At 42.4% G+C, this 53,822-nt stretch overlaps 1 protein-coding gene across 9 annotated transcripts; it reads left to right on the top strand.

Moving 5' to 3' along the window:
* The first annotated feature begins 33,854 nt into the window (after positions 1–33,854).
* Positions 33,855–52,865, top strand: TIAL1 (TIA1 cytotoxic granule associated RNA binding protein like 1). Of its 9 annotated transcripts, XM_043597695.1 has the most exons (14): positions 33,905–34,383; positions 36,511–36,593; positions 37,137–37,198; positions 41,275–41,371; positions 46,306–46,455; positions 46,687–46,741; positions 46,895–46,982; positions 48,877–48,952; positions 50,118–50,226; positions 50,538–50,633; positions 50,734–50,818; positions 51,053–51,176; positions 51,519–51,658; positions 52,488–52,865. In XM_043597695.1, exons 4-14 carry the CDS (start codon positions 41,360–41,362, stop codon positions 52,612–52,614), a joined length of 1,062 nt encoding a protein of 353 aa, XP_043453630.1. In that variant the 5' UTR covers positions 33,905–34,383; positions 36,511–36,593; positions 37,137–37,198; positions 41,275–41,359; the 3' UTR covers positions 52,615–52,865. The 9 variants fall into 9 exon arrangements, with proteins under 9 accessions (XP_043453628.1, XP_043453627.1, XP_043453630.1 ...); XM_043597694.1 differs by lacking the exon at positions 36,511–36,593; XM_043597696.1 differs by lacking the exon at positions 37,137–37,198.
* Positions 52,866–53,822: the final 957 nt, after the last annotated feature.

Here is a 53,822-nt window from a genome sequence, read left to right as displayed (position 1 = left end):
TAAAATGTGACACCTTATTTTTATTGCCACCTTATCAGATCTTTCCTAGCTTTTGAACCAGAACTCTCGTATTAACTGACCACCTACTATTATGTGTTAGGGACTCAAGCACAAAGGTAAAGTAACCAGACACAGGTATCCCTGCCTTCTCAGAGTGTCTAGCTGATTAGAGAAAGTTCTCTAGCTTTTCCCCACTTTAGTGTTTCTTTGCCACCTCTTGGCTACTGGACACAAGCTCTTTTGTTGTTGCTGTACTTGAATACATGTTTTTATTTCCCTTTCCAAGGCTGCGGTGAACAAATCTCTGAGAGCATTTCTCTGAAACCATTTCCATTTTCTAAAAAACAAGTTGTTAAGTTGGAAGGGCCCTTTTATTTCCTTCCTTAGATCCCTCTGGAAGCTCGGCTTCCTTAGTTTAATGAAGTTTTCCTTTTTTTTTTTGGTTGTTATTTGCATTTAAAGATTCCATCCTTCTACTGGGCAGTAACTATTCACTCTGACAGGCCAAACTGGTTTACTTTTTATCACTTTTCACTAACAAAAAGAAGCATTATTCTTGGTAAATAGAGAGAAATAATTAGGATCATTCCCTTTATGGTTTTTTCTTAATGTTAGTAATCTTTTAAGTACATGTATTTACATATCCTTGTTTAAACATCTTTTTAATTTAATTTTTTTAAACATTTCAAACAATTTTTTAATGTTTATTTTTGAGAGAGAGAGAGAGAGAGCGAGAGAGAGAAAGCACGAGCAGGGGAGGGGCAGAGAGAGAGGGAGACACAGAATCCAAAGCAGGCTGCAGGCTCTGAGCTGGGGCTCCAACTCATGAACTGTGAGATCATGACCTGAGCCAAAGTCGGATGCTTAACTGACTGCGCCACCCAGGTGCCCCGAACAGGTTTAAAATTTTAAACTCATGTATAAATGAACATTGCACCCCATAAGCCTTAACCTGGCCTTTCTTTGCATTCTTTAGGGTAGTTCTAATAGGGCATAGGCTAGAGGTTAACCCACTTGACCTGGGCAAAACCTGTTCTGATTTGCCATAATCCCTCTGTGTCTCAGATTAATTTTATTCAGATCCTATGGATTGTCCATGAAGCTATGCCATACTGTTGATGGGCCCCAGGAAGGCAAGATGGACTCGTGAGCTGGTTGGGAAGACTGTGCCCTCTAGGACAGGGGTGGCCCCCTGGGAGTCTGTATGGTATTGCAGGCCCACAGCTCTTGGCTGGTAAAGGTGTCTTGGAAAGTTGGGAATAGCATTTGCTAATTAATGGCAGCCTGTGGTGCAAACAGCAAGCGGGTCCTAAGACAACAGAAGCCAAGCTTTGCTTGTGCTGGATTCAGTCACCGACCTAATAATGTGGGAGAGGAGGCCAGCGAGTAGGTTTTCTTCTTTGTTTTTTTTTTTTAAGTTTATTTATTTTGAGAGAGACAGATGGAGAATGTGCACAAACGGGAGGGGCAGAGAGAGGACAGATGATCCAAAGTGGGCTCTTTGCTGACAGCAGAGAGCCTGACATGGGGCCCAAACTCATGAACCACAAGATCATGACCTGAGCTGAAGTCAGACGCTTAACCGACTGAGCCACCCAGATGCCCCCAGTTTTCTTGTTAATATAAAGGGCAGAACTAGATTTTGTGGTCAGAATTTTAAAAACTTACTGTTTTCTCTCCAATTACAAAAGCACTTTATATACTCTCTATAAAAGTCGGAAAACACAGAAGTCATAGAAGAAAACAAGAATCTCACGAACGGGTGGGAACTTTTAAGGAAACAGAATTGAGGTTGAAACGGGGAAGAACTTGCTAACAATTAGGAGCAAGCTCCCAGTCACCGGCAGTATTAACAGAGTGGGAGACTAGATGGCCAGCCTCTCAAAGGGCCGTCCTGCTCTGATCTGGGGACAGGACAGCCTGTCCTCAGCCTGCTGGGGTCTCACCGGCATGCCCCATCACCCCCACCCTGCCCCCACAGAGCAAGGGAGGGCAGAGGGAAGCGGGACTCTGCAGAGTAGCATTTGCAGAAGAGGGTCAGGTCCTGAGGAAGGAACACCACATCCGTTTGTTCATTTGTTCGTTCATTCATTCGCAATTCTTTAAATATTTATTGAGTGGCTACTGCAGGCTGGGCCCAACATCAAGCTCTGGGGATGTTTTGTGGACAGCCCCAACTCCAGACCAGGTTCCTACATGGGCATTAAAAATATACAAACAAGACTGTAATCACAGCAGTGAACACCAAGAAGGAACAGCCCTCCTGGTCCAGAAGTTGGCTAAGGCGTCTCCGAGGAAGTCACATGCCAGCTGACCCTGGGTGGATGAGTAGGAGTTCTCTGAGCTGAAAGAGCGTGAGGAGGAGGCCTGTGTTGGGGAAACTTGAGGAAGTGAAACAAGACCAGTGTTTTGCGGCAACACGGTGAGGCAGGGCTCTGGCTGATGGAGGAGGCTGGGCCAGATCATGAAGGGCCAGGGAGGCCTGTCTAGGGCCGTGGGATCTTACTCCAAGAGCAACGGGAATTGTTTGCAAATTTTTTTTTTATTTAAAAAATTTTTTTTTAAGTTTATCCATTTATTTTTTTTTTTAATTTTTTTAAAAAATTCTTTTTTTTCAACGTTTATTTATTTTTTTGGGACAGAGAGAGACAGAGCATGAACGGGGGAGGGGCAGAGAGAGAGGGAGACAGGCTCCAGGCTCTGAGCCATCAGCCCAGAGCCTGATGTGGGGCTCGAACTCACGGACGGCGAGATCGTGACCTGGCTGAAGTCGGACGCTTAACCGACTACACCACCCAGGCGCCCCTTATCCATTTATTTTTGAGAGAGAGAGAGAGGGAGAGAGAGAGGTGAGGGTCAGAAAGAGAGGGAGAGACAGAGAGAGAGAGAGACAGAGACAGAGAGAGAGACAGGGAGAGAGAGAGAATCCCAAGCAGCCTCTGCACTGTCAGCATGGAGCACGACTCGGGGCTTGAACTCTTGAACCGCAAAGTCATGCATGACCTGAGCCGAAATCAAGAGTCAGATGCTTAACCAACTGAACCACCCAGCTGCCCCCAGATTAAAAAAAAAAAGTTTATTCATTTTTGAGAGGGGGTGGGGCATGACAGGGGAGGAGCAGAGAGAGAGAGAGAGAAAGAGAGAGAGAGAGAGAGAGAGAGAGAGAGAGAGAGGAGGACAGAGGATCCGAAAAGAGCCTAATATGGGGCTTGAAGTCCTGAACTGTGAGATCATGACCTGAGCTGAAGGTGGACGCTCAATGGACTGAGCCACCCAGGTGCCCCACATTTGCAGAATTTTTTAAGGAAAGGAGTGAGGTCATCAGATGTGTGTTTTTAGGAAATCATTTGGTTGCCGCGTGGAGAATGCCTTGCAGAAAGGCAAGATTAGAGGCCAGGAGGCTAGTTGAGAGGCTAATAGACATTTAAGTGAGAGATGGTGTAGCTGGGACTAAAACAAGCATAATGGTAATGAATTTGATGGAATTTACAACTAAGCACCAGGCACCTGTGTGATTTCATTCAATTCCCACAAACACCTGTGGAGTAGATATTGTTATTACTATTTTATAGATAGCACTAAGGCTCAAAGAGGTTAAGAAACTTGCCTGAGGTCACCCAGTTGGGGAGTGGAGAGCCAGGATTTGAACCTGCTCACTCTGGGTCCAGAGCCTGCGGCTGATACCATCCATACTGGAGAAAAGCAGATAGATCGAGAGCGTACTTAGGAGTACGAGGCAGCAGATCTCAGTGACTGATTGGAGGCGTTCTTCCATGACCGCAGCTGGGTGATCGGTGCCATTTATTATGGCTGGAACAGCTGAGTGCAAATGACAATTTGTTATAGGTGCAGCTTAATGGGAGACAAGTCGCAGATCAGCTGATTTGCGCTAAAATAATCCTAATAACAGCAAGCACGTGGAGCTTTCTGTGTGCCAAGCGCTCACAATCTTCTATAAGGATTAATTTGCTTAATCCTCAGAAGAACCCTGAAAAGGAGCTGTTAGCGTCATCATCCCTGCTATGGTCTGCTGAATGTTTGTGTCCCCCTAAAATTCATAATATTGAAATCTTAACCCCCAGAGATGATGGTAATAGTAGATGGGGCCTTTGGGATGTGATCAATTCATGAATTGCCCAATAAGAGACTCCAGAGAGCTCCCTAGCCCTCTTCCACGACATGAGGACACGGCTGGAGGGTTCTGGTTGTGAACCAGAAAGAGGGTTTCTACCAGAATGAGACCGCGTGGGCACCTTGGTCTTGGACCTGTAGTCTCCAGAACTGTGAGAAGTAAAATTCTGTTCATTATAAGCAACCCCGTGTGGCTATTTTGTTACAGCAGCTTGAACAGACTAAGACAATCCTTACTTCACAAATGAGAAATAGAGGTGCAGAGAGCTCAAGCAACGTAGCCAAGGTCACACAGTAGAAAGTGTCAGAGCTGGGATACAAGCCCAGGCGGACTGGCTGCAGAGGGACAGGTTCTTAGTCATGACCCATGCAGCTTCCGGGAATTTCAGCACCATAACAATCCCCCGACCCAAGGCCAGCCTTCACCAAAGCAACACATTCCTCGGAGTGAAAGCCCAGGAGCTTGCTTTTGCCTCTTAAGTCACACGATGAACGTGGTCCGTGAGACATAAAATTGACCCTAGGCCATTTAAATGATAAAACCTGCAACTCATATGCCTGGAGTTTGCTCACTGGTATAGGAATCTTGAGTCCCCTGTAAGCTGCTTATTGGCAGGGCCTGAACTGCTAAAAGGGATTTCTTGTCCAGACATTATTTTCTGAATCGGTTAAGGAGGTTGTTTGTAGGAAGATGAGGAGTTATTTGATGAGGAGCCTACAGGGAGACTTTTCTAGGACTTCTGATGAAATCTTTTTGTTATGCAGATGTAGCCTTCTTGGTGCTGAATAAAGCCTTGCTTAACTGGGATGCCTGCAGAATTATATTCGGAGGGGTTGCTATTAAAGGGAACCAGTTAGGGGCGCCTGGGTGGCTCCATTGGTTAAGTGTCTGACTCTTGGTTTGGGTTCAGGTCATGATCCCATGGTGCGTGGGTTCGAGCCCTGCATCAGGTTTTGTGCTGACAGCATAGAACTTGCTTGGGATTCTCTCTCTGCCCTTCCCTTTCTCTCTCAAATAAACTTTTTTTCTTGTCATTTTGTTTTTGTTTTTTCGTTTCTTTTTTTTTCTCTCAAATAAACTTTAAAGGGAACCAGTCATTAGGGGGAGAAGTCATTAGTTCTTCATAAGCATGGAGGTCTTTTTTAAATGGAGACTACAACCTTCCTCAAATCATACACAGCCCCTGGTGAACTAGAACTTCAAGGGGAGGATGCGTGCATGTTTCAACAAATCTTCAAAGGAAGCCTTGGACCTGGCTTTCCTTCTAAGGTTGCTGCCGGGTGGGCCCTGAGCCACCTGCAGTCCTCACTCTGTCTCGGTGTCATCCACCTTGCCTGCTTTTCTTCCACCCCACCCTGCCTTCCAATTTCACCCTAGAGTCCCACATTCCCTCCAAACCACCTCTGCAGTTCCTTCCTGCCGGAAATGCCATCCTCCCTTCTCTTCGTCTGGATCCTCTCCATCTCATCCTTCAAGACCCTGGCAGGAGTCTTCTTAAGAAGTCTTCCCCACCTGGGATGACTGGGTGGCTCAATCGGTTAAGCGTCTGACCTTGGCTCAGATCATGATATCACGGTTCATGAGTTCGAGCCCCGCATCAGGCTCTATGCTGACAGCTCAGAGCCTGGAGCCTGCTTCGGATTCTGTGTCTCCCTCTCTCTCTTCCCCTCCCCCACTTGCTCACACACTCACTCTCTCTCAAAAATAAATGAACATTAAAAAATTAAAAAAAAAAAGTCTTCCCCACCTGCCCCAGGTACTTCTAGTATAGCCTTATCATAAACAAATTATAAATCTGGTTATGGGCATCTTCCTCTTTAAACAGAGAGGCCAGGGATCAACGTATTTGTCCTCGTTTTTCTTCCTTCTCCCCAGCTGTTGCCCCTCTGTCTGGCACCATGTCTGTGGGGCAATAGTCATGCTGGGCAGACTGGGCTTCCTCTGTCTCCAGCCCCCACCTCACTATGTCATCTTAGAGAGACTGTCCTGGCCACTGTGCTCAAGTGTCCATGTTTTGGGCCATGTGAACCCTGACCCCCTCACCAAAATGTCTGGGGTAGAAGCAGATCCCCAGACTTTAACCCATAGGCTGCCATGTAACCTGTGATGACCTGGGTAAAAAATAAACTGAGCCATCAGGCTCTGCTTTTAGGAATGGAGAGCAGAAACATGGAAATAACTGACGGATGACAGGAGGGGTGTGACACGAAGGGGAGAGAACAAGAAGACAGGGATGTCTGCCACTAAAGTGCCACTAAAGTGCCCAGAACTGCCTTGGCTCCAGGGTACCCTCCAGCTCCTGTTTCTAAGAAGCCCAACTGTGGCTACTATTCTGGACTCCTGAGCCCCAGATCCCCTTTTGGTAGCCAGCCTCCAAGATGACCCCCCTGGTCAGCGCCTCCTGGTACTTCCCATATACAGTCCCCTCCCACATTGCATGAAGCTGACTTGTGAGACCAATAGGATACTGCAGAAGAGAGGGTGTGTGACTCCCAAGACAGAACGTAAGAGACATTGTAGGGGCGCCTGGGGGTGGCTCAGTCGGTTGAGCATCAGACTCTTGATTTCGGCTTGGGTCATGATCTCGCGGTTTGTGAATTCAAGCCCTGCACTGGGCTCTGTGCTGACAGCGTAAAGCCTACTTGGGATTCTCCCATCTCCATCTCTCTCTTCCTCTCCCTCTCCCTTTCTCCCTCTCCCTCTCTCTCTCTCTCTCTCAAAAATAAATAAACATTAAAAAAAGACATTGTACGTTCTGCCTTATTCTCTTGAATCACTCCCTCTGGAGGAAACCACTTGCCATGTTTGAAGACATTGTCTGAAGACAAGCAGCCTTGTAGAGAGGCCCACATGGGGAGCAGCTGAGGCCTCCCGTCAACACCTCGCACCGACTTGTGAGTCACCTGGGAAGTGGCTCCATCCGCCCCAGCCAAGCCTTCCAATGACTGCATGAAACCCTGAGCCAACACCATCCAGCTAAATTGTTCCCAAATTTTTAATCCACAGAAACCATGTGAAATAATAAATGTTTGCTGTTGGTTTGAGCCATTAAATTTGGGGGTAATAAGTTATGCAACAAAAAGCCAACTAATAAACCTTTTTGTTTCTTTACAATACAAATCCCTTGTGTTGGCTTGTGTGTAAACGCTGGCTATTTACTCACCGCTGCCTTGTGTGGTTGGTGGGTTCCCATCCACATACGAGGGGCAATTTCTGCCCTGAGATGAACATCTGCTCCATGGGAAGTATAGAAGACTCTCTCTCTCTCTCCCCTCTCTCTCTGTCTGCCTCTCTCCTTCTCCTTCTCTCCCTCTCTGTATTATGTATCCCAATAACACATTATCAGTGTTTGGTGCGTTACAGTTGTCAAAGAGCTTTTCATACACATCTCATTTGATCCTCTTAGCAATTGACATGGATAGGTAATTCTACATCTCAGATACACTTACAGCTCCACATTGACTTCATATTGGGAACTTTCACATTAATCCATGGAGAAAGCATTTTTTGCAATTCTCTCAAGTATGTAGAAGATCAGGAGGTTTGCTTATTCAACAAACGTTTACTGACTTCCTACTGTGTGTGAGGAATAGGAGTTGGAAGACATAGAAAAGAAGCAGAAATTAATTTGCCTTCAGAGAATTTATAATCTAGTAGGAGCATTAAAACATGTCCGTAAATAACTAAAATATGCAGAAACTTGTAAAGCCCTAACAGCTGGAACTGAGTACAGGCTTTGTCCTGAGTGTTGCACTAACCTTTACATGGATAATCTTTCCCTGTTAGGATGTGACATCCCTGAGGGCAGGGCTTTGTCCTCAACTCCCACAGTTAGAACTTGGCACACACTAAATATTTATTTAGTGAATCTCACTGAATCCTCACAATCTTATTAAAAAAAAAAAAAAAAAAGCAGAGGCACAGAGTGGTTACACCATAGGTTCTAGAATAAGTCTTCTGCCATTTGGATCCCGGCGCCATTAGTTGAAGTGATCTGGGCGAAGTCAGTGACCCTCTCAGTGACTCAGTTTCCTGCCATGAAAAGTGAGGATAATAATAGTACCTAGTTAGAGTGCCTAATAATGTCTCACAGAGTTATCCTGAGGATCATATGAAATAATTCGGGCAAAACATTTGGGAGATAAGCACTAAAACATCACCTCTCATTACTGTGATGATCCCTCTTTTACAGACAAAGAAATGGGCTTAGAGATGCTTAGCAAGCCACGCCCATGCTTTTAACTGTATCCCTCAAATATTTCCCAAAAAGGTGGTAAAGGAAGGCAGACCAAGATTAGTGTCAGAATATTTTCTTGTAAAGATAAGGAAGAATTGGTTCACGTCTAAAGACAAGGATCACATTAGGGGAGAACCGCCTCTGAAAATAGTCTGTTCTACACCAAGGGCGATTGGATTCTGGCCGCAGGTTGCTACACTTCCCCTCTTAGTCGGTGGGTTGTTTCTGGCACAGGAGCCCCGCCGGGATGGGAGAGAGGAACTCCTTGGGGCAGCCGTGTTTGCACGACTCACCAGGCGGTTTATAGCACAATTTAGATACACCAGGGATAGCAGGATTACTAATCACGCTGTCGGCTGATGTAAACTCTATTTGGATACAATAATGTTTTTAAATAACCTCAAATACAATTAGCACCCTGAGGATGGGGCCGGTTGAATGACTCGAGGAATATCATTCAGTTAGTTCATTAACTAATTACAGCACTCCACAAACAGCGTATGCAAGGCAGGGGCCGTGGGGATGAGTCACAGGGCTGAGCTCTGGGGCCGGAGGGGGGGGTTCAGTGCTCTCTCTGGCGCCAGCATCAGGAGGCATTGCTGACTGACACAGAGGGACTCCTCCCTCTCTTGCTGTCTCCCTAAGCGTTAATGGGAAGATGCTTGGGAGGCCCAGAAATGGCCCCACGCCTGGGTGATCCACAGGGCGTCACAAAGCTCTACTCCTCTCCCTGGTTGCTCTCTGCACTTGTAACCCAAGACAGACTCGCAGAGGGCTTGGACTGGGCAGGCAGGTGGCCGGTAACTCATTTAGTTAATGAATCTGTCCTCTTCATCGTCTTGAGTGCTGTGTGGAAGAATGTTGGCTAGGGGCAACAGGGCACCTGCTGTTCCACTGCCTGGGGAACACCTGCTGAGCCTCCAGCTGCAGGAACCAGAATTGCCACTACACAAGACAGGGGTGGCCACCAGAGGCATGGCTAGTTGCGCTGCAACTAGTTTAACAATTGTTGTAAAAGTGTTTGCAAAGAACCATTTGGACCGGTCACCTTCTGAAACTCAGTTTTTCCCCACCTGTGGATGGGGATAATAACATCGATGTCTGTCTCAAAGAGTTATTGGATGAACTGACATAAAAAGAAAAATGTGAAGATTCCAGGAGAGCCTGGGTGGCGCAGTCAGTTAAGCGTCCAACTCTTGATCTCGGCTCAGGTCACGATCGGGAGCTTCAGGAGTTCAAGCCCTGCATGGGGCTCTGCACCAATGGTACCCAGTCTGCTTGGGATTCTCTCTCTCTCTCCTTCTCTCTGAGCCTCCCCCACTCGTGATTGCGCGCACGTGCTCTCTCTCTCAAAATAAATAAATAAACTTTTTAAAAATTAAAAAAAAAGAATGAAGTTTTTAGCATAATCCTTGGCAAAAAGCCAAGGGTTCAGTAAATGTGGAGCTAGTATTCATCTTGGCATCGGACCACATGCACAGTCTTACCTACAGCCCTCGGTGGGCAGCAGATTCACATCTCTGCCCCTTTCTCCTGGTGTGCTCCATCTGTCAACGTTCAGCCCTCTTGACACCTGCCAGGCTTTCAACAGAGCTCAAGAACAACCATTCAGAACTCTTTTTTGTGAACTTTTAAAATCAACGAGAGTTACACTCCATCTTCCGAATGGCAAAACGTCCCCAGCAGCTCTGGGTTCGAACTGGCAGGCCATCCCCGACCCCCCGACTTTGTTTTCGATAACCATTCTTTCAGAGAAATATAATGGAGGCTAGCTGGCTGCACTACCCTATTTTCCTATTCTCCTCCAAAGTGAATGCCAGACATTTCTGGGGCCAAAGACAGGATTAACATTTCTCAGCCTAGGAAACACGCCCATCTGGATTCAGCACAGGGAGCATTTAGTGCTCCAACCGTCTCCTGTAATCAGCTTGAACGATCCAGGCCACAAGCTTGGAAATTAAATTCTAGAAGTGATTTTTTCCATCCTGGAAGCTATTTCAATTACAGCTTCTTGCAGATGAACCTCGGATAAGCAGCAAACTTACAAGCCCTGGCGTTATGTAAGGAGGCTGCACCATGGGAACCTTGCCATGCCATAACAAAGAGGCCACCTGGAGGCTGAGAGCGCAACCAGTGGACAGAGCGACATACCTGCTCTGAGCGCCCGTCTCATGCCAGATGTCATCTAAGACCCTGAGTGATCGGGGCCCCGTCTTTAGACTTGCAGTCCAAAGTGGGAGCCACAGTTCAGTGTAATAGGCTAGGAACCTGTGATGGGCGGCAAACCCTGGTGGTGTGTGAGCATCAGCCCAGCTTGGGGTTGAGGCTACGATACCCAACCTGAGTCTCCAGTCAGTCGTGTGAAGGAAGGTGGTAAGGGCATTTCAGACAGATCGAAGAGCCAAGACCCGCAGGTCTGAAACAAGGCTTGTGCGCGCGTGCGTGCGCGTGCGTGTGTGTGCATGTGACTCCAGGCAGCCCAGCGTTTAGGCGCAAGCAAGGGAGTGGCAGGAGATGGCCGGGTACACCTTTGCCCGCCACCGTGATTTTTAGCATTAGAAACTCCTTTAAGACCCGCCCCACGATCTTGTCTTCAAGACATCAGATTTCTAGAACGTGAGATGCAGAGCATGATGGGTCTTCTCTCAGCAGAGACCAAGCCCTGGAGGTTTCGGACACCATCTTCAGAAGGCGGTGGGGCTGAGTATTGATTGGAATTAGGGTTTGGTGGGTGGCAGAACAGGGAAGTTTTGGAGGTTGTCAGGCAGGTGGCAACAGGACAGTCTGAGAGCAGATGCTGTTTTATCCACGGGCCTCCAGTGTGGGAGACCTGGGAGCAGACAGACTGGCTCACGAGGCAGGAGCCTTGGCTTCTTTATTACTTTGTATCCTACATGATTGGGTGAAAATGCTTGGTAAGGGAGGACTGGACATATGAGACCCGCCCGCCATCAGCTCTCCTGTGGGAACCCCAGTGCGGGAGTTAACAGGCAGTCAGACAGACCTGCATTCAAGTCTTGACCTTGCGGTCTAATGTGGGACTGACATTTTGAGTTTCACAAAGTGCCAGATTCTTTGCTGTTAAAGTGGGGATGACAGAGCTCTGGGTTGTCGTGGGTGTCAGATGAAGTGTTCGTGTGAGGTCTGGCATCACAACGGGTGTTTAACAATGATGGGTTTTATCCAGGTGCCGCTCGATAAAAGGTTGCAGCTAGTGGCTAATCTTGAATTGTTTAGGCTACTTGGGGGACAGTGCTACCCTTCAGTCGGGGGCCTCCCTTAATGACACCATGGTGAGCAGTGAGATGAGCTCTTCCATAATCACACACTTAGGAAACCAGAGTGGGTTGTTCCCAAAGGGTCTCCGCCCTCCTTTCCTCATCCCTGCGCTCCTGCTTCTGCAGAGCCCTGCCCGTGACTCCAGCGGCTTCTCGTCACCTTCTCCCTACAAGGGCACCCGGCCAGGAATGACGCGATCTGGGTTTTCATTTGCTGTCATTATAGAACTCGTGGAGAACTGAGCGTTTTCACCGTCCCTCCCAGTTTCAGAATCCAAAAGGGAAAGATTTTAAATTATTAATGAGTTTGTTTTTTATGATGGAAAAGTAATAATGCATACGGAAGGTTAAAAAAACAAACCACAACCTCAAATCATATAGGCCGCTGAAGTTACTTTCCTTCTGGCCCAGCTTCTTCATCTGTAAATGAGAGATAATAGTAGTTTCTTCCCCTTAGGGTCACTGTAGAGGAGATTAATGTAGGCATTTGGAAAATGCTTCGTGCAACGTCGGGCGTAGAGCAAGCACCTGTCACATGCTAACGATTATCACTATCCCCCTTCTACTTCCAGAGACGACTTAGGGTCTCTTTCTGGAATTATCCTATGCTTACAAGAAAATATATTTACATATTCATGCACACGGAGAGATGTTACGTTTATTGCTCTGCAACTTGCTGTTTTCACTTAATAATCTTGGGCATGCTTCCATTTTAATGCCTACTGATTTCCCACATTCTTTTTAAATAACTGGGCAGTAGGTCATTGAATGGATGTACCATTATGTATACGACCAAAGGAGAAACATTTAAATTACATAATTACATATCTGTTAAGAAGTTTTATTTGGCAATACATGCAAAAAGTCATTGGAATAAGTAAACGCTCTCTTCAACATTTACACATCTTAGAGACTTGACCCACATTGCATGCCAACAGCGTTGCCGGACGACAAAATGGAGCCTCACAGTGAGGGCAGCGTGGACCAGACTGGTCAAGCCTGGTGGGGCAGGTTAAAAACAGTGCAAGTTACTGTACTTATTCCAGATCAATTTGGAACAGACCAGAACATTAAGGGAGGTGTGATAGTTGTGTGTTCCAGCTTTAAACTACAATGTGAAAGGACCAGTGGTTTTACTATTATTTTTTCATTTGGTTTCCTGGCACCTCAAATTCAATCAGTGTCCTGCTGTTCAGAGGTATTTTGAAGTGTGCCAAGTCTTAATTGAAGTGGAAGTGCCTGAAACAAGAGTTAATACCATGAGCAACAGGGAGTCGAATTTATGGAGGTAAACTGTTGCTGGCTCTGCGTTTCAATTACTTTTGGCTCCTGGGGCCGATCTAAATTTTGAGAGTAGACCTGATGGTTGGGAAGAGAGCTGGACTGGACCAAGGTGCAGCTCTGGGCATTCTGCTGGGCTTTGGGGTACCTTGGAGTATAAGAATTCTGCTACAAGGGTCCAGGGACCCCAGCCGGACAGCACCTAGCATGTGAAGTCTATTGAATGCACCAGCCCTGTGCTGGTGAGATGGCCCTTGAGATTCCAGATAAGGAGACGGATATAAAATAAGCAAGCAGGTCCACCTGGGTGGCTTAGTCAGTTGAGCTTCCAACTCTTGATTTCGGCTGAGGTCATGATCTCATGGTTGGTGAGATGGAGCCCGTGTTGGGCTCTGTGCTGATGGCTCAGAACCTGCTTGGGATTCTCTCACTTTCTCTCTCTCTCTGTCCCTCCCCTGCTTGTGCTCTCTCTCTCTCTCCTTCTCTTTCATGCTCTTGCTCTCTCTCCCAAAATAACACACTTAAAAAAAAATAAGGAAGCAGGGGCACCTAGGTGGCTCAGTCGGTTGAGTGTCCGACTTCAGTTCAGGTCATGATCTCACAGTTTGTGGGTTCAAGCCCCATGCCGGGCTCTGTGCTGACAACTCAGAGCCTGGAGCCTACTTCAGATTCTGTGTCTCTGTCACTGTCTGTCCCTCCCCCACTCATGCTCTGTCTCTCAAAAATAAAGGAACATTAAAAAGAAATAAGGAAGCAAACAAAATAAATAGAGCTTATTACTGGCACGAAGAAGGAAAGAAACAGGGATGAAATAGAGAGTAACTGGGAGAATCCATTTCCCATAGGAGGTGAGGGAGGGGATATATGAGCTAGGATTTGATAGATGACAAGGGCATGGCACCAGGAAGAGCTGAGAAAGACCATTCGCAGCAAAAGGAAGAAAGAAGGCAAAGGCCCTGGGGTGGGAAAGAGTTGGCTATGTTTGATGAACTGAGGAAAGTCCAGATGGCTGGATCATAGGAGGAGAAAGAGAAGAAACTATACCACCGGGGGCCCATTATCTTGCAGGATCACACAGACCACAGCAAAGAGCTTAGATTTCATTCTTGGTGCCATGAGAGGCCACAGAAGATTTTAAGCAAAACAGTGACGTAGTCTGATTTCTATCTTTTCAAAAAGATTGTTTGCCTGCTATGTGGAGAATCAAGGAGGCCAGTGGAGAAGGCAGAGGCTTTTTGCCACTCGAGAGGGGATAGTGGTGGAGGCAGCGGCCACAGCAGTAGGTGGATGGCTTCGTTCTCAATCCCCTCCAGTAGGTCAGAGTCCGCTGTAGGCTCTGGGAGACCAAGATTCTCCAGGGGTTCCCATCAGCCAGCTCATCAACCATCTCCGATGCACTTGCCTACCATGAAGACAAATGATTGGTGCAATAGAGGGGTTAAGGCTGACACCGTCTCACTGGGAAGACCAAAAACCCCCAAGACAAACTACATCGTAAGATGCCAGGCCTCAGACACTGGTGACCATGAGCACTAGGGTCAGGGGCACCAGGGAACATTTCACCCGCGCCATAGGGGGATCTTTGGCAAAAATGTGAACTATAAACTGTCTGTGATGCCTCCTTTTCTTTTTCTTTTTTCTTTTAATTAAAAAAAAAATTGTTTTAATGTTTGTTTTTGAGAGAAAGAGTGCATGCTTGCGTGCACGCACGTGAGCAGGGGAGGGGCAGAGAGAGAAGGAGACACAGAATTTGAAGCAGGCTCCAGGTTCTGAGCTGTCAGCACAGAGCCCTACACAGGGCTTGAACCCATGAACCCTGAGATCATGACCTGAGCCATAGTCGACACTTAACAGACTGAGCCACCCAGGCACCCCCTCCCCCCCCCCCCCCCCCGCCTTCCTTTTTTCCAACCAGGAATACCAACTGACCCCATCCCCCACACTGACAATTATCCAGACCCCATGTGCCAACTCTAGCTACTCCTACACACACCTGATTTTAAAGCAGTCCTATACGCAAATGGATTTTTGTTATTTTATTTTTTATATACTTATTTTTGAAAGAGGCAGAGCGTGAGTGGGGGAGGGGCAGAGAGAGAGGGAGACACAGAATCAGAAGCAGGCTCCAGGCTCTGAGCTGTCAGCACAGAGCCCAACGAGGGGCTAAAATTCACGGACCGTGAGATCATGACCTGAGCCAACGTCAAACACTTAACTGACTGAGCCACCCAGGTACCCCACCCAAATAGATTTTTAAGTTTTGGACTGTGTGGGAGACAGATTTAAGGTTTGGTTCTAGCAGGTGGCCTTGCCAGCACCCCTCTGCTGTGGGTGAACAGAACAGCCTCATTACAGACGTGGAATGCTACGGAAGTTCAGAGAAGGCAAACCTCAGGAGGGCAAGACCTCTTGAGAGACAGGCCAGGGGCTGAGCTTTAAACAGCTTTTGGAAGCTGGATCTGAGGATGCCTGATGGGGAGCCATCCTCCAGTGTAGCATGGTATGGCTTTTCTCTCTGGTTGCTTTTAAGACCTTCTCCTTGTCTTTGACATTCGGCAATTTCCCGATATTGTGTTGGGATGTTGATTTCTTTTCATTTGTCATACCTGGTAGATCCTGTTATTCCTCTTGTTAAGAGCTGAATTGCATCCCTCCCACAAAGCACAGGTGTTGAAGAAATCCTCAGCCCCAGTGCCTTAGAATGTGACTGGATTTGGGGATAGGATCTTTAAAGAAGTGATTAAGTTCAATGGGGTCGTTAGGGTGGGTTGTGATATCCTTATGAGAGAGGAGATTAGGACACATATACACCCAGGGAAAGACCATGTGAAAACACAGGGAGAAGCTATCTGCAAGCCAAGGAGTGAGGTTCAGAAGAAACCAATTCTGCTGATACCTTGGTCTCAGACATCTAGCCTCCAGCATTGTGAGAAGATAAATTTCCTTACTAGGTGTTACATGTGACATCATGTTTTTAAATGACATTTTGTCTAGGGGAAGCCAAGAATACCCTATTCTACCTAGATCTGGTTCCAAAACAAGAGGCAATGACAGGTAGCTGGGAGGCCAAGGACCCAGTCATTGCTCACTGCAGACCTCGGTGCAGGGAGAGGAGGTAAGCTGGGCTGGCCCAGTGCTGCCCCCTTTTCCCAGGTTGGTTGGGCTGTGAGGCCTGCTTACAGGTTTTGGGGTCTAGAATTTATTACCCCAGAGCTCAGATTTGAGTCACAGATTTTGCCACTGTGATGGGAGGAAAGGCTCTGTTCAAAGGATGCATCGCCATCAGGGAGAACATTCCCAGAGAGCGAGAGCGAGGAGACCCCCAGAGTCAAGCACAGAGCTGGTGCAGGTCTGGAGAGGAGGGAGCAGGGAGGAGAGACTGGACAGGCAGAGGCTCCCGGGAGGGAGCAGTCCTGTCCTTTGTTTGCTCCTGTTATTTTGCAGGAAGAGACTTAAGAAAGAGTCACATGGGGACCAGGACAAAGTCCCTTTCACTCAGTTACTCTGTCACTGGCAAATGCAGCCGCCCCCAGAGAAAGTCCCCTGAACTCTGGTGTGGAATCAGGCACAGGAGCAAGAACAGGAAGGACCCTGAACTCTTTCTCCTGGAGGACAGTCCTCTGGCAGCCCCAGTTTAATACTGTAGAATTTACATCGACACAGTTCTTGGGGCTTCGTAACTGATGCATTGCTTCTTGTCCCTTCCCCTCAAGGAGCCTATAGCCTCCTATGGTGAGGTGCTCCTTCAAACCTTGTGACTGCGACAGGGATGTCCCCCATCTTCCCTGCTGGGTCTGTGGGCAGCTGGCTGGGTCCTTAGGGACAGAGCTCCCTCTGCTGGCTCACCAGCTGGAGCCTTCCGGATGTTTGAACAGTGACACCAACTTCAATTGTCATCGCAATAATCTAAAACCATCTGTTTATTATGCAGTACAATCATCGATTGCTGTAGATGAATAGTATTAACAGGAAGTATTGCAAGGGCTCTGGAGTCAGGCTGGGGCCGCGAGTAGCCTATTTCTTAATTTCCCTGAACCTCAGTTTTCTCATCTGTAAAATGGGTAGAATAGTACTGTATCATTTGGGGTCCAGGCAGGAAAACAGTAATTAACACTAGTGGAGATCACAGACAGAACACAAGGAAATTGTTAAATGTGTGTGAGAGGAGCCAAAAGAATAAGGCAGGTATTTAGAGGTCACGGGGAATAACTGCAGAAGGGGAGTGACCATCCCTTTGGTGGAGGGCAGAGGCTTGGATTACCAGAACTGCTTTAGTCGTCTATTTTAAAACATTTTTTTAATGTTTTTTTTCCATACTTTTTAAACACGATTATTTATTTTGAGAGAGGGAGAGTGAGAGCAGGGGAGGGGCAGAGAGAGAATCCCAAGTAGGTTCTGCGCTGTCAGCACAGAGCCCGATGCGGGGCTCGAACTCACAAACCGTGAGACCATCACCTGAAGTGAAATCAAGAGTCAGACGCTTAACTGATGGGGCCCCCCAGGCGGTCCTGATTCAGTCACCTGTTGCTGCTCAACAAATCACCCCGAAGCTTAGAGACTTACCGATCCTGGGGTTGACAGTTTTTCCACTGGTCCCACCTGGACTCCTTCCTGCTGCAGTCTTGCGCTGGAAGGTAGGCTGGGACATCTGTGTGGGTTGGCCTCGCTCACTCCGTGTCCTTCACCCTCAAGGAAGCCACCCCGGACTCCCTCATGGGACAGTGGCAGCAACAGTCCGCGAGAGGTCATCTCAGGGCACACGTGCTCATCCACCCTCTGCTTCCTGTCTGCTCCCATCCACCCAAGCAGATTCCCTGACCTAGCCTGAGTCCCGCTGGAGGGGACTCCTCGAAGGCCTGGATTTCAGGAGATAGGATCCATCAGGTGTCACTGGTGTAAAAATGGACCACGAGATTGTGATTGTGGCCGGGGGGGGGGGGGGGGGTTGGGGAGGGGTTGGGGGGGGTGGTGTAGCCACGACTGCTACCTCGGGATCTTGGAGGAGGGGTCTCATGGAGCTGGGCCCGCCCTGGCTATGCTGGGAATGCCAACGTCGGAAACCGGAACCGTTTGCTGCTTCAGAGGGATCAGCAAGCAAATAGGAAGGAACAAGTCTCTCTTCCTGCCCCTTCCAAACTCCCTCCAAGGCCCCCTTTGGGACAGCGGACAAAAGAGAAATGTGGCTTGCCGACCCCCAGCCCTGGCATCCCAGGGCGCAGGGTAGAGGCTGTGAGCGGAAACGCAACTTCACCGCGTTGCAGGCTCGTTGAAAACCGGTAGTGCGGGCACAGTGCTCAGCCCAGACGCAATGTTCAATAAGGGGTAACTATTTGTATTGTTAACTCTTTTCTTTTAAGATTGTATTTTTAAGTCGTCTCTACACCCAGTGTGGGGCTAGAACCCACGACCCTGAGATCAAGATTCACAGGCTCCATCAACTCAGTCAGCCAGGTTTCTCTATTACCTCTTTAAAAATCTTTCTTAAGCACAATGGCGCTGACCTATCACTATACTTGGTACATTGCCCTGGCATAACATTTGTGTTTTTTGTTTTTGTTTTAGTTTTTTATTTATTAATTTTTGAGAGACAGAGAGAGACAGAGCACAAGTGGGGGAGTGGCAGAGAGAGAGGGAGACACAGAATCTGAAGCAGGCTCCAGGCTCCCAGCTGTCAGCACAGAGCCCAACACAGGGCCCGAACTCACGAGCCGTGAGATCATGACCTGAGCCGAAGTCGGATGCACAAATGACTGAGCCACCCAGGTGCCCCAACCTGGCATAACATTTGGAGGTAACTGGTATTTTCTTACTGCCCTGTGGCCATCATCCATAAAGAGAGTAACATTTCTCATCTCAGGGGGAGAATGTGTCAGGGCCTGGCATTGAAGGCCTAGAAGGTCATAGAAGTTCATAGGGCTTCTGAGTGGATTTTTCCAACTTTTAACCAAGAGAGTGGCCTTGAAAGCCACACCTTTGCATTGCAAGATCTGGGTTTATTCAGACAGAAAAGGTTTCTTGAGATCTTAGAGACTGGGGCCCTGGAGAGCTCAGAGTACAGAGCTCATAGCAAAGGTGCAAAGAGAGGGTGCCTGGGTGGCTCAGTTGGTTAAGCAACTGGCTCTTGATTTCAGCTCAGGTCATGATCCCAGCATTATGGGGTTGGGCTCCATGCTGAGTGTGGAGCCTGCTTAAGATCCTCTCTCTCTCTCTCTCTCTCTCTCTCTCTCTCCCCCTCCCCCCCCCCCCCCCGCTTTGTTGAGCCTGCTTAAGATTCTTTCTCTCTCTGCCCCCTCCCCTGCTCATGGGTGCGCTCTCTCTCAAATAAAATTAGGGGCACCTGGGTGGTTCAATCAATTAAGTGTCCAACTTTGGCTCATGTCATGGCCTCACGGTTTGTGAGTTCAAGCCCCACATAGAGCTCTCTGCTGTCAGCACAGAGCCTGCTTTGGATCCTCTGTCCCCTTGTCTCTCTGCCCCTCCCCTGCTCATGCTCTCTCTCTCTCTCTCTCAAAAATCAATAAACATAAAAAGATACATTCTTTTAAAATAAAAATAAAATTTAAAGTTTAAAAAAAAAATTTTTTTTAAGTGCAGAGAGGAAAGGAAGTTTTTTTCTCAACCCCAAAGGAGATAACAGTGACCAGCTAGCAGGGAAGAAAGAATCAGAGGGGCGTAACTGGATCTGGTGTGTTTGGCCTGAGAGAGAGGTCCCATACGCCGATTTCTTCCAGGAGTTACACACAAATTGCTGAGGGAGTGCCAAAAAAGGGAAAGATCTGTGTATTCGGTCTCAAAAAGCTAGGAACAGTCTTGTCTACATCCAGCAGGGCACAGACAACATACTCAAAGTGCAGAATTGAAAAGAACTGAATCAGGATCTACTTACAAAAGTGTGGGCAGGATTTAGTAATGGCAAGGAGACATTGGTATAGTATCCTGGTACTAATAATAGCTAGGAGCTATTAACTACCACCCTTAGGCCTGACGAAGCAAGAGGAAGGACCGATTACTAGAACCTGGTGAGCTGTGTGATGAGGGCGGCCAAAGAGTTATGATTTTGGGAATATAGCCAGCCCACTGCAGTGACCCAGCAGGTGGGAAATTTGGGGGGATAAATGCAGTTCTCTTTCTCTTTTCCCCTTCCTGCCAGTACAAGGGTTGCCAGATTACATGAGAAATATTTAGCTAAAAAAGTATTGTTGCTTATCTGAAACTCAAATTATACCTGGCAAGCCTAGCCGGTACCCCCTTTGGCTAAACCCAGACAGAAGCCAGGACCCAGAGCAATCTACTGATGCAGCCACAAAGGTTCCTATTAAGTTTTATTTTGTAGGCAACAGAAATAAAAGATTTTCAGGAAAAGGACAAATATTTTATTAAATAATTATTTATTTAATATTCATATCAACACTATACATGGTAGCATAAAATGCACATTACAAGAGGAATAAATAAATTGCAATGGTCACACCAGGGAATGTTATACAGCATTAAAAAATCAACTATAATCACACACAACAACAGGGATTTTTGTTGTTTTTATCAGTCTCAGTTTATTGGTGTTTCTTTGTATAGATTTCTTAAATAACAGTGTTTACATTACAAAATCAAAGCATATTTACTTTATGTAGGATACATAATTAAATTTAATGGACGTATCATTTTTTAAGATAACTACTATATTGGGAGCACCTGGGTGGCTCAGTCGGTTGGGCATCTGACTTTAGCTCAGGTCATGATCTCACCGTTCATGGGTTCAAGCACCGTGTCAGGCTCTGTGCTGACAGCTTGGAGCCTAGAGCCTGCTTCAGATTCTGTGTCTCCCTCTCTTTCTCTGCCCCTCCCCCATTTGTGTGTGCGTGTGCTCTCTCTTCAAAAATAAACATTAAAAAAAAAGATAACTACTATGTTGTACACCCAAAACAAATATAACACTCTATGTTAACTATACTGGAATTAAAATAAAAAAACGTAATAAAAAAAGATAACATTCTATATTGTAGAATTATTCTCAATCTCTATGTTGGCCTGAGAGAGAGGTAGTAGGTACTTTAATGTACTTACTTTAATGTAGGTACTTTAATGTAGTTAAGCAGGCAATTTCATGTTGCCATATAGTTTCTTTTCAATAGAATAGTTTTCTTTACATGATTGCCTCATATTCATTCTTTAGCACATTTTTATGAAGGTATAATTTAGTCATGTAACCATCACAGAATCAAGCTATAAAATAATTCAATCACACCTCAAAATCTCCCTGTACTCGTCCACCAGCCCTTCTTAGCCTCTGGCAACCACTGATCTGCTTTTCGTTCCTATAGTTTTGCCTTTTTCAGAATTTCATACAGATGGAGTCATATAGCATATGGCTTTTTGAACCTGGTGTATTTCATTTAGCGAGATGTTTTTGAGGTTCCTTCCTGTTATTGCCTGCCTAGCTAATTCTTCTTCATTGCTAAGCATTATTCCATTGTATCATGCACCAGTTTGTGTATCCATTCAGAAGTTTAACGACATTTGGGATGGGTATCAGTCAGGGTTCTCCAGAGAAACAAGTTCCATAGGATATACATACACATGTGTACATATACATGCATCTATATCTATCTAGATCCCTATCACCTGTATCTAGAGAAAGGGAATTAGCTCATGTGATGGGAGAGGCGGGCAGGTGAGTCCAGTATCTGTAGGGCTGGCCAGTAGGCTTGGAGACTCAGGCAGGACCTCTATGTTACAGTTTCAAGGCAGAAGTCTTTCTTTAGGAAACCTCAGTTTTTGCTCGTAAGCAACTGATCTGGTGAGGCCCACCCACATTATCAAGGGTAATCATTACTTAAAGCCAACTGACTGTAAATGTTAATCACCTCTATAAAATACTTCCACAGCAACATCTGGGTTAATGTTAGACCAAACAGTTGGGTACCATAGTCTAGTCAAGTTGACACATAACCATCACAAGATATTTCACAAAGTGAATATGACTAAAGCTGCTGTAAACATTCCTGTATGGGTTTTGTGCAGATAGAAGTTTTCATTTCAATTGGGTTACTGATTTGGAGTAGGATAGCTAAATCATATAGTAAGAATATGTTTAACTGTGTAATTAATAGCCAAAATGGTTTTCCAAAGTAACTGTTTTCCATAAGTGGTTATACCATTTTGCATTTTCACCGGCAATAGATGAGTTTCAGTTGCTCCTATCCTATCTACCACTCGGTATTGTCAGGTCTTTTAAAAAATTTTAGCCAAGGTAATAAATATAAAGGAATGAAAACAGCAAGACTACATATGGCTTTATATGCTCTTCCATAGTTATAAGAAGGAAAACTAAACAATATATATACACATACATGCGTTAAAATTCTAATTTAGAGGGGCGCCTGGGTGGCGCAGTCGGTTAAGTGTCCGACTTCAGCCAGGTCACGATCTCGCGGTCCGTGAGTTCGAGCCCCGCGTCGGGCTCTGGGCTGATGGCTCAGAGCCTGGAGCCTGTTTCTGATTCTGTGTCTCCCTCTCTCTCTGCCCCTCCCCCGTTCATGCTCTGTCTCTCTCTGTCCCAAAAATAAATAAATGTTGAAAAAAAAATTTAAATAAAAAAAAAATTCTAATTTAGAAAATAAAGATAATGGTAAACTCAAACTTTAGGATAGGACTTAACATCTGTGGGAAGAAGGTAGGGGAATGAGAAATAGAAGAAGCCTGTAAGTGCCTATGTTATTATCAATGTACTAGTTCCCAGGTTAGCTGGTGAGATCATGGCTGCTCGTTAGTTCATTAAAATATGAATAAAATTAAGAAGGGCTACACATGGACCAATGATGACAGCGTGTTGAAAACCAAGGATTGTGATAAATCCAATTCTGTACATTTAAAGTCCAATTAAAAAAAAAGAAAGATTAGTGACAAAATGGGTAGTGTACTAGAAGGGAGAGAGAATGATGGCATGAAGAACGAGGAAGGAAAGGAATTCCAATAATCAGTGCAAGTTATAGACCAAAGTGATAAAGAAAAGATGGAGAGGGACAGATTTAAATAAGTCAGAGGGGAAAAGGAATGGACAGGGGACTCTGGGATCAAAGGAACGTAGAGAGTAAGAGAAATGGTAAAGTACATGGTTGAGGTTTCTAGCTTGCAGGGATGACATCATTCATCAAGATAGGGAATGCCAGAGTGGAATTTTGAGTGGGGTAAAGAGCCCAGGAGATTATTCAAAATTCAAGTATGGAGCTCAGGAAATGGAGAAAGACTTGGGAATAATTTGCATATAAAATAATTTTTATTCAGCGCCCTGTCTCAGACCCTGGGCCAAATGCTTTCCGTGTGTAATTCCATTGACTTTTTATGGCAATCCTGTGGTGCTGTTTTATACATATTTGACAGAGAAGAAATGGAGGGACAAAAGGAATGCTAAGCGGACTTAAGGGCCCAATTGAGATCAGAAACTGTAAGTCTGTAATGGTGCCCATTGGCAAGGTTATCCACTTTTTCTCTGGCAATCCTTGACAGCCAGTGAAAAGAAGACAAATAGAAGAATACAAATAGAAGAATCTAAGGTTAGGGATTTGGGGTGAAGGACAAGGGGGTGAAGAATTAAGGCAGAGTCTCCTGACTGATGACTGTGTCCAGAGTAGAACCCTGGTCTAGCAGACAGTGAGATCAGGAAGGTGGAGGGCTACGTAGACAAGTACGTCCAGACTTCTGGAAGACCTAACAGATTCCTGGTCCTCAAAGTCACGGACCACGGATTTGAGGACCTCTTACTTTTCATGTAGATCACAGGTTTGTGATTTTTCTAAATTGATTCGAGATGACTTCACACACTCCAGCCTCTGATGGCCCTAGGGGCTGAGATTGCTGTGGGCTGTACTTTCCACGTCTCTAGTTCCTCACTTGGACAATTTTGAATTCAGCTTGGCCTTTTACCATTTGTTTTAGTTGCCTGGTTTTATGAGAAGTGGGGCCTTTTGTCATCTACAGGGTACTCACAGGCCTGAAGTCCAGAATTAGGAAGGGGAGGATTGGTTTCCATATCAATTCTTTTTTTTTTTTAAGATTAATTTTTATTTTTTAAATTTATTTAAATTTTTTTTTCAATGTTTACTTATTTTTGAGAGAGAGAGACAGAGCATGAATGGGGCAGGGCAGAGAGAGAGGGAGACACAGAATCTGAAACAGGCTTGGCTCTGAGCTGTCAGCACACAGCCTGATGCGGGGCTTGAACCCACGTATTGTGTGATCATGACCTGAGCCAAAGTCGGATGTTCAATGGACTAAGCCACCCAGGTGCCCCTAATTTTTATTTTTTAAATTAGATCTATATAGTTTAAAGAATCAAAGAACTCTATAAGGCTTACTAGGAAATCCAGAAATTCCCCTCCTGGAACCATCCACTTTCAACTCTTAACTGAAATTTTTTTTAATATTTTTTAAAATCTTTTTTTTTAATGTTTATTTATTTGAGAGAGAGAGAGAGAGAGAGAGAGAGAGAGAGAGAGATCTGAAGCAGGCTCCAGGCTCTGAGCTGTCAGCACAGAGCCCGACATGGGGCTCAAACTCTCAAACCGAGAGATCATGACCCAAGCCGAAGTTGGACGCCCAACCGACTGAGCCACCCAGGCACCACTTAACTGAATTTTTATTGCTTATCTCCTTTTCTTTAAATAGCTGGACTGTATTCCTACTTCCTGGTTTCCCAATTTTAGGTATTATCTGTTGACTTCCCAACACAGAAGAATTTATCTGTTTTACTCCTCATCTGCCACACAAACCAATGTGTGCCATATTATATGTGCCGTATTAAAATTTAAGTTAAATCAGTATTCAACATTTTTGTTATTATGGCCATGTAAAGCACAGCTCTGCACAGCTAAGCCAATAATAGAATGCAACTAGTTTTCCTTTCCTATACAGCTGTCTTTTTTTTTTTTTTTTTAAATTTTTTTTTTTTCAACGTTTATTTATTTTTGGGACAGAGAGAGACAGAGCATGAACGGGGGAGGGGCAGAGAGAGAGGGAGACACAGAATCAGAAACAGGCTCCAGGCTCTGAGCCATCAGCCCAGAGCCCGACGCGGGGCTCGAACTCACGGACCGCGAGATCGTGACCTGGCTGAAGTCGGACGCTTAACCGACTGCGCCACCCAGGCGCCCCTACAGCTGTCTTTTTAAGGAGTTGATAAACGCCTTGTCTGTTTGTTGGGTTTTCCACGTACTTATTATTAACATCTTCTCCAATACTCCCTCATTGTTTGCTCTCCTTTCAAGAAGATCACACAAATTAGGTGTTTAATACATTCATTCTTCTTGAAGAAATCTTTCACAGAGCCTTTTAAAAGATTGTGGTCAAATCCATATAACAAAGTTTACCATTTAAAAAAATTTTTTAATGTTTATTTATTTCTGAGACAGAGCATGAGTGGGGGAGGGGCAGAGAGAGAGAGAGAGACACAGAATCTGAAACGGGCTCCAGGCTCTGAGCTGTCAGCACAGAGCCCGACGCGGGGCTCGAACTCACAAACCATGAGATCATGACCTGAGCCGAAGTCGGTTGCTCAACCGACTAAGCCACGCAGGCGCCCCTAAAGTTTACCATTTTAACCACTTTTAAGGGCATAGTTTGGTGGCATGAAATACCTTCACATCATGGTGCAGCTATCACCACCAACTGTCTCCAGAACTTGGTCATTACCCCACACTGAAATTCTGCCCATTAAAGTTACCCCCAACTCCCCACTTCCCCACCCTAGCAACCACCATTTTACTTTATGTCTCTGAATGTAAGTGGAATCATTCAATATTTGTCCTTTGTGACTGGCTTATTCTACTTAGCATGATGTCCTCAAGATTCCTCCACATTGTAGCACGTGTCAAAAGTTTGCTCCTTTTTAAGGCTAAATAACATTCCATTGAATATAAAACCACATTTTGTTTACCCATTCATCCATCAATGGATAGTCACTTTCATCTTTTGGCTGTTATGAATAGTGTTGCTATGAACATGGGTGTACAAATATCTCTTCAAGACCCAATTTCAATTCCTTCAGATATATATTCAAAAGTGGAATTGCTGGACCATGTGGTAATTCTATTTTTAATTTTGAAGAACCTCCATACTTTTTCACACAGCACTTGCATCATTTAACATTCACATCAACGGTGTACCAGGGTTCCGGTTTTTCTACTTTCTTGCCAACTCCTGTTACTTGCTGTTTGGTTTTTGCTAGTAGCCATCCTAAGGGGTTCTGGATAGTAGCTTTTCCTTTTAATTATTCCTCATCATTTATTTTTTAGCTAGTTCCTCCTCCTCTGACTTCTCTGTCTCTGTCTCTCTCTCTTTTAGTGTTTATTTATCTTTGAGAGAGAGAGAGAGAGAGAGAAAGAGAGCGCGCGCCAGGGTGGGGCAGAGAAGGAGGCAGAGAATCAGAAGCAGGCTCCACACAGGGCCCAATGTGGGGCTCGAACCCATGAGCCATGAGATCAGGAGCCGAGCCAAAGCTGGACGCTTAACCAAATTAGCCATCCAGGCGCCCTCATCAGACTTCTCCCTTTATATGTTAGGGTCTTCCCAAGCTTTCAGCCTTCTTATTCCCTCACTTTCCCCAGTATGAAGTCTCATTCTGAGACTTCAAATACACTGTAGATTGGTTATTCCCAAAGCCAGTCTGGGCCTCTACATGAGCTCCAGACTTCTACATCCATTTGTACACTGAGCAGCTTTAACTACATGCCCCATCTGCAGATACAAAACCAAACTAACTTTCCCTGAAACCTGTTCTTCCTCCTGTATTTCCTGATTCAGTGAAAGGCTCCCAATCTGGGCAGACAGCCAAGCCATTAACATGAGAATTATCTCAGTTTTCCCTTTCTCCCACCCTTCTGTCTCCCTATTAGATTGTATCCATCACCTTCTGTCTTTTCTTACTGTTACTGCCTAAATCCACTCAATCTATACCTCCTTATCTCTTACCTGGATTATTGAAATTACGTCCTAGGAGCTCTGTCCACCTGAAATTTTCCATCCCTATAACAACCCACACACCTGCTGGCGTGACCCTGCTACAGTATAGATCTGATATTGATCCTCTGCTTAAAAGCTTTGAAGACATTTGGAAGAGTAAAGGGCCAAGAGTAACAAGGACACTTCTAAAGAAGAGCGGGAAGAAGGAGACTAACCCCACAAGGATTAGAACTTATTAGGAGGATCTATTTTTGTACTGGCACAGGCATAGTGAAGTTGGCCAGTGGAATAGAGAGCCCAGAAACAAACCAGCACATATATGCCCTATGGAGACTTTCCTCCGAGAGCACCTGCCGCAACAAGTGGAGTCAGTGGACAGCCTCCAGGTCTTCTGAGACCAGGACAGAAACTAGTAACTTCACATCCACTGTGGCATTCATGCAGAAGCCATGCTGTCTGTCTCCCAGCGCTGCTTTCAGCCAGTGACTGAGATTGTGGAATTCCTGAAGCTGGGTCATTTCTGCTCAACATGGGATTTTTCTAAGGGGCATTCTTTGTTCTGGGGCTCCCCAGCTTCCTAGCCAAGACTTTCTTAAGAGTCATGCAGTGTCCGAGGCAATTGCAAGCCAGCCTTCCTTCTTTCCTTCCTCCCTCCCTCCCTTCCCTCCTTCTTTCCTTCTCTCCCTTCCTTCCTTCCTCCCTTCCTTCTCTCCTTTCACAAGGAGAACGAGTTCCCTTCTCCGTCCATCTTTCACAAGTTTCCCTCAGTGCATCTCTTGCACATCTAATCCTGTTTTGGTGTCTTCTTAAGAGGACCCAAACTGCACAATGACAAGAGGGAGCATGTCTGAGCAACTGAAAATGGTTAGGAAGCTGTTTGGTAAATACAGTTTAAAAATAATGGTTATTCATATGGAAAAATATGCAATTGGAGCCCTACCCTACATGTATATAAAATTTAATTCCAGGGGGATTAATGACTTAAGTGTTAAAATACAAAGTTTAAAAAGTTTTAGTAGAGTCCACTGGTATTTTTTAGAGTCTAAAATTTAGGCTTAAAGTAAGGAAATATTTCTTAAAAGACACACACACACACACACACACACACACACAGTGGATCTGACCACTTTAAAATGAAGACCTCTTATGGGGTACCTGGGTGGCTCAGTTGGTTAAGTGTCCGACTTCGGCTCAGGTTATGATCTTGCAGTCTGTGAGTTTGAGCCCTGTGCTGGGCTCTGTGCTGACAGCTCAGAGCCTGGAGCCTGCTTCGGATCCTGTGTCTCCCTCTCTCTCTGCCCCTCTCCTGCTCATGCTCGGTCTCTCTCTCAAAAATAAAATAAACAATTGGCACAAAAAACAGACACATAGACCAATGGAATAGAATAGAAACCCCAGAACTAGACCCACAAACGTATGGCCAACTCATCTTTGACAAAGCGGGAAAGAACATCCAATGGAAAAAAGACAGCCTCTTTAACAAATGGTGCTGGGAGAACTGGACAGCAACATGCAGAAGGTTGAAACTAGACCACTTTCTCACACCATTCACAAAAATAAACTCAAAATGGATAAAGGACCTAAATGTGAGACAGGAAACCATCAAAACCTTAGAGGAGAAAGCAGGAAAAGACCTCTCTGACCTCAGCCGTAGCAATCTCTTACTCGACACATCCCCAAAGGCAAGGGAATTAAAAGCAAAAGTGAATTACGGGGACCTTATGAAGATAAAAAGCTTCTGCACAGCAAAGGAAACAACCAACAAAACTAAAAGGCAACCAATGGAATGGGAAAAGATATTCGCAAATGACATATCGGACAAAGGGCTAGTATCCAAAATCTATAAAGAGCTCACCAAACTCCACACCCGAAAAACAAATAACCCAGTGAAGAAATGGGCAGAAAACATGAATAGACACTTCTCTAAAGAAGACATCCGGATGGCCAACAGGCACATGAAAAGATGTTCAGCGTCGCTCCTTATCAGGGAAATACAAATCAAAACCACACTCAGGTATCACCTCACGCCAGTCAGAGTGGCCAAAATGAACAAATCAGGAGACTATAGATGCTGGAGAGGATGTGGAGAAACGGGAACCCTCTTGCACTGTTGGTGGGAATGCAAATTGGTGCAGCCGCTCTGGAAAGCAGTGTGGAGGTTCCTCAGAAAATTAAAAATAGACCTACCCTATGACCCAGCAATAGCACTGCTAGGAATTTATCCAAGGGATACAGGAGTACTGATGCATAGGGCCACTTGTACCCCAATGTTCATAGCAGCACTCTCAACAATAGCCAAATTATGGAAAGAGCCTAAATGTCCATCAACTGATGAATGGATAAAGAAATTGTGGTTTATATACACAATGGAATATTACGTGGCAATGAGAAAAAATGAAATATGGCCTTTTGTAGCAACGTGGATGGAACTGGAGAGTGTGATGCTAAGTGAAATAAGCCATACAGAGAAAGACAGATACCATATGGTTTCACTCTTATGTGGATCCTGAGAAACTTAACAGGAACCCATGGGGGAGGGGAAGGAAAAAAAAAAAAGAGGTTAGAATGGGAGAGAGCCAAAGCATAAGAGACTGTTAAAAACTGAGAACAAACTGAGGGTTGATGGGGGGTGGGAGGGAGGAGAGGGTGGGTGATGGGTATTGAGGAGGGCACCTTTTGGGATGAGCACTGGGTGTTGTATGGAAACCAATTTGTCAATAAATTTCATAAAAAAATAAAATAAAATAAAATAAACATTAAAAAATTAAAATTAAGACCTTTGGTTCATTAAAGGAATTTATAAAAAGAAAGAAACAACTTACAAACTGGGAGAAGATTTTGCAGTATAAGTGAGAAAAAATTACCATGAGAATTCAAAAAAGTCAACGAGAAAAGCACATATAACCTTATAGAAAAACAGGCAAAAGATATCAACAGGCATTATTCAGAAGAGGAAACACATGTGGCTAATAAAATATGGAGAGATGTTCAATCCTATTGATTAGGTGAGTGCAAATTAAGACCGAATTGAGCTCACACTTAGATTGATAAAAATGTAAAATGTCTGACAAAACCAAGTGTTAAAGAGAATGTGGATCCAGGCCTAAGACCTCCTACACAATGCTAATGGGAGTGCAAGTCAGTACAGCTCCTTCAGAAAAGATATTTGACATTATCTTTGAAAGCTGAATATTCACATACCCCTGTGACAGGACAATTCTACTTTAGGTATAAACCCAAACAGATCAAAGAAAGCTCTTGCACATCTGTAATAGGAGACACATACAGGTAAGGTACGTTCATCGCAGCGCTGTCCATAATACTAAAAACCCAAAGGTAATCCAAATGTCCATTTCCATGAAAAATCAGACAAACTGTGGTAGATTCACACACTAGAAATCATACGATAGTGAAAATGAAAGCCAAATACATAAGATACAACTGAATCTTACACATTATACTAGGCAAAAAAGGCCTCGAAAGGATACAAAGGCCTATTTTTCCCTTTGTAACAGACTTCATGTTTTTAGAGTTTCAGGCTTATAGAAAAATGGTGCAGAAAGTACGAAGTTCCAATACACCCTCCCCCCACCAGGGCAGTCTCTCATCATTATTACCATCTTGCGTTTATGTGGTACAGTTGTTGCAACTGACGAACACTATTATTTACTCAAGTCCCCGTAGTTTACGTTAGGATTCACTCTGCCTTGGACAGTTCTATGGGATCCACCAAACAGTATCAGAATAGTGTTGCCACCGTTAAAAATGCCCCATGCTCAGGGGTGCCTGGGTGGCTCAGTCGGTTGAGCGGCCGACTTCGGCTCAGGTCATGATCTCACGGTCCGTGAGTTTGAGACCCGTGTTGGTCTCTGTGCTGACAGCTCGGAGCCTGGAGCCTGTTTCAGATTCTGTGTCTCCCTCTCTCTGACCCTCTCCCATTCATGCTCTGTCTCTGTCTCAAGGATGAATAAACGTTAAAAAAATTTTTTTTTAAAAATGCCCTGTGTTCCACCCATTTGTTGCCCCTCCTTCTCTGCCCCTGGCAACCATTCATCTTTTTAGTGTCCATATTTATGCCTTTTCCGGAATGGCACATAGTTGGAATCATACAGTACGTAGCCCTTTCAGACTGGCTTCTCTCACTTGGCGATACGCATTTAAGATTGCCCCATGGGTTTTTTTGGGGGGCTTGATAGCTCATTTTTTTTCTTTCACTGAATAATATTCCATCGTGTGGATAGACTACAGTTTATCCATTCCGTTTTTGCAAGACACCTTAGTTGCTTCCAATATTTTGTAATTATGAATAAAACTGCTATAGATATTCACGTGCAGGTTTTTGTGCGGACATACGTTTTCAACTTATTTGGGTAAATACCTAGAAGCTATGGTTTCGTTTTGTAAAAAACTGCCAAAATGTCTTCCAAGGTGGTTGTACCATTTTGCACTCCCACCAGCAACGAATGTGTCTGTTGCTCTGCATCCTTACCAGCATTTGGTGTTGTCAGTGTTCTGGATTTTAGCCATTCTAATAGGTGTGTAGTGCGCACATCCTTTTTTTGGGTGGGGGGGGTGGGGGTGGCAATTACATTTTAAACAATTAAAAATACATTGTATACACCCACTTTATATATATATATATATATATATATATATATATATATATATATGTGTGTGTGTGTGTTCCATATAAATACATATATGGAATAAAAGTTTATAAAAAAGGAAAACAAGAAATGGTAAAGATTCATGATTATGTTAACCTGGTTTGAGGGGTAAAGAGGATGAGTTAGTGTCTCAGGAACTACATTTAGTTGTACATAAACCATACATTTAGTTGTAAACTGCTGTCCTTATAACTTCCTTTTAGGGTGGAGAGTTCTCAGCTATTGTTAGATGGTTAAAAGTAACTAAATTAATAAAAGTAGGTTATGTGTGGTAAGCTGAATAATGGCCTACCCAAGACTTCTAGGTCCTAATCCCCAAAATCAACACACGTGTTATGGGAAAAGGGGCTTTGCTGATGTGATTAAAGGTGCTGAGATGGGGAGATTACCCTGTCTCAGTGTAATTACAAAGGGTCCTTGTGAGTGAAAGAGGGAGGCAGGAAGATCAGTCAGAAAGAGGTGTAAGGACAGAAGCAGAGGTCAGAAAGGAAAGACGTTGCCATGCTCTTTGAAGATGGTGTATAAGGCCAAAAGTCAAGGAAGGCAGGCAACCTCTGTAAGATGGGAAAAGTAAGGAACCCATTCTCCCCTAGACTTCAGAAAGAACCAACTCTACCAATACCTTGACTTTAGCCGGTTGGAACTGATTTTGGACTTCTGACCTCCAGACTTGTAAGATAATAAATTCCTATTATTTTAAGGCACTCAGTTTGCTACGGCCACAATAGGAAACTAATACAGTGGGCTAGGCATGGATCAATGATTAATTGGATTATGATAAATCCAATCCTATACTTAGGTCCAATAAAAACAAACAAAAACCCTTGAATAACTCCTTATTTCCAGAAAGACAAAGGTCAACTCCTCAGCCTGGTACAAATCTTGAACACCACAATTCCATAAAGCCCACCTCCCTAAGCTCTCAAGACCCCTACTCCATGCTTTCCCCTCTTCTCCCTCCCTAAATACTTCATATATACCTTAACCTTAGATCCTGGCCTCTGTGCCTTTTTGCTATTCCCACTTTTTTTTAAAAGAGAGACAGACCGCACAAGCGAAGGAGAGGAGCAAAGGGAGAGAATCCCAGGCAGGCTCGGGCTTGATCCCATGACCTCAGGATCATGACCTGAGCCAAAATCGAGTGGGCCACTCAACCAACTGAGTCACCCAGGCATCCCATTCCCACTGAATGTTAAGGGGCTCAACTTCCTTCCTCTTTCTATGAAGCCCTCCAGGTTCAAATCCCCCTCCTCCTCAGTACAGATGGCAGAGCCAACTCTTAAGGCGCTGTTTAACTGCGACCCTTAGGCTCGGGGAACAGGCTGAAAAATAAATCTTTACTACCACCCTTCACTAACAGCTGACACAAACATTCTCCTTAAGATGCTGGGGGGAGAGGATGGAAGCGCACCCATGAACTGTTTTGGGGGGAAAAATTCTACAGGGCTAGAGGCAGTTTCCCTCTATCCTCAAGCAAGACTTCATTTTCTGTGTACATGATCGGTATCTGCAAACACCACCTTAAGTCTGTGCACGTCTCTGCCCAAATATTTCTTTCAACTCCAAGAATTAAATAAAGGGTTGGAGGGCACTATCACTGTACTTTACACTGGCTCGATGAGTCATTTTAATGGAGGACTGCTCTTCTTACCCTCTTATCCGATGAGATAAAGGATGGGGAAATCTTGTAAACTTACAAAGCAATCTACAAACAGCCTACCTAGGCTAGGAATACCTATTTGCGGGAAAACATGCCGAAAAGACACGACCGGACCACGCGAAGCCCGAGGGGACCCAGCGAGCGCGGCTCCCAGCTCAGCTCGGACCCGAGGTCCACCCCGGCCCCTCCAGCCCGTCGCGCGGGTCGGCAGTTGATGCCCACCGATCGGCTGTTTTGCTGAGTAGAGCACGGCTAGAAGGGCCTGCCGGCTCACACACCACGCGGAGCCAAAGCACTGCTTCACACGCAGTTGAAGAAACCGCTCTCAGGCTGGACGAAGGCGGAGCAGTCGCGCAAGCTGAGCCAACTGAAGGGCCTTAACATGCTTAGAGCAGTCCTAGGCCAGCCTCCAGCACGAGGCACTCTGGGACTTGTAGTTTACTTCCCGGTCAGCATTTTTTCCATCCCGTTTCCCCGCCTGTCAACGACGCTTTTTATTCTCTCCCTCTCCTTCCAGCAAGCCGACTTCCTGGTCGCCGCACGTCCTCACTTACGACTACACTACCCAGAAGTCTCTTCCCCGCGACCCAGGGCGCTGCGGGCGGTGTCCGTCTCCTGTGGACTACAATTCCCAGAAGTCTTCTGGAGAAGTGCTTCCCTCTTTCTCCAGGACCACAATTCCCAGAACCTTCAGCTTCACGGCGGTTCCCTTTTCACTCGATCTGTTTTTGAGCTGGCTGGGCTTCAGCCGGCCAGCAGGCGCACAACGACGACGTGATTCGTCGGGCCTGGGCACAGGGTTTCCTTAGCGGCCCGTTTTTCTCCCCACTCAGTTATCCCATTTACAGGCCGTCGCGGCTGGCCTGAGCGGTGACCTGGCGGGCCGCGCCTGCGCTCTGCCCCGTTTCCTGCCTGGCTGGTGGCGGTGGCCATTTTGTTCATCCTCCTCCTCCTCCTGCTCCTCCTGGTTGGAGCGCAGTGTCCGGAGCGGGCTGGGGGGAGAGAGCCCGAGAGCAGGGTTTGGTGCCTTCTCCTCTGTCCCCAGCCGGTGCCCGGAGCCCCCCTCCCCTTCCTCCCCACCCCCTCCCCTCCCCAGCCCTGCCCTCCCCCTTGTCCCGGGATCGCTCCGTCGCACCCACCATGATGGAAGACGACGGGCAGCCCCGGACTCTGTGAGTACCCGAGACGGGGGTTGCCAGACGCCGAGAGGCCCGGGCACCGCGGGAGACGCTGAGGGAGGGAGCAAGAGAGCCGGGCCGAAGCTGGGATTCGCGGCGGCTCCTGGGGTGGATTCCGGGGTGGCGCGGACGCGAAGTGCATTCCTCCTCTGTCCCCTTTTCCTTGGGAAGGAAGTCCTCCCTTCCCCCAAACAGTCGCTTCCTGGGGTCTGGGGTTTGTTTCGACCTTTTTCTCTCGCGCCCTTCTTTGCACGCGCTTCCTAGGCCGGGTTTCTGCACGGCAGGGGCTGTCAGGCCAGGGAGGGCTCCTGGTCCCCCTCTGCTGTGGGGGCCCTGGACTGGGCCGGGAGCTGCCGGTCCCCACGGGGGCAGGGCCTGGGTGGGGGTGGGACCGGGGGTGGGACCGCAACCTCGTGCCCGGCGGGCCCCGAGGAATTACCACTCTGGCCCTGCACGTCCCCGGCTACATCGCTCCCAGCTCTTCTCCCAAGCTAAGCTCTCCGAGGGAGCTGGACACTCTTCCTCCACTCAAGTCCCTTCTCTTTTTCTGCCCCACGTGCCCCCGCCCACGCTGTCAGAGACACTCGAAAAGCGCCCGCTACTTTTGAAGTGCAAAAGGGATGCCTCTTGCCACCGGAGCATCTTTCCCTTCTTGGAAGTTTACTTTGAGCGCTACCTACGCTACACTGACAACCAGTTGTTAAACTGCTTTTGCTCTTTTGGTGTTGCCGCCTCCTAATCTGTTTTGTGCTTTGAGACCTTCAGAATTGGATAAAATGATGTCTACCCATTATTCGATGTGTGTCTTCTGAGCGCTTTTTCTTCTATCTTGCTGTTGCTTGTTTACCTGAAGCCCGATCTAATGAATGAATTTCATGTTCCAACTGCTTGTTCCAGTTTTCCTTTCTTTCCTAATGAAGAGTGATGACTCAGCATTTGCATTCCTTTCCGGATAGTGTGGCACTCCTTTCTTTTTTCTACATTTTTTAAAAAGTCTGAGTAATTTCTAAATCAGTGTTTCAGTTGGGCACCTTCGGTTTTCCTAGCCTCTGGAAACTCAGCACACCTACCTCCAGTACAAGGAGTCAGATCACTGCTTTGTTTTCTTTTGCCTCTGCCTAGTATTGATATGATCACAGTCCACTTGGCTCTGCTGTCTGTTGGGGAAATTACTTTTTGGGGAATAGATGAAGGTGGATGGGTACTTAGGAAGTCTGACTAGCTTCTCATCTCTTCTACCAAAGTAGAGAAGATAGTAAAGAAGATAGATATCTATGTACGATGTTGATACTGGTTTGGGTTTTGTTGTTTCGTTTTTTTGGGGGGGGGGACCTGAGGGGGGGTGGGCTTGCACTCTTTGTAATCTTATTTTTCTAATGTCTCACCAAAGTATTTGCCATCCTGTTTTGAGAGTTCACAGCCAACTTTAGCCCATCGAATGCTTCAGTGAAAAGCCTGCTTAGGAGAATTTTTATATTTATGTTTTGTGCTGTCTCCCACTTCCAACCTTTTTTTCCCAGAAAAGAGAGAATTGGGACAATTTGAAATTTGCCCTTTAAAATCTATTGAAGCCAAGGCTGGATATTTAGCCATGTGTGCTTTGATGGAAGCATCTGGGAAAGCTGGATTTAGTGCCCAGCCAGCATGTATTTAACAAAGATACAAGTTACATTGAATCTAAACATCTGAAATGTCATCACTGCATCATAATAGCTACTGAATAATTGGTAAATTCTCATAGCACATTTCTCATTAACTGTATCTATCTGTCCCTTGTGAAGAGGAATTCCTGATTTTGTCAGGCTAAATAATATGCCATTTCACTACCTTTAATTCCCATAACTATCTCTGCATTTGCCTTTTCGTCTCCCTCAGACCTTGGACCCTTCTTCAGTTGACTAACGAGCTAACTTTGTCACTTATTTTTTACCTCTACTTTCTCCAATATCTTCTTCTTTCTCTGAAACACACTTAAGTCATCTTTGTTTACAGTTGTCCAAGAATATGTGACATGTGTACATGTGAGTAAAGAAACCTCTTGAGCTTAGTTGTACTTGTATGCTAGTACATGTTTACTATTCTGTCTTCCTTTTTCCTTCTCCCACTCTTCTCTATGGGAAGGGTTTTTTTTTTTAGACAAGGACTGCTACATCTTCCTAGGTCTTACCCCTGCAGCACTTAGTTCACTGCCCGGAACACAAGAGGTACTCAAATATTTTACAATGATTATACTTCTTTTCATTAAATTAGTATTAAGTTTGTTTTTTTTAAGTCCTGAGGGATGTAAAATTGTGAACAGACATGACTGTCATACATGGTGTGGTCTGTTGATTTTTATATCTTTTTTTAAAACCTTCATATGTTAAAAAAAAAAAAAAAACAAACCTTCATATGTAGAATTTTGAGATAAAAGCAAAGGTTTCAGAATTGGGATTTTTTTTTATCAGATTTTAATAAAAATAATGCATATTATTTTTTCCTAAGTGTTCATTTTACATAATTCCCCTCAAAGTGTTTTAGGTGTACGTAACATGACGGAAACTTTGAACGTGACTTTTAGAGGTTGACATCTAGTAGGATTTCTTTTTGTTTATTTATGGAGATCCTTCTTTTATTTTACATTGTGATCTGTGGGTTAGGTTTTCAAGTGGCTAGTATGTTTTAAAAGAATGTACTCTTAACAAAACTTATCTTAAACTGTTTCCTTAAAATGCCTGTGTGTTACTAGTGAGGTTTTTTTCCTGCAGACACACACAAGCTAAGACATATGGTTCTATCATCAGAAAACAATATGGTGTTTATAGCCTAGGTAGGTCTTTAAATATTCATTACCTACAGTATTACTAATTTATTTGATGGTATTTAAAGTGGTATAGAATTGCTTTGATGATGTTCAGCCTAAAGTTTATTTATCCTTTAAAGGTCTGTTTTCTGATGTTCTTTGTTCTTATTTGACATTTATCTTGGGGTTATACGTATGGGATAACTTGTGATCTAAAAAAACAAATGAGATCATGCTGTGTAATCTGGTGTCGGACCCACGTTTCAGGCTTGTGTTGTGGGTAGCTTTTGAGTGCAGTGATTTGATCCATGGTATATCTGAATATATAATACAACATTAAATTATAATGGTGTTCTATTATAGTTTAATTAACTTTCTTCATTTATTTGATGCACCAAAATGAATCGGAATTGTGGATCTGGGATTACACCATGTTATGCAATGCCATCCTTTAAGGCTGTTCTTTCTTTTTGTTAGAGGCTGTCAAAAAAGGAGGAAATAGAGCAGTGATTTAGAGTATAATCTGCACATCTGAGGGCAATAGCAGAAGAAACTATTAGATCCTGTTATAAATTTGACTAGCTATACAATGGATTTGGCTATATCGTGACTGTAATTAAGCACCTTGTTCGACTTAATCATATTCTCTGTTTCTTTAAAATGTGTGTGTATGTGTGTTGCTATCCCTTATGTAGTGGTCAGTTCACTTGGACAAACCCCCACCCTCCCTGCCCTGCACCTTTCCTCCCCTGTGCCTCTTCCTCAAATGCAATACTGACAAATTGATCCGTAAATTAGAGGCCCATTGAAGGATATTGTTATAAAATCTTCTCATATAGGAACTTGCCAAGAACAAAAGCAAAAATGTTACTTTCGTGGAAATTTAGCCATGGTAGCCTGTGTAAAAGGGCATGTAATTAATTTCAACCTTGGTAACTCTTCAGAGTGAGAACATGTTCAGTGTTGAAGAAGTTTGATTAGTCTTCTGAAAAGGCATGATCTTAACTTAAAATTCTGCCCAGTTGGACATAGGAAGTAGTTTGGCAATGTGAACTTTTACCTGCAGTGGAACTGCCAAGTCTCTGGTCTCAAATTGGATTTTAACCCTTATGTTAGGGATAAAAGCATCATTTTCCATTTTTAGTGCTTTAGTGCCTACAGTTCCTGTTCGTAGAAGACAAAATAGATCTAAGGTATGCCTTTTTTTTTTTTTTCTTGAGTAAAAAATTGTTTTGGAATTTTCTAAGTGTTTACTCTTTGTATTGGCCTCTCAATACAAGAATTTGAGCCGTTTGTCTTTTTCTGTTATTTTGTAAGTTCTTCAAGTAAAAATTATGTATGTATTTAAACACTTGGAACTTTAGAATACACTGACTACTTCTTAACCAGAACAGAAAGAAAATGAAGTGTAGAAACTATAATTTAGAAAGAGAAAAGATACCATTTCAGTGTATTGCCAAGAGATGATTTTCTTTCCAGGTCAGGTGTTGAACATCTGTCTTAAGTATTTTTGTTAGTATTTATTTTGGGAAAAATTTTACGATAATGCAAGGTACTTAAGCTGTGTACTACAGTATTTTAAAAGCTATAGGAAGTTTCCCTATTGAGTATTAGGAAGGATGAAGGCATCTGCAAATGAATGAATTATAGAACTCGAGTAAAGGAGAAGGAAGTCTGAGATTTGGGTGAAATTTAGGTGAAATTATGTGATGAATTACATCCTTTTTATCCTGATAAATTAAGGTGTTCTATGTGTTGTCATGGAAGTCCTTTTTTATATTAGTGTTTGGAATTTAGTTTGCTGCTTTACCACTGAACTTTTAGTGGAGATATTTAAAAAGTAGGAAACCTGAACACTGAATTACTGTATTTCATGACATTCTAAACTTAGATTACCATTTTGCTCTTTGGCATCAGTGCTTGAAATGTAAATTGCTGTATCTAAATGTGCCCCTAGAATTCTTCAAAATGTATAACTCACTCGAAAGATGTTGATGTGGAATAAAAATCCTATTAAGCAGTAACAGCTTTAATTGTGACTGTTAGGTGTGGAAGGTAATTAATGCCCATGCAGTTTTTTCTTAACAAATCAATGTATAAACAGTAACGCAAATTTAAAACCGTTTAAGTTATTTACATTTTATTATATTAAAATGGTGATTCTATTAACTTCGTTATTAGTGTCAGTATGTGAAAATCAGTTTTATCCTTTCTTCTTGTATTCTCTTAGAAACGAACTAGCTAGCACTTTAGGTTAAATGAATATAACATTTAGGAGACCACGGTCACTTGTTCATTTTCTTTATAGATAGTTCTACCTTGTACAAAAAGAAATGATTCCCTGGATACAGGCTCACAAACCCCTATGAGTTAAAAATGAATAGGCAGTTGTCTGATGAGCTTATAATCCTATAACCTTTTGCTACTGCTGGAAAAAGTATGTCACTCCATGGCCTGCCGATGGGTCTGCTCTACTTTAATTATAAGAAAAAGATAGATGGCATAGTAGACCTAAACCAGTTTGTCCCTGGTTTAATTTTCTGTTTAAGTCACATTGGACTTGTGTTTCAGTTTTAGAGCATGTAAGTACCCACTGCAATGAAAATTCTTAGCTGAACTCATTGAATTGCTACTCATTATTATTATTTTTTTTTAATGTTATTTCGTTTGAGAGGGAGAGAGAGAGGAGGGAAGGGGCAGAGAGAGAAAGAGAGAGAATCCCAAGCAGGCTCCTTGCTGTCAGCACAGAGCCCAACACAGGCTCGAACCCATGAACTGTGAGATCATGACCTGAGCTGAAATCAAAAGTCGGACACTTAACTGACGGAGCTACCTCAGCCGGCGCTCTTGCTATTCATTCTTAATCAGATAATTTTTTTACACTTTACATTTCTCAGTTTATTTTTCCTTTTCAAAATGTTCCGGCTTAAAGCAGTTATGTATTTAATATGGTAACCATAGATGCAAGGCTTATTTTGGTCTCAGTACTCAGTTTCCAGATGTTATATATTATTGTTAGGAAAATAAAACTTATGTCTTTTTAATTTCCAGGAGAAACTATGTTAAATTTTATAAGTATTGTTGGGTTTATGAGATTGTTCATAACAGATGTGAGTTTTAGGAATTATACACCAAGTACCAGAAACACAAGTTTGGCAGTTTATTAAGCTAAATTAATATAAATCCATGGGACAAGAGAAACCCGGTGGTCATTTCTGGGTGGTGGTGGTCCTTTCTTTTGAGTTTATCTGTATTCAGAATTTCTTATAAAAAATACATATATTCAATTTGTAATTTTAACAAATAATCCCAAGTCTTTAAATAGTATAAGTTTACCTAGATTTGTCTTAATTTTCTCCAAATTTCTGAAGAAATCTTATATTTGCTTTGTTATCTATATAAAGGTGTATTTTATTGCTTCTGATGTATTTTAGATTAGGAAGTTTTACGATTTTGCCCTGCTTTCCTACAATAAAACAGTGAAGGCATATCAATAAATCTTATTTAGCAAGACAGAACAAAGCCCTCCAATCTCTGTTTTGCTCTAACCTTTATTCTGTTCTTTGTTTGTGTAATTGCTTTAGTTGGGGTTCTAAGATAAACTCACCTTAAGTTTCATATCTCTTTACGATCAGGTGTTATAATCAATCAGTATTTTTGGTATTTTGTGTGTGTGTGAAAGAGAGAGACAGACAGACACACACACACACACACACACACATTTTGAACTGTGTTTTACATCCAGAAATTGTAGTTATTTTGAGCCTGGTTTAAATTTTTATTATTTTTCTTCTAACAAATAAAATGAGAAAATGATACATAGGTTACAGAATAATAGGCTTTTGGGGTATGCAAAGTAACACTGGTTTCTTTTTTATAAACGTGTGAAGTGGTGCTTTACTGGCCTAATTTAGTGCCTGAGAACAATTGCTGCTTTCCTAAATAAGGGTTAGTCTTACTTTCATAGGATCAGGCTTAATTGGAAAAATGTTATTGAAGACAGGAAGTTAAAATGAAATAAAAGGTGTTGAGTTAAATGATAATGCATGAGAGCCAGAGCTGAAAGGAAATTGCTGATAATGTACTCTTTTCTTCTTGAACAGATACGTAGGTAACCTCTCCAGAGATGTGACAGAAGTCCTTATACTTCAGTTATTCAGTCAGATTGGACCCTGTAAAAGCTGTAAAATGATAACAGAGGTAAGATCTTCCCAGTTCCATGTGCTGACAGCGTGATGTTTACCGTTTTGAAATACACGAGTTGATTAGTATCATTTAAAAATACCGTTTTAAGCCTCACTTATTCTGATGGAGAGGGTCACGTTTGTTGTGTTGACTTATTACTTTGACTTGGCTGACAGACTAAGTTTAGAAAGGAGTTTTATTTGAGAGGACAAAGTTTGTGTGCTGTTCCTCTCACATGGTCATTCTTCAGGATATAGTTGTCATCAAGTGATTCCGCTTGTAAAAGTTGTTAGAGCTTATCTCAGAGTGTTGAAAAACTAGGTGACATTGCATACTCTTCCAGTAGGAATGTTACGGATTCAGAAAACACACACGTAAAGGTTAGGAACCGGTGTATGTGGGAGCACATTAGCCCCTCACGTGTATGCTGCGGCACCACGCATCTTGAGCATCTTTAATAAATACTAACAACTGAGTAGCTTTGCCCAGATTGGAATTAAACTGTTAGGGCAAGAATTCTCTTTCCCTTTTTGCAAAGAAAACTTTCTTTTCATACTTTCCTGGTTAAGACTGTGTAGCAGTGCCCAAAGATTTGTGTTTCAGTTCGTTCTTGTCTTCCTTTTTGTTATTCACCCACACACTTTTTAGACTGTGTACTACGTACCGGCCATTCCGGTGAGTGCTAGAGATACAGTGATGAATGAGACAGTTCTTAGCCCCGTAGAATCTTACCACCTAATGAGGGAGACAGAGGAGTTAACAGGCACTAATGACAGAGGATGATAAATGCTGTGGAAGTAGGCAGCTTCAAGTGCTGTGGGAGCACCGAGGTCCGGTAATGTCTGGGGTGAGGGGAGGCTTTCTGGGAGGAGTCCATGTCCGGGCTGAAACTGAAGGATAGCAGAGGAAGGGATTCTGGGTGAGAGAAGAACATCGATCCAGCCTGGTGGACAGAGGGAACAGGAGTACTTTGATAGGAAGCGGGAAGGTAGAAACCCTAGCATGGTTGGCCTTCCAAAGGAGATTGGTCAGAAAAAATGCCAGGAGATGAGGCAGGAGTGTTCGGCAGGGGCCAGAAGCTGTGCCCAGGAGTTCGTGTATGCCCTGCAAGGGGAACTCTGAAAAACCAGTAAAGCAAATTGGCCTTTTGGTCTTCTTTCTTAACTAATAATAATCATCATTCTGTTCTGGTGTCTCTTCTTTCCTTCTTGTGTTTGATTATTTATTCCTTCATTCATTCATCCTTTTATTCATCAGAAATTTACTTTGGCTGGGGATACAGTGGAGAGCCAGATAAAGGCGACTCCCATGAGTTCATATACATTGAGAATATTAACAAAGCAAGTAAACAAGATAATTGCATTTAGGGATAAGAGCTATGAAGAGAATAAAACAGGTCTGTATGGGGATTGGAGGTTTGGTGCTAATATAGGGTAGGTGGTGAGGGAAGAGGTCACGTCTTTGATCTGAGATGAGAATAACGAGATGGTGCCATCTATGTTAAGAGCCGGAGGCAGAAGGAATGGCAGATACAAAGGCTTTGAGCTGGTAATGAGCTTGGTGAGTTCATGGAACCAAAGACCAGGATGGCTGGAGCCTGGGGAGTGGAGGGAAGTGGTGGTAAATGAGAGTAAAGAGGCAGGCAGGCAGGCAGCGTTTGGAGCCACCTGGGGCATTCCAGGCCGTGGCACACAGTTTGGATTTTATTCTGATTATGGTGGAGTCTTAAGAAGGGTAAGGAGTTACTCTGATTTGCATTTTTTTTTAATGTTTGTTTATTTTTGAAAGAGAGAGAGCATGAGGGTAGGAGAGGCAGAGAGAGAGGGAGACACAGAATTCGAAGCAGGCTTCAGGCTCAGCTGTCAGCACAGAGCCTAATGCAAGGCGTGAACCCACGAACCACAAGATAACACCTGAAGTCGGATGCTTAACCGAGTGAGCCACCCAGGGGCCCCCTGATTTGCATTTTTAAAATTATTTGGAGAATGACTGTCGTGGAGAATGGATTGTAGGGGACAGGAATGGAAGGAGGGAAACCAGCTGGGTTTATTTTACTCACCTAGGTAAGAGATGATGGGGGCTTGTCTGTAAAGTGGTAGGTGTAGAAATAGAAATAGGTAAGTTTGGAATATAACTGGAGGTAGAATCAATAGGACTGGATTGGTGGCGGGGACATATGGGGAAGGAAGACATGAAGAAAGGCTAAGATTCTTGTTTGCAGTTGTGTGGATGGTAATGTTTTTCTTTGCTCAAATGGGCATGGTCAAGGGAGGCACAGGATGGGTGAGGGGAGTGGTGGGAATCAGGAGTTCTGTTTTGGCAGTGTTAAATTGAAGGTGTGCATGTTAGACAAATAAGCGGACTTTATATGTAGGTAGTTGGAGAAACTGAAAGACCAGTGCTGATGATACGAGCTTGCAGTGGTATTTGAACCTGTGGGACTAGATGAGATCTAGTTGCTGGATGTGCAGAGAGTACTTGCTGATAAGAGAAGAGTAGGGTGGCTCAGGTCCAAGTGCTTGGAGCATCTCTGCATTTAGGGTGATGTTCAGAGTTTGAGTGAAGGGGGAAAACTACCTTCTGAAAGATCCTCCAAGTGAGAAAACCAGAAAACCAAGAGGCTGTGTGGAACCTAAACTAGAATATTTAAGGGAGAAAGAGTCGTTAGCTGTTTTGAGTTCTGCTTGAAAGTCAAGATGAGGACAGAAAAAGGATCATAGAGGTGGCAGAAGGGTCGCTGGTGGGCTCAGCACAAAGTTTCATTGGCCTGGTTGGGTAGGAAGCTGACTGGAGTGGGTTCAGGAGAGAATGGGGTATGAGAAAGTGGAAAGAGTCACTAGCAGATTTTGGAGAAACATTTGATAAATATTTAATAGTACTCTTTTTAAAACCTGTGTGCACAATCAGCCATTTGAGGGGAGAGGGATTTGAAATGGCTTTTTATAATTCATCCGTATTCTACTACTCCTACATTCAGACTTGTAGGTAGTTGTAAAATCTCACTATTTCTCTGTCTTGACATTTATGTCATCCAACAAAAATTGGTGACAATACTAATTAAGGTAAGGACATAGTTGATTTTTTTAGAGTATCCCTTGGTGGCATAGGTGGGAAGTTTCCAAAGAGCATGAATTGTACTACTGACTATGTAGGCGTTTATTTTTCTTTTCGTAGATTCCATTTTAGTATATGAAAAATCCTTTTCCTTTAGTTTTATGGTCTTTTACTTTAAATAGTGTTTATCTTAGATTCTAGGTTTCTCCATATACTGTAATGTAATGTTAGTGATTCTAAGGCTAAAAAATTTTAACATCTCTGACAGTTGGGTTTTGACAGATCAGTGGTATCTTAGATGAAAGGCAGTGTGGTGTGTGTGTGTGTGTGTGTGTGTGTGTGTGTGTGTACACACATGCATAGTTCATACATTGAATGGGGTTGGCCTGCTACTAGGTAGATAAGCTTGAAGTCAGTCTGCAGAAGTAGGCTAATTTACTAAAGCCTGTTGTTATGGATCTACCATTGGACCCCTGTACGTTTTGCTACAATTACCAGTGTTTTCTTTAAAGACCATCAGGGCAGAAGAGATGGGAGTAAAATGAAAAATTGAATAGCATAGTTTTAGCTTGCTGTTACCTTTAAATCATCTCTACAAATGAATGTTACCGGTAAATGTTAACTCTTTTATAAGAGGAATTTAAATGCATGTTTTTCTTTGGAATCTTTTCCCCATTTCCTTTCTGTACCTCTTAAGAACAGAGTTCACATGGCTACGACAATAGGATTATGTATGAGAGCCCATAGTTTTCTTGTCAGTATTAATGATCACACTTTTTTTCCCTCAAGGAAATGCCTTCTGGTTGCTTCGCCACTATTGTTTTAGACGTCTTATTTTGGATTTTTCTTCTAAAACTTCCCTGGAATGAAAAACAGTGGTTGTTGAAAAGATCTTTATTTTATCTGGTATTTTGTACCCCTTGTAAGTGCAACTAGAATTCCATGTTTTAAATAGTATTAATCTTTTAGGGCATTTTACATTGAACAGTGATGAATGCTTTAGCCTCATGCAGAAACGTGTTTGTACAGTTTTGCGGCTCTTCAGTGTAGGTTGCAGTTTTATAAAATTCATTTCCGTTTTGGTTGTTAGGTTATAAAGTTGCTATAACTCAGGTAATACTTTCTCATTGCCTTTATAAATGTCTGTTTGCCAACTACTTTCAAGCATAATGTTGTAGAACATATTTAATAAAGATTTCTTATTTTCTGTGATTAAAAATTGTAGCTTTGTCTTGGCATATCTTATTAAGACATATTTTCAGAAATTCTTTTCTTGATTACTAGTATATTTTTCTGGTCTTTGAAGACTAAATAGAGTCTCCTGTTCATTAGGATATTTTGAAAGATGGGGAGTTCATTTCAATAGCTGGTTATAAATGTGAAATTTTTCTGTTGTTATTCTCATTCCTTATCCAGAAAAGAAATACATAATCTCATCTCCTCGTATGTAGTACTACAAATCCTAGTTTCAATCAGGAATAAAGTTTGTAAAATTGGTTCATATTTTTTTTTTTTTGGCATGGATATAGTTTATGAAGGATTATGATACATAAATAGAATTCATCCTTTTGGAAATAATGTTGGGAGAGAGAAGAGCAGTGGTAAGGAGTGGTCCTTATCTCAGATCTAAACTTAAGGTTTTGTTTGGTCTGATATAAACTTCTGTTTTATATTTAACGTATTCCACCAGCATTCTGTATTTTGATTTAACAGAAATAGTCCTGATTCTATAGCGCTCAGTTGGTTCTGTTTGCATACAACAGTATTCTGAGGTGCAAAGTCAGGTGTAGCTATAAATCTTATTTTTATAAGTGTTAGGCTTTCATAAGCTGATGCAATCTCACCGTGTACATTCCTAGCTGTCAGTAATGTTTTTTCCTGGATTTTCTTCTCAGCAACCCGATAGCAGAAGGGTCAACTCTTCTGTTGGATTTTCTGTTTTGCAGCATACAAGCAATGACCCATATTGCTTTGTGGAATTTTATGAACACAGAGATGCAGCTGCTGCATTAGCTGCTATGAATGGGAGAAAAATTTTGGGAAAGGTAAGATAACAGAATGATGGCACCTCACAAGTGTGTATATTTGCATGGCGAATTAGCTTGTATTCTTTTTTAGCGAGTTTTTTAAACAAATATTCAGCTGTGCTGAATGATGGTTTTGCTTTATTCAGCCTAGTGTTTTTACAAAAATTATCAATGATTTAATAAGTGGTAAGTGTTATAATTCATAATGACGTGCCTAATAATTGTATTAAATATAATCTTTATTTTTAGGAGGTCAAAGTAAACTGGGCAACAACACCAAGTAGCCAGAAAAAAGATACTTCCAGTAAGTACTTCTGCTGCATTTCACTGTGGAAGAGTTCTCAAATTATCCCGGCAGCGCTACCAGCTTAAATAGGGTTTCTCTTCCCTTAGTGTTACCTGAAAAAGGCTTAGGAGCTGACTTTAAGTAGTTGATTACCAAATGCTTTGATTTCAGATCACTTCCACGTGTTTGTTGGGGATTTGAGTCCAGAAATTACAACAGAAGATATCAAATCAGCATTTGCCCCCTTTGGTAAAATATCGTAAGTATCACAATCAATACTATATTCAGTAGTGATAGGCACAATTGTATATGATTAACTTGTACCGGAACTAAGATTTTCTTTCCCTAGTTAGTGTGATTTTTTTTGTTTGTTGGTTGATTTGTTTTGTTTTTTTGATTAGTAGATGTTGTTGAAAATGTTAATGTCATTTCAGTGTTTTGGGGTCTTGTTTTCATCTAATCCTGTGTATAATATGTTAAAAAATTTTAAGTGATTCTGTTTGTTATCTTTGAAGCAGATGTTTGGGTGGTAAAGCCTATTATAAAGTCCAACTTTCTGTCAAATGTTTTTAAAGTTTGGTGGTTAACCAAAAGTGAATGTGATGTATGCTGTGTATTAAATTTTTATAGAAGGAATTATAAATTGGGAAAAGTAGGTAAATCCTTGGGTATATTGTGGTTGAATTGGAAATGTACATGTTTAATTATAATGATAAATGTGTTTTAATATTTTAACTCAAAAGTAGTACTGTTACAATATTAAAATGTTTCATTGTCTGAGCCATAAATGTGGGATTAATTAGTAGATGTTTCTTTGTTAGTGGTATTTGATTCTGCTAGTTAGGGCCCAAATGTGGTTTGATTTTTAGCAAAGTTAACGCTCAAATTTCACTATGTGTTACATGATCAAATATATTGGAAAATTAAAAGTGGTTTTATAAGTTTTATAAAATGTTTATCACAATTTATCTTTCTGATTAAAATTCGTGTAATGTTTATGTACTTCCTGTAGATTTAAATTAAACTTTGTAGTACTACTTTACAGGAATGTGTTTCAACTCAGAACAACAATACTTTTCTGTATACCATTTGTTGTTCTATAGATTTATTTGAAAGAAAGATTTAATTCTTAATTTTCTATTTTGATATTTGCTTTGCTTTTTAATCTTTAAATGTGGTAAGTAGTACTGTTTTAAAAATCAGTATAAAAAATAATACAGGTTGCTGTTTTTCAATCTTTATTTATACCTGAGACCTGCAGTTTTTCTAAAGTCCAAGTCACAATTAAAAGTAATAGCATTCTGGTTATTTTGCAGAATTGCTCATAAGAATGGACAGGATCTTGAAGGCTAACTGCAAGGAACTGTGCACACTGGAACTCAGTTGTAGATTTTTTTCTCATTTCTATTTATTCTTATTATACATTATTTATATATACATATTTTAGTATTTACATTTTAACATTCTATATTCAGTGGAGTTCTATATTTCCAATCATTTTAACTTACTCACTAAAATTTCTGTGTAAATTTGTTGTTTTCGTACTGGTGTGCTTAGCATTGTTGTTAGTTTTTTATTCTCCTTTCTTAAATTTCTGAAAATGTCAATTTTTCAAAATTTACAGCTGCCCAAACTCCAAAATGATGATAGAGAATTGACCAAGAAAAATAAAGAAATCTGTTAACAGGCCATGTATGCCTTTTTAATTCCTATTTTTACCTCTTTTTCAATTTTTTAATATTTCATATATTTTGTATCACTAGGCAGAAGACATTTAACTATTTAGAGATTGCATGGTAAAGTAGTTAGCATTGTTACAGTAATTTATAGAGCCAGTAAACCTTAGAGGACACTAGCCAATAGAATATTAGAAAAGGAAACTATTGTTCCTATTAATCTTCAAATTTGAGCATTTAGTTTAGAAAGTGCAGGCTATTTGATTAGGTTGCATGTTTATTACATGTTTTTGTCTTACTGCTTTTTTCTAACAGGTAAAGAAGCGTTAGGGAGAGTTCAGGAATGGCAGTAGTTAATTAGGGCTAACTGGAATTTTATTTAAAAAAATGCTCACAATACAGTGTGTGTGGTTCCTTTTAGTTTTTATTTTGAGGATGACTCTTACTTCCCTCATTTAGCTGTGCTTCTTTTCACAGGGATGCCCGAGTAGTTAAAGACATGGCAACTGGAAAATCCAAAGGCTATGGTTTTGTATCTTTTTATAACAAACTGGTATGTTTTTCAACTTAATGTAAATTTAATAAAATATTTAGTCGTTAATTATTCTGAATCTTGAATATTTTTAGATGTTGACTGCCATAGGTTTTTTTGGTGTAATTTTGTATGTTTTAGTAGTAGAGAATAATTTTTTCTTGGAAATAAATACTGGAAAAAGATAGACTGATTTTAAGGAAGAGTATTACTGCAGTTGCATTTATGTATTGGTAAAGGTAAGATCTGTTGGAAGTCAGGCTCAAGACTAGGACATATGAGCTCATCTCAGAATTTGGAGGGAAGTTCAATTATATATAGTCTGAACCATGAAAATCTTCATTTTAACTTTTAAATCATTCATCCTTTTGTAGCTAGGATATTAATGACTATAGCAGATTATGGAAAAGAAAACTAAATTCTTTAAGAAAGAGTTACCAAAATATCTAAGCATTTGCACTAAGTGTAAGATCAGATAATAAAGCAGGCTTTGGTATTAACGTTTTAGACGTTTCAGCAACTTAAATTACCTACGTTTTATCCAAGTGGCTGAAGCAGCAAGACAGAGAATAGGAGTTGCATTCTTTCTTTGCTTAGATTCATATTCACATTAGTTGTGATAATTAAACTCAGCTTTATTGGCAGCATTCTGAATCATAATGCAGAAATCTTCTGTTTGAAAATGAGTTTTCAGGCTTGTGTCACAGCCATAATCTGTTGTTACTAGAATGTAGATTTTTTGGGGGTAGGTAATTTAGACCATAGTATTAGAGTTTCTGTATATTCTTTGGTAAAAGTTACATTTCAGGTCAACCACTAAATTAAGATATTTGTGAACAGCTCTGTGTTGTGGGATTCCTGCTTTCTCCTGTTTTGGTAGTCCGTGCGATTATGATTTTTCCTCGTGTATTTGAATTATGATGCTTCAATTATGCTCCCTTAATGCTGAAAAATGCTGTAATTTGAAAGCTGTGACTAAAGATAGTTTTTATGTATTCACCCAAGTTCAGATCATTGTTTTGTGATATTAGTTCAGGTTTGTATACTTAGGATGCTTAGCGAATTCATTTACTGAAAAGATTTATTGGATCCAGCAGTGCCAGCATTTTATTTCATCTTACTGAGTCTTATATACCACAGTTTTCTGTGTCTGTAATTACTCTTTCTTTCTGTTCTTTCTCTGTAGGATGCAGAAAATGCAATTGTGCATATGGGAGGTCAGTGGTTGGGTGGTCGTCAGATCAGAACCAACTGGGCCACACGTAAACCACCTGCACCTAAAAGTACACAAGAAAGTAAGATTTGTCTACTATGTATGTTAAGATTACGGATGTCACAAAATCATGAATTAGCGTGGTCTTCATTTCTTAAAATTTAAATTAGTACTGTAAGCCTCATTTCATCTTGAATTTAATTTTCTGATAGTGACTGGGCTTTGGTAATTAGTATATTTGGAGCAGTGAACCAGCTGATGTTATAGATCAAATCATAGTGTCAAGAAAAAAAATTGTATTTTCTCGCCCAGTGAGGCGTATCTTAACAGTATGTCGTAATCCATTTTATACTCCATGTACAATCAACATTTTTGTTTCCTTTCTGCATATAGATAACACTAAGCAGTTGAGATTTGAAGATGTAGTAAACCAGTCAAGTCCAAAAAATTGTACTGTGTACTGTGGGGGAATTGCCTCTGGGTTAACAGGTACAGTGTGTGATTGTCGCCTCCCCTTCTCTGCGGGGCTGCATCGTCGTACCGGGGTCCTGAGCCTTAAGTGTTTTATTTGTGTGTTTTTGTTTCTCAGATCAGCTTATGAGACAGACTTTTTCGCCATTTGGACAAATTATGGAAATCAGAGTTTTTCCAGAGAAAGGCTATTCGTTTGTCAGGTAAAATCCTACCTACAGGGTACTCTTCTGTTTGACCCGTTCCTTTCAGTTACATGCTTTGATCCCCTCAGGCCTCAGTGTTTTTTACTTTCGTACTTCTTTGCAATGTAGAACTTATTTCAAGTTCTGTCTACACCAAGTGTTGACAGATAGGAACTAATGACTTTCTGTTATTTACTGTGTTAAATAAGTTCTTTAAAAAAAAGACAAAAACCTCATATCCTCCTCTTTTAGATTTTCAACCCATGAAAGTGCGGCCCACGCCATTGTTTCGGTGAATGGCACTACTATTGAAGGACATGTTGTTAAATGCTATTGGGGTAAAGAATCTCCTGATATGACTAAAAACTTCCAACAGGTAATTCGATTTTTCACAGCACTCTTTAAGGTTTCCGTCTTACATATCTACATAAAAGCTTTAGAAACTCTGTAAAATAAACAAACAGAAAATAAAAGCCTATAGCTGCTTTCAGTTGATTTTATTAATGCTTTTTCAAAAGTGATTATTTTGCGGTATTAACTGAATCTTAATACTTTCTTTCCACAGGTGTCACCACCCCAATAAACTTAGACAATGATAAATAACAGAGTCCTATTCACATAAGGGTGCTTACTTAGTTTTTCTCTTCCTTGTCTCCCACTTTCTTCAAATCCTGTGTTTCTTACTTAGCCCCTGAAACAGTGCTCTGCTTTTTCCTAGGTCGACTATAGCCAGTGGGGCCAGTGGAGCCAGGTTTATGGAAACCCACAGCAGTACGGACAGTATATGGCAAATGGGTGGCAAGTCCCGCCTTACGGAGTATACGGGCAACCATGGAACCAGCAAGGATTCGGAGTAGAGTGAGTTGTTGGGTTTTTCCAGTGTAGAAACAGATCCGGTTTTGACAAAAGAGATAAAAAGTGTCTTTTTCTAGGGAGAATCTATTTAAAGTAAATTCATCAGACTGTTTGACATTATAAGCCTTATAGGAACCTTACGAGTAGTGATTATGGTGCTAAGCATTTGCTTTTTATTGTGTAGGTGAGAGGGAAGGTTGGGGTAACATTTGGTGTGTCCTACCATCTCTATCAGCAGTTGGTAGAACTTCACTGACGTTTCTAATCTATTTGATCTCCTTGTTAATTTTTGCGTGGAAAAGGTCTTTGCCTAGATGTGTTCAGAAATTTAATGATTTATGTCTGTTGGCTTGTGTGAGAAGTCTTAAGAGGTTTATGTGATACAAAGTAGCTTCCTTTTTGTCCCCTGTTTGTTCATAGAGTAGGTTGGTCCTTTGCACCTTTTCCCAGGCCAGCCCAGATCTTTTTTTGACTGGTTCCTTCTTCTCTTTCCGACATGAACTTGTGTTTTTTTAATTTCTTAAATTGATGTCCCATGTTTGCAGTACAGGATAGGTAGATGATCTGTCAGTTTATAAATACCAGTTTTGAGATATTCTTCAGAGAAGTTACTGTGTTAAGTTGTGATTATCTTAACAAAAGTTTAAGGCTAATCCTGGGATATGTATTCTATATACGTGGATGCGTGTCACTTTTTCTTTGCTCTTTGTTGTAGGTGTGTTGATTTCCTGTTGTCTATTCTGTGATTAGACTCTGCTTGACTTTTGTGTCAATGTATAGATAAGTTTTTCTTTTGTTTGCTCAAGATGTTTTTGTTTTTGTTTCCCCCAAGTCAATCACCTTCTGCTGCTTGGATGGGTGGATTTGGTGCTCAGCCTCCCCAAGGACAAGCTCCTCCCCCTGTAATACCTCCTCCTAACCAAGCTGGATATGGTATGGCAAGTTACCAAACACAGTGAGCTGGGACTCTAAACAAAATTGTAATTCATGATAGCTTCAGTTTCCTGTGACACTCTGAAGACATGAAAGTAGACATCGGAAAATGAAAATATTTATTTTAAAAATTGAAATGTTTGGAACCTTTAGCACAGCTTTGCTTTGGTGAAGGACACATGTCTTCTAGTTCTGCCTTTTTAAGTTTTTGTTCATGATGGATATGAACATGATTTTTCTTTGTGTACAAAAACTAAAATAAAGTCAATAAAGACAATTCTGACTACAAATTTTGATATAATAGGAGAAATGGGTAATACGTTTTGATTCTTAGATACTATTCCATTTTTATCTTGCTGTTCAGTATTTTAACTCACTGTGTTTTTAAAAGAGCAAAAAAAGGGAGGATCGTGAAAAACTGGGAATCACACATAAGTTCATCCTGAACCTTGATACTCCCCTCCCCTCCCTTGAGGTGGACCACATTTGAAGTCAGCAGGAAAAAAGTGTGATATTGGAAGAAATTGCATGATTTTGGAGTCGCTTTGGAGGAAATACTTTATGCCTAAAGAAACCGAAGCCAGACTGATAAAGAAATTTTCAAGCTAAATAAGGAACAGCATTATCTGAGTTACTTGAGCAAATGTTGGTGGTCCACATTTAAGACATATTTTTAAAACTTTAAAAAGTGTTGATTATTAAAATTGTAGTAAATTACATTTCATTTTGGGGGGAAATTCCAAGTATGGTGTTTGTATTAAAATCAGACAGTCATACTTGTGCTTTTACATGAAGTTAAAATGATATACATTGTAAATATTTGAATAACTACAGTGTTTAAAAAGCATGCTTCAACATAGAAGTAGCAGCAATGTAATTATTTGAAGTAACACTTCACACTCTCCACTGCATTGAATGCAATGGATTGATAAGAATGTTTAAGACTGACACTTCCAAGGTTGGCTACTATGTAAAATTAAAATTATACAAATTACTATACAGAAAAGGCCTTAATTTTAATTTCATACAAATCTTTGATCTTTGATGCATTAGTACATTTTAAAATGTCATTGGAAATTAGATTTCTTTTTTTTTCTTTTTCTTTACATCACTTGGTATGTAAATACCTTGATTAAAACCTTGTAAACCTATTTCAAGGTTCCTATAAGTTGTATAGTACAAGTGTTTTTAAAAAATCTTGGGGTGTTTTTTAAAACTAGATATATTTTGCCCA

The sequence above is a fragment of the Prionailurus bengalensis genome, chromosome D2, assembly GCF_016509475.1.
Source record: "Prionailurus bengalensis isolate Pbe53 chromosome D2, Fcat_Pben_1.1_paternal_pri, whole genome shotgun sequence".
Classification (NCBI taxonomy): Eukaryota; Metazoa; Chordata; class Mammalia; order Carnivora; family Felidae; genus Prionailurus; species Prionailurus bengalensis.
Note: the sequence above shows the minus strand (reverse complement) of the source record. Positions and strands in the feature narration are given on the sequence as shown.

Excerpts from the sequence above, each read along its gene's own strand:
- TIAL1 (XM_043597692.1), top strand. The coding sequence starts at position 34,352 with ATGATGGAAGACGACGGGCAGCCCCGGACTCT. Across the intron at positions 34,384-41,274 it reads GACGGGCAGCCCCGGACTCT|ATACGTAGGTAACCTCTCCA; the intron begins GTGAGTACCCGA and ends CTTCTTGAACAG. Across the intron at positions 41,372-46,305 it reads GCTGTAAAATGATAACAGAG|CAACCCGATAGCAGAAGGGT; the intron begins GTAAGATCTTCC and ends TTTTCTTCTCAG.